At 37.0% G+C, this 72,089-nt stretch overlaps 1 protein-coding gene across 2 annotated transcripts; it reads left to right on the top strand.

Annotated features, from left to right (window-relative positions):
- Positions 1 to 20,814: 20,814 nt before the first annotated feature.
- On the top strand, positions 20,815 to 66,810 carry LOC131057047 (histidine biosynthesis bifunctional protein hisIE, chloroplastic). 2 transcript variants are annotated; one of them, XM_057991242.2, is made up of 5 exons: positions 20,815 to 21,242; positions 31,809 to 32,090; positions 32,189 to 32,284; positions 32,482 to 32,633; positions 66,313 to 66,810. In XM_057991242.2, exons 1-5 carry the CDS (start codon positions 20,982 to 20,984, stop codon positions 66,515 to 66,517), a joined length of 996 nt encoding a protein of 331 aa, XP_057847225.1. In that variant the 5' UTR covers positions 20,815 to 20,981; the 3' UTR covers positions 66,518 to 66,810. The 2 variants fall into 2 exon arrangements, with proteins under 2 accessions (XP_057847225.1, XP_057847232.1); XM_057991249.2 differs by having other exon boundaries at positions 20,818 to 21,242; positions 31,809 to 32,054.
- Positions 66,811 to 72,089: the final 5,279 nt, after the last annotated feature.

The raw sequence follows: 72,089 nt of genomic DNA, 5'->3' as shown, positions 1-72,089 counted from the left end.
GAAGCCCCATAGGAGACCGGGCCCAAAATAGGGCCAGGGACCAGGGCGCTGGGCGCTCTGGTCCCACCTCCCGGGACAGCAGGGTGCAAGGAGGGATCAGGTAGGGTGCTGGAAAAATGCAGTTTTTGATGCCATGAGCAAGTTTCGGGGTCTCCATTCAATTTCAGTGTTGCGTCGCCATCGTGAAGACCCAAATGCGGTCGAAATTGCAAGTGTCACAATTTTAGGACGCTACATTTAGCCCCCACTTTAGCAGGAGTATAAGCGTACGCTCATACTTCCGGTAAAGTACAAGGAAACAACATTAAAAGACTTTCACCACGTCAAGGAGGCAAGACACACCAAGCCCCCAGTGGACTAAGGATCTTACGATTTTGATTGAAAAAGTAAAAGGGAAGATCACGAGGGAGAACCATGACTGTCAGTAGTAAGGTTCCCTCACTATGAGTCATGTAAGAAAAATACCAAAAATTTTCAAGGCATAGCTAAGTTCGCCAAGAAATTTTCAAGTATCCTGAAGGGATAGACAGGGTGTATGCCCCCCTACGTTAAAGTGATCGCACATGCCTCAACGGGGGTGATTGCTTTAAGGTAGTGATACACATAAGAAATGAGAAGGGAAAGGAGCACGTTATCACAAAGATTTAGCCCCCAAGTGTGAGATAAACCCAAGGATAATAGACACAAAACACAAAGCACGAGGTGACTTCGCTTTCCTCGGGGTCAGTATGCTATATGATAATTCATGTATATCATATGTATGTATGCATAATTGTTCTTCATTCCCCAATCAAGGAAGGTCACCTAGAAGAAGGGAACACATGTGTCTTTTGAGTCAACATGAGAGAGACCAAAAGAGATCTCAATGTTTTGCATCGTCCTCAAGTAGACAACACTAAGGACAACAAATAGAAGAATGAGAATAACACATAGAAGAAGTAACAAAAGAAAGAGAGGAGGAGAGAATCTGCTATGCTAATGAAACTAGTCTAGCACGTCATCCACCCCCCGATCTTGCTGATCAATATTTCGGGAAGGCAGGGAACACGCTAGAGGAGGAACATCCAACACAGCAGATGGAGCTATCACAAGATCCAAACAAGGGCTATGTTCATGTTCCAAGCCACGTTGTTCTTGCCTATGAGCTAGGATAAGTGCTTTAGAAAATTCGTTAGATAAATGGTTATCAATATCAACAAGTTCATATTCACTATCAGAAGCAAGAGAAGTAACATTTTCATCATGAATAACATTTTCATCTATATCATCATCAAGATTTATAAAAATAGGATCTTTAACTCGCACAGGATCAAGATCATCATGCATCTTATGTTTAGGAGATTTTGGAGAAAATGGAATAATGCTTGTTGAAGGTGTTTTTGGAGATTGCAAAGTTTGAGAAGCGGCTGCTTGACTCTAAGACGACGCTTTCGTTGGCATTCACGTGCAGAACGATTTCCTCTAGTCTTAGTAGGAAGTGGAGAAGATTGAGGAGGAGGAATGTTCTCATCCTTATCACTTGGGTGTTTAGGTTGTGGTCTCTTAGGCTGGATAATAGGAGAAGAGGAAGGTCTCTTCTCTCTATAAAAAGAAGGAGGAGGAACTGCTCCATATAAAGGAGGAATATTTGGTTTAGGAAGGAGACCAAGTCCATCATGACGAGGAGGTATAGGTCTGCTTTTAGAAAGTTTATTAGACATAGACATAGTCACATCCATAGGAACGGGTTGGGAATCTTCTTGAGGAAAGACATTAGTTTTATCTTTCAAAGGAAGAACTTCCTTCTCAAGAACGATGGGAATATCAAGTTTGGGTGTTCTAGGTTCACTTAGAGATAGGATCATATCTGTTTTCCACTTTTGATAAGATTTGAAAAGATGATCACTTCGCAGTGGAAGAGATTGGAATTGTTTAGGCCAAAAATAATCAATAGGAACGCTAGAAGTTCTTTCAGCTGGTTTAAAGAGACTATGATTGACAGTAACAACTTCACCATTATGGGGAAATTTCAAACACTTATGAATAGGAGAAGCAATAGCTTTCATGGAAGATAGCCAAGGATAGCCTAGCTTCACACGAAATTGTTCAGATGAAGGAATAATATCAAAGTTCACATCAAGGGATTTGTTATGGACCTCAATAGGTAATGTAATAGAACCAATTGCAGGAGAAGAAAATGCATCAAATAATTTCACAATCACATCTATTTTGTCATAGATCACTTGATTCAATTGCAAAGTAAAAAGAAATTCTTCAGTAATAACATTAACCATGCACGAAGGATCAATAAGCACTCCACGGCAAGGTGTATTCTTGACTTTTGCAACTATGTATAAAGGACCACCAGGTGCCCTGATAGTTTCACTAGAATCAAATGTGATGGAAAGTTCTTTAGGGTTTTCTTGCTGCTCTACAAAGTTAATCACATTCGGAGTCATAGACACAAGACCATCAGATGAAAAAGAGGAATCATTAGTCTCAATCGCATTAGAGGTATGAGAAGGTAATGGATCAGTAAAAATCTGAAGATTTTGGTTAGGAGGAGCTACAGATGTGTTGCTTTTATCATTCACTCCAGAAACAGAGATAGTATTATTATCAATCAAATCTTGAATTTTACCCTTTAAAGCAAAACATTTTTCAGTATCATGCTCAGGTTGACGATGAAATTGACAAAAAGATTTGTTATCAAAATAGGGTGAATTAATCTTTGCAGGATCAATTTGCCTTACAGGAGGAAGAGTAAGCACATTTTGTTCCAATAGCTTATTCATAATACTATGCAATGATTCATTCAAAGGAGTATACTTTCTTTCTTTCTTGAAAAATTTAGAAATAGGAGGCACACCTGATGCTGCATTCACATTGTTGTTGATGATGTTTTCATTGAATTTGATGGAATCTTTGTTTGGTTTAAACTTCCCAAATGGTTGTTGACTACTATCACCCTTATCACTCAGAGCCATAGGATGTGATTGTTCCATTTGACTCACAGTCATTTGATAATTGTGAAGAGTTGCACACAACTGTTGGAAAGAAGTAAACTCAGAAAATAGAAGTTTGTCTCGAATATCTTTTTGTAAATTAGAAATAAAGATTCTTTGAATATCATTGTCAGGCACTGGAAAAGAAATTTGAGCATACAAATGCTTATATCTACCAATGAAATCAGTCACTTTTTCTTTAACACCTTGTTTACAATGCATTAAATCAATCAAAGTAACTTTAGGACTTATATTGTTTTGAAATTGTTGAATGAAAGCATTTGCAAGTTGTTCGAAAGAAGTAATAGAATAAGAAGGCAACGAGCAATACCATTGTAGGGCTTTGTCTCTTAATGTTCTAGTAAACAGTTTTGCAAGCAACCTTTGGTCATAAGCAAAATCGGTACATATTGTTTGAAAAGTCTTAACATGTGTTAGAGGATCTCCTTTACCATTATAAAGCTCCAAATGTGGGATTTCAACATGTTTAGGGGGAATAGCTCAAACAATGTCAAGAGAAAGTGGGCTCGCAACATCAAATGTGGGCACACTAAACTTAGATTGATTCATAGAGGCAATTTGTTGCTGTAAAGAAGAGACAGTTTGTGCAAGATTGTTAATCGTCGCTTCAGTCGAAGAGTTCATATTAGATGTGTTGGATTGAGATGGAGGTGTTATGTTATTGAAAGAAGGTAAAGAGTAAGGTGGCGGGACACTATGATAGTTAGTCATAGGGGATGACTGGAAAGGAGGAACACTACAAGGAGGAATAGAATGGTTAAATGAATTGCCCCCTTGCGTCATGTTCATTTGTAGTGATGTATTAGGAACACTCATTGAAGGAATGAATGAAGAAGTCGGATTGAATGAAGGAAGAGGGTTAATTGAAGAGGAAGGATTGCCCCCATGACTGGTAATCATAGGTGGAATGTCTTGTATAGAAGTAGCCATTATGTTTGATGTAAAAGTAGGTATGCTAGCAATAGAAGTTGTCAAAGGAATAGAATGATTGACTTGAGTAGGAGGTTGTGTATAACCTAAAGTTTCGGCACAACTCTTTATAGGCATCACATTCGAATCCACAATGTGTGCAACGCAAAATATCAATTCCATTCTTATCACTTTGAAGCATATGTTTTAGACCCTCAATTAAAGGAAGAGCTTGACTATTGGGGTATTCTTGAGACATCCATTGTCGAAAATCGTCAAATTGGTTATCCAATTTCGAAAGTTGTTCTACAGAAACCTCATGGAGAGCTTCTTCATCATTAGGAGGATTAGAGGAATTACCCATGTCCTCGTTAAAAAGGCTATTCAAATTAGGTTCCATCTCCTCAGTAATTAAACCTTGGAAAGACTTAATTCTAAGGCTTCGTCTAACGGGAATAGTGTAAGTAGGGCTTATTGTTGTAAAACTCATGCACTAGAGAGGGAGAGAAGATTTTAAATTTTAGAGGTAGCAAATTTCAGTAAAATCAGCCAATCTCCTAGATTTAAGCTGTTAAATGCAATCACGACAATCTCCCGAAATTTCGAAAAAAATGTCAGGGACCGTGGTGCTCGGAGTGCACACGGTCCTCGCAACTTTTTTCGAAATTTGCAGGGATGAAAGTTATGATGATTTTAGAGCTAATATGAAAAAATTGAGTGATTTTACGATCTGTAGATAGGCCAAATTAAAGTTGCAATCTCAAAATTGAACCCTACCAAGATTGTTGAAAAATGCAAAATTTGAATTTTGAAAAAGAGAGGGAAACTGAAATTTTGAATTTTATGATTTTAGAGGGAATACCAAAAGCAATGCAAGTTTTGAAATTTAAAAGTTGACTCAATTTCATGCAAAATTCAATTTTGAAAGCGGAAATCAAAGTTGTTGTAATTAAGCGCTTAATTTCAAAAGTCACAAATGGCAAGAATTTTGAATAAAGTACTGAAATTTCGAATGAATGCTAACACACTTTTCAGATTTAGGACAGTAAGAAACACAATTTTGACACAAAATTTCAATTTCAACAATTTTTGAATGATTAGGAGCCTTAATCCAAGCAATCACTAGACCAACTTTGACTGTAATTTTGAAAGTGTTAGAATTGATAAAATCAGCCAAAATTCTGGATTTTAGCAGAAAAATACAGTAAGATCTAACTCCCGAAATTTCGAAAAAAATGTCGGGGACAATGGCGCTCGGAGTGCACACGGTCCTCACAACTTTTTTCCAAATTTTCAGGGATGAAAGATATTATGATTTTATTGCGAAATCCAAAGTTACAGCTGATTTGGAGATGTTTTGATCAGTGAAATTATCAGTCAAAGGTTGAATCAGGAGGATTTCAAAAATTAGGGTTTTGACACTTAACCACTTAATTTTCAGAATTAAAGCACAAATATGAATTGATAATTTTTAATAGAAGGGTAGATCTAAAACAAGCATTAATAATTAAACATTTCACAAGCTCAATTACTAAAAAGAAATTTTAGGGTTTTTATGCAATTAACCTCTAAAATTTGCAAAAGATCAAACATGGAAATGTAATCAAGGAATCCAATTTTCAGATCTAACCATGAATAATCAGAAAGGATGTTCACGTCGGGTTCACCAAAATGTAAAGCGAAAAATCGAACCCTAGTTGCTCTCCCCTCTTCCAACCCCAAAGAGAGAGAAGGGAGCTTACTAGAATTGACGGTTTTCACTTAGGGGAGACTTTACATTCAAAAGAGGGGTTGAAACCCACAAGATCCAATCTCACACAATGCAAGATTGGATTCTAAATGAGTTTCAAGGGTTAAGACAGCAAGGCTACCCTCTTTTGTAAAGAATGTAGATAGAATGATTAAGCTAGGAATGCATGAAAAGTGAAAAAGATTCGCTTATAAACAGAGATAGGGATATAGGATGAAGCTGCGGACCTGGAATTAGCAGTAAAATGTCGAGACAGCGCTGTCCTGCAAATTTGAGCAAAAGTTGACGGGACGATGGCGCCCGGCGTGCACACGGTCCTCCGAAAAATCCGCGAAACGAAGGGGGATCTGTTCGTCTCTGCACAAGGATTCCAGATCTTCAATTTCAGCCGCGTACCTGCAACCTACACACAGAAAAGTGAAGACAATTGGGGGGTTAGGGATTAGGGGTTTGCCCTTAGGTCAAACCCCGGTTTTGGAATTAACCAAGAAATGAGAAATGCTGTAAATGTAAATGATTGTAATGTAAAACAAGTACTAGTACCTTGTTGTAAGAATGTTTGTATTCCTACATGCGAAGGTGTAGATGTTGTTGTATGTTGTATGTTGTATGTTGTATGTTGTATGTTGTATGTTGTATGTTGTATGTGATCTCCTCTTCAATGGTTGAATCCTTGTCTTGAATGCAACACTTAGCCTTGAATGGAGACTTAGAATGATCAATTGCTTGAAGGAATGCTTGAATGCTTGAATGTTTGAATGTTTGAGTATTGTTTCCACCTTTTTCCCATCCATCTAAATGAGAGAGGAAAATGTCGTTTATATACTTGCCAATTAGGGTTAATAGACTGATTTTCCCGACCTTAGGCCGACCAGGAAATGTTATTTTCTAATTTGCAAACAAAAAGACCCGAAGCCCCATAGGAGACCGGGCCCAAAATAGGGCCAGGGACAAGGGCGCTGGGCGCTCTGGTCCCACCTCCCGGGACAGCAGGGTGCAAGGAGGGATCAGGCAAGGTGCTGGAAAAATGCAGTTTTTGATGCCATGAGCAAGTTTCGGGGTCTCCATTCAAGTTCAGTGTTGCGTCGCCATCGTGAAGACCCAAATGCGGTCGAAATTGCAAGTGTCTCAATTTTAGGACGCTACAAGTAGTATCAATCATAAATGAAATATAAAGGAAACTACAATCCTAAGCATGCATATCAAGAGAGATATCAAACATATTATGAAAAGAATACAAAAATGGAGAAAAGATACAAAACACTCCCAAATGCTTGCCAACATGCTCATAGTTGCTCCTCCCTTGTTCCTCTCCTCTCCAAGTTCCACATGAATGTAGCCCTCGACTTTTTGTACTACTATAGAAGTCTTATGGAGATTCAAGACTATGAAAATGATTAAAATATGTAAATACAAGATAAATATGAGAAAAGCCTAATTAAGTTGTATTGATTTTAACCCAAAATAACAATTTAGATATGATTTGCTCCTCTCTCAATTTTAGTATAGATTATATGCATACAAGATTTCTGGATGATTTTGGAGAAGGAATGGGCTCTATTTATAGGAAAACCAAGGCAATGGATGGTTGCGATTGAGTAATCTCAACAAGGGCCAGGATTGATGGGTTTATGATCCATGTGAGGGCTTTCAACCCAATCCCAGGATGACAAATGTCAACATGAGATGGCTTGAGAGGAGAGGGAAGAAGCATTAAATGCTTGAGATGACATGAGGGTTACCTTAGGAGGTAAGGTTAAGCTTGAGTTGAATGAATAAAGCTTTTATCCAAAGAATAATGACTTTATCCAATGGATAAACTCTTGTGCAAGAGTTAGTGGGGATAACCATGGTCAAGGCAATAAATGCTTGAAGAGACTCATGATTTAAATGGAGGTTGAGTTAGAGAGAAAGTCTCTAACCATGTGGGTGAGTTGAGTTAACCATTAATGGTCATGTAAGAGCCATTAATGGTTTGGAAGACTTTAGGGGTTAACTTGTTGAAGACATAAAACCCTTAAGGCTTTTCAAAGACTTTGAGGCTTTGAGAAGCAACTACAATAATTAGGGGATGGGATTAGGCTAATTTAGAATGGGTTAGAAGAGTCTAGAATGGGTTAGAAGAGCAAGTGGGTGAGAGAAAATATGTTTTTAATTAAAATAAAATTCATTATTTCAACAACTAAATAGGTGCAACTTGCATTTGTAGGAGAATGCAAGTGGGGGGGGGGTTGTTTAGGGATTTAAATAAATATTTATTATTTATTTAAAAGAGGAAAGAGGGTTAAATTAAATAAATGTGTTTTATTTATTTATTTGATTTAGAGTGTGGCTTAATGAATTAATTTAAATAAATTGAATAATTTATTTAATTAATAGGAGAAGAGTTTGAGGATGAATTAATTAAATTTTAATTTAATTAACCAATGACTGATGGTTAAATAATCAAATAAATAGTAAATATTCATTTAATTAAGTGGACATATTTATGTGACTACACTAAAAATCCTCTTGGTTGCTATCAAATGTGTTTCCTTAGGATTCTTCTGGAATCTAGCAACTAGACCAACTGCATGAGCTATATCTGGTCTATTGTGAACAACATAGTGCAATCTTCCAGTCATTGACCCGTATTCCTTCTCATCAACAGATGTGAATTCATCTTCCTTAGACAACTTACAACCTGTAACCATTGGTGTCCCAATTCGTTTATAGTCACTCATACCAAATTTCTTCAAGACCTCTTTCACATACTTAGACTGTGTGATGAAAATACCATTCTTCATTTGTTGTATTTGCAAGCCTATGCAAATTCTTATTTCTCCCACTAAAGACATTTCAAACTCATTTTTCATTTCATCTACAAAATCATTGCTCGTGTCATCATTTCCTCCAAATATGATATCATCTACAAATACTTCGCTAACCAATATTTTATCTCCTTCAAATTTGAGATATATGTTACTATCTTCACTGGTTCTCAGAAATCCTATCTTCATCAGATATGTATGAAGTTTTTCATACCATGCTCTCGGTGCCTGCTTTAATCCATATAAAGCCTTATGCAATCTGCATACGATGTCTTTCTCATCAGTCAAAGCATAACCATCTAGCTGCTCAATGTATACTTTTTCTTCCAGTATCCCATTCAAAAATGTTGACTTAACATCCATTTGGTATACCTTGAATTTCTTATGTGCTGCAAATGCAGGTAAAGTTCTTACACCTTCCAGTCTTTCCATTGGTGCAAAAGTCTCACCATAATCTTCTCCTTCCTCTTATGCATAACCTTTGCAAACCAACCTAGCTTTGTTGCAAACCACAACACCATCTTCATTCAACTTGTTCTTGAATACCCACTTAGTACCTAGCACATTTTTATTTACTGGTCAGGGTACTAAGGTCCATGTGTTGTTCTTCTCAATTTAATCTAATTCCTCCTCCATAGCTTTAACCCAATGATCATCTCCAAATGCTTCCTTAGCAGTTCTTGGTTCAATAGTGGAGATCATACATGAATTCTCTCCAATTCTTCTTCTGGTTAGTACTCCAGAATCCTTATCCCCAATAATCCACTCCAGATTGTGATTGAGTCTCACATATCTTGGTATAACATGATCATTATCCTCAAGTTCATCTTCTTCATTATCATCATCTTCTGAATTTATCTGTTTTGGTTAAACTGGTACATTAGTATTTGCTTTACGAGTTTCAGATTTCACAGTTTCTGGTTCCAAATACAAAATGCAAAGATCTTCATCCTTTTTCTCCAAACTGGTTCCCTTTGAGACTTCAGGATATTCATCCACTCGAACATCAACACTCTCAATAATTCTTTGTCCGGTTGTTAAAACACTTGTAGGCCTTGCTCTTGGTGGAATAGCCAGGAAATATCCCTTCATCACTTTTAGCCTCAAATTTGCTGACATAATAACCTCTCTTAATATAAATTTTGCTTCCAAATATCTTGAAATAACTAACATTAGGTAATCTTCCATACCAGTATTCATAAGGAATCTTGTCCTTACCTCTTTTTACCAAAACCCGGTTCATTGTGTAGACAGTTATATTGACAGCTTCTCTCCAAAAAGCTTTTACTACACCTCCTTGTATCAACATCGTCCTAGCAGCTTCAACAACTGACTAGTTGTTTCTCTCTACGATATCATTTTGTTGTGGTGTCTTCGATGCAGATATTTATCATTTGATACCATTTTCTTCATAATATCTAGTGAATTCATCATAAGTATATTCACCGCCTTGGTCAATCCTCAAATATTTTATCTTTTTACTGCTCTCCTTCTTAGCTAAGGCCCTGAATGCCTTGAACTTACAAAAATACTTAGTCTTATCCTTCAAGAATGTGACCAACATCATCCTTGAGCAATCATCAGTGAAGATCATAAAGTATTTGTCACCTTGAATACTTTTTGTCCTTATTGGTCCACAAAGATTTGTATGAACCAAATCTAACAAATGCTCTGCTGAACAAGATTTTATCTTGAAAGTCGAGGATGTCATCTTTCCCAATTGACATTCCTTACATAGAGCTTTAACCAATTTGTTCAACTGAGGCAAACCTCTCAGTATCTTGAACTTACTCACTTTAACAATGTTATCAAAGTTTATATGACAAAATATCATATGCCAAAGCCAACTATCATGTATCTTTGCAATTAAACAATTGCTGACTTTAGGATTAAGGTGAATTAGGTTACCTTTAGTTTGCTTCCTGGTTGCAATCAGTTCACCTTTGCTCCCATAGATTTTGCACATACCATTTTAAAACTCTATTGGGTATCCTTTGTCATTGAGTTGTGCCACACTCAAAAGATTGTGCTTCAGACCTTCAACCCAATAGACATCATCTGCATTGCTCTTTTCATTAAGAGAAATAGTTCCCTTACCTTTAACCATGCAGGGTGAGTCATTACCAAATCTTACAACTCTGCCATCAAATTCCTTCAAAGAAAGAAATTTGCTCTGATCACCCGTCATGTGATGTGAACAACCACTATCAATGATCCAATCATCAGAGTTATCCATCCTTGATATTAACACCTTCTGATCAAATATCTCTTCTTTAATGGTTACAAACACAATATCTTCATTAGCATCACCATCAGATTCCTCATCAGTGATACCACCATCAACAACAATAAGACAATTTTTTTGCCTTTACCCTTATACTTCTTGAATTTCTCTCGCTTGTGTTCATTATCACCATTAGGATAGTTAACAGCTATGTGTCCAATCTTGTTGCATGCAAAACATTTTAAAGGTAATTTACCTGTATATTTACCAGTGCCTCTGGGCAACCGCTTGACCAACAATGCTTCAAGCTCAACTAAACTGTCTTCATCATTAGCTTCTTTGTTGGATCTAGATTCATAATGGTGACTAACATCTCTACTTTTCCTCATAGATGGGTTAGAAACAGAAGCTCTAAATGCAGACTCATATTTCTGTACACTACCATCATAACCATTTAATTCAAAAGCAGTAAGCTTGCCAATGATGCAGTCAAGGGTTACCTTAGTTTTGTCAATAGATTTCATCTCTTGAATGGTTGCAACTCATATAGCGTAGACCAGTAGCGGGGTTCTCATTACCTTACCGATCATTATGGCATCTTCCACTTTACCTCCTACACTCTTTATTTCACAGACTATCTCTTTTATCCTTTGACCATACTGTTGGATATTATCATCTTCATCCATCTGGATGTCATCAAACTTCCCTCTTAGACTCTCTTCTTTAGCAATCTTAACATGTTCATCACCGCTATAAATCTCTTCAAGTTTTTGTCATACCTCATATGCAGTCTCTAGACCATGAACATCTACATACTCTACACCAGACAAAGAACTGATAATAGCCTCTAATGCTTGATTGTTTTCTTGTTGTTCTTTCTTTTGATCATCAGTTATAATCCCAGTAGGTGCAATATATTTAGTATTGACATGTTTCCAATACTGGTTTCCTAGGCTCTTTATGTAAATTTTCATTTTGTCACTCCATATCATATAGTTCTCTCTATTAAACTTCGGACCTTCCTTCTTCATCATGATCTGCAAGATCTTTACCTCAAGTTGTTAGGCTTAGACTTTAGAGGACTTGATATGCTCTGATACCAATTTATGGTTTGATGAAAGAGTAAGAATTTGGTCAACTACTAAGAGGAAGGGTGAATCAGTAGATAGAAAAACTGATACAAACTTCACCAATCTCAAAATCAATCTCTCAAAGTAAACTTAGAACTATCAATGCAATATCACTATCAAGATAAAAACTCTTCAAATAAACCGGTTGACTGTTACATCAAATTAACAGTAAACAACTTCAATCTCATAAACATCCAAATGCTTTTACTTATGCAGTAAAACTTCATTTCACAATGTTTTCTGTTATCACGACTTATCAAAGTGTATTAAGTAGTTAAGCAAATCAACCATAAGAACATAACCACAAAACATTCACCACTTGACACAATATTTTTGACATGGAAACCCAAATGGGAAAAACCATGGTGAGATGAGACTCACAAGATGACTATCTGAACTCTTCTGAAGTTCACCCTGTTAGGAGCCTAGCCTGTTAAAGCTTTACAAAAGTCTTGTTAAGAACAAATCCTGTTAGGGATCACTCCGTTAAGGGGTTGACTATAATGCCTTGTTAGAAGCAATACCCTATAAGGAGTAACTTCGATAGAGGATTTGAAAATCCAAGCTAATGGATCACCTTGTTAGAGGATTTGAATAGCACCAAGCTTGTTAGAGCTTACCCGGTTAGGGGATTTCAATTTTGCTATAATTGTTAGAAAACAACAAGAGTTTGCTAGTCTGTTTGAATAGCACTACACTTGCTTGTTCAGATCCTTTTCATGATCCTATTTTCCTTTACTCAAACTGCAGATACATCATCTGGTTCGACAACCACACACACAACTAAAACTTTGCCAACCCTGAAACTAAACAATTCATTGACCTTATAAACAAATCAATTAGGTCGGTAACACAACAAAAACCTAATCCTCTCATAGAGATTACAAACAAGTTGGTTCAAATATAATCATTGGATTACATAGCAATCTCTGCACATCAATCAAGAAAACCTCAACTGCTCCTTGATCACTGCTTCGTTGAACTTAGTAACTCCTCACGCACTTTGCATTACATGCAATATACTTGCTCATTCCCTAGACAAAAAATGTTTCATCAACACACCAAAATCACTTGAGATTATCTTCATACAATAATCATATGTGGCATAATCATTACCGCTCATCATCTGATCATAAACCAATATAAACAATTCATAAAACTTAATCGGTTAGGGTTTATCAAAAATAACAGGTAGGGTTTACCGGTTCAACTCTCCAATACATAGCAATATCGGTTCACTCCACAAACTTACCTACCGGTTACAGTTTCCTTCACTTAGCTCTTCCTACCAGTCACAAAACAATATTACAATAATATCAACAATATCATTACCACTTAATTGACATCAATGATAACATAACATATCATTAATGCAATCTTCATGAAAATGCCAACATAGGACATCAGGCCAGAGATAGGAAGACACGTGGACAATCAAGAACCAAGGCCATGGTCTTGTAGTATCATAAAATTGCAACCCTGTATTTTTTTACTGCATTAGGGTTCTCACGCACGCGAGCTCGAATCCTCTAGCCTGATCAAAGACCGGAGAGTGCTCGACTTGCGAAATCAACTTCTTCCTTGGCCGCTGCATCACCTCAACTGCATTATGCCCTGGAGAAAGGGGTAGGATAGGGGCGTGGTGCCACTGTCCCCCCTTGGACAGGGGCGTGGTGTCTTTGTCCTCCAAGGATAGGGGCGTGGCACCCCCTGTCCCTACCTTATTTTGGGGCAGGACCTTCCTAGAGCATGTATTGTGGGTTGTGCAGTGAGCAGGAAAACTCCCTCGATGTCGACCCATGACGAAATTCAAATCCACTAATATGTATTTAAGGGGAATTCATCCTCTCATTTGCATAAGTGGAAGTTGGATAAGTTGGAGAGGTCAAAGTTGGAGAGATTCAAGTTGCACAAGTGATTAAGCATTCAAGCATTCTTTTCCAGCATTGAGTATTCTCAAGTCTCCCTTCAAGGCTAGGTGTTGCATTCAAGTCAAGGATTCAACCATTGAAGAGGATATTTATCCTAACATACAATTCCACACAAGCATTTCTATCAACATTGCTACTACAACCTCCCTTGAGGTGATTTACAATTCAGTCTTTCATTTATATCTACTTTCAAGTACTTTCTTTCATTACTTGGTTAATTCCAAAACTGGGGTTTAACCTAAAGGCAAACCCCCAATCCCACCCCATTTTCCTCTCTTTATTGTGTGTAGGTTGTAGGTGTGCAGTTGTACTTTCGAATTTGGGCTTCATTTGTAGAGGCAGAAAAACCTTTTTCGTTTCGCAGATTTTTCGGAGGACCATGTACATTCCTGCCACAGTCCGGACAACTTTTCCTCAAATTCGCAGGGCAACTTTGTCTCAACATTTTATTGACAAATCCAGGTGCACAGCTTCATCCCATATTCTGATCTCAAGTTATAATCAATTCTTTGTCACCTTTGCACTACATAATTCAATCAATTTCCTTTCTAAATCAAACAAGGAAGAGGAGATCAACTTAGCATTCCCGATTCATTTAGAATTCAATCTACCATCTTTGTGTGGAGAGATTAAATCTAGTGAACTATCCTTCCCCTTCCTAATGTAATGGTGAAAATTTATTGAAGGATAATCAATAGTGAAACTCTCATATCTCTTTGAGGGAAAGGGTAGTTTTCCTCTTGATCTATCACTCACCATTTTCCCACCATTACAAGTCTATTCAAAAGTGGCGAAGGATTTGAAAAATAATCCATATCATGTACAATGGGGAATATTACGTATGACATTATGGAAATCATTTCAACATTCAATTTGATGCAGGTAAAGGCTACCAATGTGGAAACCAAGGACAGAGTAAGGACTTCATACAGAGCTACTCCACATGAGTTACTGGAATTCCAATATCCTTCCTCACTGGTTGTGTAATTTTATATATCTATATTTCAAATTTTTTTTACAATGTGGAAAGGTTAAATTCATCTCTACAGAGTGTTTTGGCTCTGGGGTCTTCATTACAAACAATGTTCTACAATTTTGAGTGGTCTACCTTCATAAGAAGTTATTGTGACATCAAGAATCAAACTTCACGGGAGAACGCAAAACTTGGGTCTTTATGCAAATTTCCATCCACCGAGCATGTTTGACACATTTTCAATACTGTGTGGAAGTGTCGAATGGGCTGTGAGGACACAAATAGGTGTAGAATGGATTATGGCACATCCAGTGGCTACTCCAAGCATGGTAGCTTCAAGGTTAGCTTTGGTGGTTATGGATCTCACACATTCAAAAGACTATACCAGGCTGATAATTGGGGCCTTTTTTCACTCCTTTATTTTCACTTGGGAAGAGCTCAATTTACAATTAAACATTTATGATCTTTTTGCTGGAGATATCTAGTGGGGTGGTTTCCTGAATAGGGATTTCTTTCTTTTTTATTCAATGCCATGTTCAGTTCTTCTCTCCTTCATATATGGGTTTGGATACACTTCCCCACAACCCTTTCTTCAATGGGTTTGACAACATGCCCTCCAAATTGGTGAGCCCTTGACTACAATAGCAATGTAAAAGTTTTATGCAGTCTAGGTTCTTAGGGAGCACGCTTTGTTAGATCCACATGGAACATATTCTACATTCCCTCTTCCAACGGATGATTCCTCGTCTCAGGAGTCCGACATTGTTGCATGAGCAGAGCTCGAGAGGATGCTGAATTAGGTTGAAATTAGTTTTCTCCCTACTACAATTTTGTTGCCCCTTGTTCATACTTTGTATATTTTGTCGAGCTTGTCTTTTGCTCTAGTTTTTTGAGTGGGAGATCAAATGGGATATATCGTAATAGCAAACAAAAATGTAAAGGTTTGTCGTACTAGTTCACCATTCATGCTATTTTACCTTTTGCATGAACATCTAATTTTCTAATTTTGCAAGTTGGAAATCTCCTATTGTCCATAGTTGGGCAATATTAGTCGAGGTGTTTTTAGTTTGGATATTGTAATCTCTATGTAATTTCTTCTTATTTTATATTACTATATTATAGGCCTCGACCTTTCTCTTAAAAAAAAATGTTATTCTTTCTAATGTCAAGCCTTCTAAAAATAGTTTACTCATGATATTGCTTAGATTAGCTTCTTCCAGCACAAATTCTTCATTCCTTATATCCATGTGTTAATTTTGGATACCCAATAGTTTGGTGCTATGTTCTAGTACACTTTGACCTTCAACCATGTTTAGATTAAACAACTTTATTCTTGTTATAGCTTCTGGATTATATTGTCTGAGTTTATTTGCATCAACGTTTTGGATCACAATTTGTGATCTATCATCGCAATGATGGATCACAGAGTGTGATTTGAAACGTTGATGCAAATAAACTCACACAATCTAATCCAGAAGCTATAACAAGAACTATTATGGAACGTGGAAAACTAATATCTTTAACTTTAAACAACTTTATGTCAAAAACCATCATCCAAAATTGATTAAGGTTGATTGCATACATTCTCCTTGTTTTAGGTTTGCCACAAGATCAAGTTATTTAATAGGAGATGAAGTTATTTGAATCAAGTTATTTAATTGATGAGCTAAAAGGCTCTATAATGAATGGTTCATAGGGCACAACGCTTGTTGTAGGTTTTGCAAAAAACACAATTTTCTGCCCCAATAAGCCTTACCCACTCAATGTAAAAACACACACTACCATTTCAACCTTGTTTAGTAAATTGGAAGGATTTTATAGTGGATTTGAAGATTAATGGGAGTTGACCAAAATATAGAATGCAACACTTACAATGGATTTTCTAGCACTTGCACTTGTTCGTCCTCTTTCTCCCTCCATTTTTCAATTTCTAGCTGGTTGGATGCTTTGTGGGCAGCTTGGTATTTCAATTGATCCTCGCAGTCATTATGCCAATGGGGTTTCTACTGGGATTGCTTATAGAACTGGATTATGCGAACTGTATCGTAGCCCCAACTCTCGGCTCTTGCACGCATGGGATTTATAAAAATAGAGCTCATTTTTTATACTTTCAAAAGAAAAATTTATATTTCAAATTTAAAATACAATTTGGGTCCAATTATTTTCCTTCATTTTAGTTATTATGTAAGCTTGAAGCACAAAATGTCTACAAAACACTTTATTTGAACACCTCCTAGATCAAGGCCTAAAAATAATAATCTAATAATAATGCTACATTAGAAATTGATTTGACATTCTAGAATAATATGCACATTTCACTAAATTAATGTGTTGTAATATTATTTGTCCATTTTAGTTGGCTTTTGATTAAAGAGTTCGATCTAACATCTACTATCATGCAACATTTCCTCTAAGTAATATCTTTAGTTTGCATGAATAAACTTCTTCACAACTTAAATATAAGATAGATATAAATATGTAAATATATGCCAAGTCAATAAGAGTAGATGGTGCAAAGTATCTAGGTGGTAGATAAGGATACGATGATATGATTGAGTCTTTTCTTACGCCATGAAGGCTTTTAATAATTTGTGATTTTGGGTCTATTTTAAAATGGATAGTTTAAACAAGATGTGCTCTTCATATATGAATTATGATCTTCAATGCATGCTTCACAAGTGGGATATTTTAGTGCTATAGGCAATTTATAACAAATGGGTGGCCCTAGGAAACTCATGTAAAATATCTAAAAGTGACACTTATCTTTCTAATGTCAAGCCTTCTAGAAATAGTGTTTTATTAAACTATAAGTAAAAAAATTATTCATGGTTTATATCATGGTTTAGGGTTAGAATTAGGGTTAGGGTTTATATCATGGTCAAGGTTAGCATTAGGGTTAGGGTTTGGTTTAGATTTATTATTATGATTAAGGTTAGGGTTTAGTGTTAAGATTTGCTTTATAGTCATGGTTGGGGTTTAATGTCATGGTCAGAATTATGTTAGGGTTAGGGGTAGAATTATGGTTAGGGTTAGGGTTTGGATTATAATTATAACATGTTTTGAGTTTACGAATAGGGTTTTGGTTAGCATTAAGGGTAGGGTTGGAATTAATATTAGGGTTGGGATCAGAATTATAATTAGGAGTAGGGTGAAGATTTAGATTTGGTTAGGGCTAGGGTTAGGGTCAAGGTTAGGATTAAGGTTAAGATTAGCATTATGATTAGGATTTGGCTTAGGTTTATGATTATGGTTATGCTTAGGGTTTAGGGATAGGGTTACCTAGGATAGGGTTGGAATTATGGTTATGATTGACGTTTACATCATGGTTAGTGTTTGAGGTAGGGTTTGGTTTGGGTTAGGATTTGGATTTGAATTATGGTTATATTTAGGGTTTAGGATTAGTTTTGAGATTATGGTTATAAGGGTTAGGATTTAGGTTTAGCATATGGTTAGGGTGAGGGTTAGAATTATGGTTGTGTTAGGGTTTAGGTTAAAATTAGAATTAAAATAAGGGTTCAATATAGATTTGGAGGATGGGGAATGCAAATGTTTGGATTTAGATGGAGGGACTTTAGATTTAGTAGGGATACAAATGTCTTGCGAGTGAGCTATGAGACCAAGGCCATGATAATTGAAATTTAATTTGATATGAAGGATTTCTAATATTCCTTGTTCATGGAGGCCTAACTCTTTTCCTTGAAAATGTATTTTTTGACAAATTATATTACTAATAGGATACTTTTTTCTTTCAAAACAAGATGCAAGTCAATTTTGAGGAGGGTATGATATGGAATGAATGATAGTCTCATGAAGTAAATTGCATTGGATCAAAGTGGACGAACCCATTTGATAATTATGAGGCTCGTGAATATTTTGGATAGCAGTGATGAGATTTTGAGGAGGATTAGGATTATGGATGGGATTAGGAGGGATGACGGTTTCTTGAAATAGATTAGGATCACAACATGGAAATGAAGGGATACTTTGATCGATACTTATAAGGGGATCATGAGATGGGTTGAATGGGATATTTTGGCAATGAGGTGGATTATTGGGAGGGATGGAAGGGATATATTGATCTTTCTTAGGAAGTGGATTATGAATGGGAATTGGAGGGTTGCTTTGATCTTGATATGCAAAGGGAATATTGGACAAAGTGGAAAAGATGGGATCATGAGGTGGATTAAAAGGGATACTTTGCTCTTAATTTGGAATGAGATAATTGGATGAAGTGAAAGAGGTAATTTTCTCTTGATTTTGAATGAGATCATTGGATGGGATAGAATCGATATCTTGATCTTTGTTATGAAGTATATTATTAAAGGTACTTGGAGGGCTACTTTGATCTTTATATGCAATGGTATCATTGAACAAAGTAGAAAAGATGGGATCATGAAGGGGATTAAAAAAGGGATGTTTTTCTCTTGATTGGGAATGAAATCATTAGATTGAGTGAAAGGTATACTTTTTTTTAAGATGGGAGGATATTATCTTGGATGGAATGAAAAGGGATGATTAAATCATCAAGACTATATTCTAGATAGATGGGATCTTGGTCAACAATTGGAGGAGACTTGAGAGTTTTGGTATCTTGATCTTGATTCATTTCAGGCTTATTTTTTCACAATTTGGACTATCCTCTTGACATAGATCCAATTATAATGATAGGGTATGAATTTGGATATCTATGGCAATTTTTAGATGAATTCGATATTTTGACTTGATAGGAATGGGTTTTGAAGAGGATATTTTGGAGTAGGCTTGATTAGCAATGGAGCAATGTGAATCTGAAACCGAAGACCATTGAAATAAAATAAAACCATATGCAGAGTGAATTTGAAATGAAAGACTAGTGAACTCTGCAAACAATTGAAAGGGTTTGAAACCATTAAAACATCGAAACCATTGAAACCCTCAGACATGAACAATGAAATTTAAAACCCATTAACAATGATGCTTGAAATCCAAATTTATAACCATTTTTTGGCAATGTGCCGGTCAAAATCGAAGACAACCCACCAATTTTATTAGTGATTCATGAAATGAAAACCTTTTTTTTTGAGAAGTCACCATTAAAAAAACATTAGAGCTTGAGCAGAGGATTACAATTCCTTTTTTGCATGTATTTGTGTTCATGAACACATCATTTAGTGTTCAGAGACACAAAGACTTGCCGAAACGTAGCTGGACATGCAAACAAAGTAATGAACGACATAACACAGTGTCAAAAAACCGTAAAAGAGGAAAGAAAAATGCCAAAAACAAAGTGAATGGAATCAGTAGACCTCAGTGAGGGGAAAACCTCACCTGGGTTGAAGACGAACGACAACTTTGAGTCCCATATCGATGGCATACTCTCCTCATCGCCATCGAAACCTACAAAACCCACATAAAACAGAAGTACATAGGAAACATTGAAAAAACGAAGCCCCCCAATTAATGAGAAACCAGGTAAAGCGAGATGAAAACCAATCCTTGTACCTGGCAAAAGGTGCGCACACTCTGGCTCCATCCCAAATTCCTTCAATGCCATTGCGAACAGGATGTGGTGCAAAACAAAACGACAATTGCAGAGAGTGCGACAAACACACCAACTTCGACAAGCAGTGAAATGCGAATGGGCATGCGCATTGAATGTTGTCGTGCATGAAAAGCGCGAAGAGTGAGGTGCAGGAAGGGCGAGGTGACATGTACTAAATGCAGCTGCAAGGAAACTTTGAAAGTGGCGGCAAGAACGTTGGATGGAGAGGTTGGTGGATTGGGTGGCCATGTAGAAGAATGCCACGCGGCAACCCCGTTTGAAACTGACAAATATTGTAAATGGTTAACGGGGTGGGCCCAACCACGTTCCGGTCGATGCATCGAATTGACATAATATCGATCACTCCCACGAATGTGTACAATACACGTGGAAGAAAGCTAAGTTGGCGGTCAAGATCACATTCTGAAATAGCCAGCGCGATGGTCAACATGGCAGAAGGTCAAAGTTGATCTCGAGATCCACGACCCTCCAAATTAAGGTGCGCACGTTCTGGCTCCTCTCCCTATTTAATTGAAAATTGTAAAAGCCACTTGATAGGCAACTCTATAATAAAACGCGGCTAACAAAACATTTTGAATTAGAACAGGAAAAAACAGGGTGTGCCGTTAAAGGAGACGGTCTCAGAAGTCAATAAGTAACACATCCTTAGGGTTTGAATGATTTTAACCCTCTGAAAGTTTCTGTTCTGCTCTCAGATACCAGAGAAGATGGCGGCCATGTTCACAGCAGTGTCACAGAGATCTTTTCATGCTACTAATGTACGGGATTTTGCCCATTTTAATCTTAGAAACAATGTGAATTCATTCAAGAACATCTCATATCCGTTAAATGTCCGCCGTTTGAGACAGAATGATTGCAATTCCAACTTGCTTGTAGTCAATGCCACTGCTGCACCAGGACATACATCTCAAGGGAACGAATCGAATTACGACGACGACAATGAGAATAACCGCTATTTGAAAACACAGGTTTGTCGACTAATTGGGTATTTTTCAAGGCTGATGAACATGTCACTAAAATGTACATGCAGATTTTTTTTGCAGCCCAATGTAATTAAGTATCATATATCCAGATTTTTTGCATAGAGTACTTGATAGTCCAGTCTTTCCTTAAGTGACCTAACTGTTGTAAATAGTGATTCATGACAACCTATATTGATTGAGCTTGAATTTGTTCACTTGATGCTTTTAGTTTTTTATAAACTCTTTTAAGTATAACTCATTTCACTATTTGGCTGCCGTAAACATTCGAACTGGGAAAATTGATCCCAGCAATAACCCCACTTTCAGACACTTCTTAATTTGATTAAACAGTTTATTTAGTTTAGCAGCATGCATGGCAATTGCTGTTGCCTATTGAACTCATCGTCCACCTTACCGTGGTGAAGTAGACATGAAATGCAAGCGAGGTTTCAAGAAATTATACAATTTCATATTTTTTTACCTTACAGTGTCAAATGCTCAAACTAGATTCTAGTAACATAACGCCCAGGCAGTGATTCCAGTCCAAAGTTAAGGAAATAGAGATCAGCAAGCTCCAAAACCACATCACATTATTAATTCTTAATCCTAATCCATATCTTTTTGCATTCCCAACTACAAAGGAAAGAGACAAGACAGAGAGCTATAAGATTCAATGAGAGTAGAATCACACTAGTCGGATCTAGGTGAATGTAGACAAGCTAAACAATTTGCAAGCAAACATACAAATAATATAAAAATACAAATACTAACTACTCCAATGTTGAGGACGTGAAAAGATAAAATACAAAAGATTACCTACAAATATATACGTCTCTTGGATGCATGTATCAAGGAGATGGCATGACCAAGAGGTCGTGAATTTAACTCACAATCACTTTGAATTAGGAGGTGAGTTAATTTAGTCTCAAGAGTTGAACTACCAATTAGTGGATCAATTAACTCAAACTAACTAAAAGGAAGATGGCCTTGATTAGTTGTTCATGGCATAGTTTGATGATTAAATCATGACATTGTTGTTGTATCCTCCAAGCTTTAAACCCTTGCTAGCCATTGTGATTGTAGGCATTGTGCCCTAGCTGATCCATTATGCTTGCGGGTTTGAACCTTTGTGTTGATGTCGTTGGCATTCATGTTGGTGTCTTAGTGCTCCAAATCCTCACTAGGCCAATGTGCTCGTGGGCTTTGTTCCACTACTAAGATACTGTGCTCATAGGTTTGGACTATTTACATTAATGTTGTGCATTCATGTTGGGAATGAGGTCCCTTGTTTGTGGTCTCACCTAGCTCAGGCTAGACTAAAAATTCTTGTGTTATTGATTAAAAAAGGTGGCATTGACTGAATAAAGTTGACATCTAAAACTATAAGTAATTATGCATTGATGAGTTACTAGTAGCACTTGTGTACTTTATGTCAAGGCGAACACATTTCTTAATAGATACCTAAGTGAGAATAACTAAATGTTCCTAAAATTCTAAGCAAAATTATTAATAAGTTCAATATTGCTCCAACACCTCCCACAAGTGTAACTTAGGTGGAAGTGAGAAATGGAGAATAAGAAATGGGTTTTGGTGAAGCAAGCCATATGAAGCTCTTGTTGTCATTTCATGCCCCGTTATAACTGATTTGAGAGATCCTATATGGATCATTTTGGATGATCTTATACCTTTGGTTGTGGCATTAGCTTTCTTATTCTTGCCTTAGTAAAAAACCCAAGTCACGAAAACCCAAAATTGGCTAAGTGTTGGCCTTGTCAAACTTTTGGGGTTTCGCGTACCCTCGGCTCCGATCCCTTGCATCAAATCTTGCAAATGTGGTATGTGATTTATCAACTCTTGATTCATTCTCTTCATTGATTGCATTTTTCTAATTTATTTCATCGGACCTTTGGGCTTTCGCCTACCATCCTACCATTCCTTCCATACTCAATCCCTTTGATGACGTCATGTTGACGTGACCAGTCCTTGTTGACATCAACCCCCCTATATCTCCTTGTCGACGTCACCGCCACATTCATTCTTTGATGATGCCATTGTCGGAGGTCAGACTTTTGGCATCCCTCATCCTCCCCTTCCTCATTGGCAAGCATCACGATGAATGTCTGATGCTCGATGTTCGACAAAAAACTTGTCTCATTGGGGCATTGAAGATGGATGTGCTCTTCTTTTAGGCTCGACAATATGTGAGAAACCCTATTGGTCATTGTGCAAAGTTATGCTTCTGATTGTGACTTTCTCTTCTCTTCACCTTGGTCAGCTATTCAAATTAAAAAATTCCAGAAGATTGGCTAGGTGTGAAGGTCATTTGAAGCTTTTATCAAGTAGAACATCAAAATGGGTATCTCCAATTCGAATTGTAATTTCTTTGAAAATTGAAAGACACTAGAAGACAAAAGACACCAGAATACAAAATACACTAGAAGACAAAACATTCTAGAAGACAAAATAATTAGAAGGGATACATATTAAGAAGGTGTCATGCCCCCAATTATAAGTAAGGCTTATCGATGGGCAGCAGGTGTGAAGTAAAAACAGTGGTTATGATTAATATTGAGGTAGTGATTAATATGCTACAAAGACAGCAATAAAGATTAACAAAGGCAGCAAACAATAATACCTTTACATTAATAAACATTAACCTGTTGATTAGTCAGCAGTTTTCTTAAGGGCAAACATAAAACAGAATCGATTTTACAAGGGTTTTTGCACTTCTTGTTCAAAATCATCAATGTAGAATTATGTTAGGGATATTTGGGATGATTTGGCAAGGGTATTTGACATCATTAAGAGGGCTGTGGCTATGTTTTTGGGCTCTGTCAAGTGCCCCTTTATCCTATGTCCATTTTGGGGAATAAAATACACTTGTGCTCATTTTTAGGCATTCTTCCCTTGTTTCTCTAGTAGTGCCATGTATTTTACATTCTTTGCAATTGTAAGCTGGCTTCAAGTGTGTAATTAATGAAAATTGTCATTTTTTACCTCTTCCCAATTTTGATGTTTGTGTAAAACATTTTTACCTTCTTATCTGAATGAATGTTCATTGTTCTTATATATTTGTGTGTTGTGTTAAGTTCATTCGCAAGGCTAATTGTGGATAAATTTTCTCCCTCTTAGTTTTTGTCAAACCCCAACCTTCATACAAATCTCTAGGAGTTGGTAGAATAGAGGACTGTGTAAGTTCTTTTGGCATTTTCATTACTTCTTTGTGTTGTGGTAAGCAAAAGAAACACCATTTAAATCTAGGTGCTTCACCACCCTTTTCATTTTATGTATTCCTTCTTCCCCTTTTCCTTTGCAATCAGTAGAATAGGATTAGGTTTTATGTTTAATCTGTGTTGGGTTGGATCAACACTTTGCATCTAGGTTAGAAAGAAAGCTGGCCTTCTCTATAGTTTTGATCTCATTTGTAAGGTCACATACCTTCATCATTCCCATGTTTTGTTGGATTAGCTTTAGTAAGGGTGCAATTTCAAGTGATAACAATACTCATGTAATTAACAATCTGCTAAAGAGAGAGAATGAAGGACCTTCCCAAAGAGAGAGAATGAAGAGAGAGTCAAGGTAGTCTCCTCTAAATGTGATGCCTCCTACATCGGAGGTGGAAGGACAATACAATAGGTTGAAGAAGATCCATGCATGCTGTACAACAGTCCTTCCCTTAGGAAGAAGTAGATCGTAGATGCATGTAGAAGGTCTTTGCATTTTGGAAAGGAATATGTGGGCAGAAAATACAAAATGCCTCTAGAAATAGTGTCGTGGTCCAGCTCTGTGATGAGAGGTGTTAGGATCAAATTAGGTGTCCTAGGCCTAACTAAAGATGGTGACAACTCAAAGCATAGAGCAAGTTGTAATAGCATAGGTGCTAAAGACTAAGGGACAACAACCATTGTGGAACTTTAATCGAATAAGAAGATCATGTCCTCAATGGTGTTCTTTGGATTTGCAAGGTAGATACTCAAGATCTACCAAGTGTTAGATTCTTTGAGAAGCAAGAATTGAGCCAGGATCTAATTTTGTCTTAGATTACATGCAACTCCAATCAACAAATGATTGAAGATCAAAATAGCAAAATGGATAGAAAATTTGAAATGAAAGAAAAGCAGAGACAAAGAAATTTGAGAATACTTTCAATACTAGGGAAGGTGAGAGGAGAGTGCTGTATATATAGCAATATAAGGGCACATACATCCAACAAGTGCATTAACTGCTACTACCCATAAAAGGTGGGAGGTTTTACCTACTTGGTAAATGCCAAAACATGTTGCACAACCTCCTTAGGTGAAGACGAAAAAGAAGTTAAGAGAGGTGGCACATAAAGCCAAAAGAGGGTGAGATGCCCAACTACCCCGTAACCTACTTAGGTAAGGACAAAATATTGGTTATGAGAGGTGGCACAACAAGCCAAAAGAGGGTGTGACTCAACTACCCATGTGTGTGAGAGAGTGATACGTGTAGCCGATGTATTTTGCCATGTTTCCTCATATTAATTACTCCCAATAAACCTAAGAAAGCTTAAATAATATGTAGGAAAAAAGAAATACCCCCTAACATAAGGAAAACAAAGAACCTACTCTAACACCAAGTAGTTGTCCTAATGAACTACCTCTATAAAACAATGATGTCTTTTTATATCAAATCATTGGAAGGTCCATTTGAAGCAATGCTGAACTCGATAGAAACGGGTGATGATGGTAGAATCTTAGTGCATATCATTGAATTGCTTTGCTTATCCATCAATGTGATCACACTAGATGCTTGCAATCAAATTTGTTGATGTTGTAATATAATAGTATGAAGGAGTAGAATCAAGAACGTCCATGGGTGGGAGATGATCCACAAGGACATCATTTGGGACTGGATGATCATCGGGATCTCCAAATGTTGATCTAGATAGCTTGAGCATATTGGGTTAATCAATGTCATCAAGATCCATGTCATGTCAAGAGTCCCAAGGATTTCCCTCTTGATTTTCCATTATTCTTTCTCCTTATGTTCACTAGGTTCAATCCCATAGAGATAGGGTAAAAACTCCTTCCACTTAAAATGTTTTAGGATCCTACTATGCCAAATCTTATAGTTATCCTCATTAAAACAAATGACAGAAAGAATAAAAGACTAGAATATGTTCTAATCATGATTAACTCCTTAAAAAGAGATTGAACTTGTAAAAGCAATATAGAACCACATGAGCAATCCTCCCCTAAAATGGAGCTTTATATTTTTTCATGGATTACAAATTTTCCAACCATAAAACCCCCTTAAGAATTCAATGTTTTAGCACTTAATCTTGGTGTGGTTGCAATGCACAAGCAAAAGAGAGTTTGAAGCTCAAATTATAGTCACCCTAATTAAATCAGTTAAAACAAATTACATTGAATTTTAGGGCTTGGAGGACTTTTTGATGTTTATAATAAACCAAAAATCAGCAATTTAGGTAGAAGCTAGGCCCATCTCCATGTACAATGTTTACAAAGGGTAGTGGAACCTCAATAAAATTTAGAGATACATCTAGATAAAATTAGTAATGCCTCCAAGCATGGAGTTTCGTATTTTGGAGGAATCACCAAAATAGCCACTAAATTTAGTGGTTGTTACTAGGATGGTAGGGACTACCAAACTTAATGAAAATTGCCAAAGTTGGTGATTTGCTGCCAAATATAGTTGTTACCAAGTGTGATGGAGGGGTCATTATTAGAGGGGCCACATAGGCCTATTGATGGGGAGGTTGAGTAGGCAAAGTGACAAGGAGTTTGGTTTTAAATATTTTTGGCTTTAAGTTTTTAGGCTGCAAGGGCTTACATGGTTGTCCTTTGAGCCACGTGTTCCTCTTTTCAAGGGGACATGATGGATGATTAATGGGGATTGGAGCCCTTTTGGCTCTCCATAGCATATAGATTTGTGGTGGCATGAGTTGAGTACCACCTATGCTCTATCACCAAAACAAATCTCTACAATTAACTTTTAAATAAAAAAAATCTTACAATAGTATACTTGCACACAAATTTTGTAGACCACACTTGATGATATTAGAGAATGCCTATATAGAATTAGTAGTAAAGATGTTACCTCTAGTTACTGGGCTCCAAAATTAATGAATTTATAGTTGAGTGATGGCTTCTAATGCCTTTTGGACATGATGGTGCAATCTATTTCAAGCTAGGATGCATTGAGTTGATCTCTCCTTTGAAGCTTCAATAAACCCGTTGGACATGACTGGGGTCTAAACACTGATAGGGCTTTGATACCATGTAAGATTCAATGAGAATCTAATCACATGAGCTTGGATCAAGGTGAATGAAGAAAAGTTACATAAGCTACAAGAAAACACACAAATAATGTAGAATGAAAATAGTAGTAATTCTAATATTGAGATTATGAAAAGATAATACAAAAGATTGTTGTAGGCCTCATGGATGCATTAATCAAGGAGATGACATATCCAAGAGGTTACGAGTTTGACTCATAATCACTCCCAATTAGGAGGTGAGTTAACTTAGTCTATTTAAGATGTCAAGAGTTGAAATTGCCAATCGATGGATCAACTAGCTCAAATTAACGAAGATAGAGGTTGCTTTGATTAAACAAAGATGGCACCTAACTATTGTCAATTAAGGATTCATGAGCTAGTGGTTGCACTTGTGTACCTCAAGGCAAGGTGAACACGTGTGCTATGCCCTTAACTCATTGATTGTATCGGGATATGTATAGCCAACTTGTGGCTAGCATAACCTCACATTAAGTTATATAACCATTTATATATATCCTTATATAGGTAGTTAAGTCAGCTTGGATGGCATCCAAATCATAACTATACTATATATAGGAGCTAGTGGTTAGTTTAAGATCACCATATTGCGAATAATGTTCTAATTGGAGGCATATGGAGGTTTGCTCTTCTTGAAGTGGCTCATTATTCTCAAGTATGATCAAGTATTGCTGCATATTTCCTATTATATTCTTCTTTTGTGTGTGTGCTATGCCCTTAACCCATTGATTGCATCGGGATATCCGTAGCCAACTTGTGGCTACCATAACCTTAAATTAAGTTATATAATCATTTATATATTCTTATATAGGTAGTTAAGTCGGCTTGGATGGCATCCAAATCATAACTATATAGGAGCTAGTGGTTAGTTTAAGATCATCATATTTTGAATTGTGTTCTAATTAGAGGCAAACCTGGAGGCATTGGTTTGCCCCTTGAAGTGGCTTATTATTCTCAAGTATGATCAAGTATTTGCAGCATATTTCCTATTACATTCTTTTGTTGTGCAAGCAATTTCATTATAACATGTCATTATTAGCTGCATAGGTGAGACTAAACATTCCTAAATAACTAAGTGAAATTATTAATAGGTGCAATATTGCACCAACAAGAAATTAAATTTAAAAATGAAGAGGAAATAATTGGAAGAGGAAGATGATTTGCCTCAATGGGAGGTCCACATCACCTTATTTCGTAGGTATGTCGAGTCTTCACTAACTCTTTTAAGCTTTAAACCTGCTGTTCTTTGTAAAACCTTTTTTGAAAAGTTTTTTTAACACATTGAACTAATGGATTAGTTCAATTTGTTAGCTTTCAATTTAACGAATTATAGTTTTTAATTCCTTGCATCAATTCTTCTCTTTTGTTTATTGTGCTTTTAAAATTGTTTGCTTGCATATAAATGTGCTAAAATGTTGTTTAATTTTGCACTTGATATGTGCTATAAAACTTGTCTTTTTTTGCACTTGAAATATGCTTAAAAATAGTTATTGCTGGTTTGCACCTAAACATTGTAAACAGATTTGTTGTCTTTTTGGTTTCCATTTGCAATGGGCTAAAAAAATGTTTTTCTTTTTGTTTGCACGTCCAACAAAGTAATTTTTCTTTGTTGTTTTTGTTTGCACTTGCAATGGGCAATTTTTTTTGGTTTTTGTGACAAGCTATTTTTTTGGGTTTATATTATTTTATTATTTTTTAAAAGACAAAGTAGACTTAATTGACCATGATGAGGATGAGTATCATGGAATAGATGTAAGTAGTAGAAGTGGGAGAGGGGAAAGGGTTGAGGGCATCAAACAAAAAGTTCAAACTGGGAGTGCTTTATTTTTGGATTGCATTGCAAAGATTTTTGCTTAATATTTTTAGGGACCATTCAACAATAGAAACCTTTTGTGGCATTTTGCAATAATCATTAACATAAAAAATGGATATTAGGGGGAGTCAAATTGGAAGATAGCATTTATAGCCTAGAATGTGAGGACATCATTATTACTGTTTATAGTTAATACTCACACTTTGGATAGGACTGAAATGATTTAGTAAATTAGATTGTATAATGAGGAGATTCCTTCACTATCTTATGGTAGCCCTTCCAAGAAATTTTCAACAACTCTTGTAGTTTCAACTTCTGAGGTGAGTGTTGTGGAGCCCAAGGGAAAAGTGAGGCCAAGAGTTTAGCTTCAAATCTAATTATAGATTTGTTTAATGTACAAGCTCAAGAGGAGGCAAGGGGTGCAATTGGAGAGTTCTTCTTTGGCAATGGTTTCCATTTTGTGTTGCTTAATCTTTGTATTCCAAAGAGGCTTTTGCTAATGCATGTAAAGCAAGCCTATTGCATGTAACTCCCAATGCAACCAAATTGATAACCACTATCTTGTAGAGAGTTGAGGCCACTCAAACAAATTGTTCATTATGGAGTACTTTATGTTTTGGTTATGCTGCAAGGATTTTTGCTTAATATGTAGTGGACATATTAATGTGTTTGGACACGGATCAACTTTGGTAGAGCAAAAATACTCTAGCTCTTTTGAAAGCAGATAAAAATCTTCGCATGGACTGTATCACTAGGTTTTGGCATGCAAAGTAACCTAATGGGTCATGTATGGCATTTCAAACAAGGGCCTATGGGAATTAAGAATAGGTGCAAACAAGATTAAGAGAAAAGCTCAGATAAAGGGATATCATTCATTAAGTGAAAACTAATTTGATTATAACAATTTGCACATTCACTTAGAAACATCCAAGGTACAAAACTTACAGTCAATAACCTAAATTCAACATAAATCACTAAAATTCAGCATAAAATTAGTTATAATCAGTAAAAATTCAATATAATACAAAGATTTTAAACATTTTACTCCAAAGAAAAAGGTTGTGTAAGCAAAAAACAGTGAATTTAGTTAAAAAAATCAGAAAAAAATTATCAAAAAATGGTGTGACGAATCCAATTTTTTGGAATTTAAATGCAAAAAATACTACTTGGTTTTAGCCTATGATGATTTATTTTAACCTAGATGTTGGATTTTGGCAGCCAAAATGAAGTAAAATGTTATGGCATCATGATATTTGTGCTGATTTGGGAGGTGCATGAACATGCAGATATGACATGTGCTGATTTTATTCATCTGGAATAATTTGAGTTTTGAACAATCACCTTGGATGTCTATACCTGTAACAGTTATTCGAATAATTTTGTTCATCTAAGCAATTACACACTTTAGGATCTAGTAGTAATCATGACAGTTGATTTGAATTGTTATTTTCATGCCTCACACTTTCTTTATGAGTCACTCTTTTGTCAATGATACAAACTAACATGGAGTTTTGCCAGCTTGATTTTGGATTCAAACAAACAATGTGAATATATAGGAAGCTTAAAAGGTTATAGTGAGCTCAAGTCATCATATTTCGGACAGGGTTAAAAGATTAACATGTATACCATGCAATCTCTCTAAGCTTTTTCATTTTCTCCTCAGAGATCTGATATATAGGATAATTTGGGGTTGTGGTGTCACGTTATATAGATGACAAGTTTTAGTCTGGTTGATCAATAGCTGGTGAAATATATTGCAATAAGGCATAATCTAAAGTAAATTCAATAAAATGTTAACTCTGCCCAGCCACAATTCTATATTATTAACATAACAGTAGTACAGGTTCTTTTCAATTCTCAAATTTATTATTTGAAGAAAATAAATTGCAGAGGAACCCATTTGCTAAATGAATTAAATTAACCCCACAAACAAACCTATTGGTTTAGTTGCTGTTTTGGATTTTGATTTTCAACTATAAAATTATTGTAACTGATATTTGTCAAACTACAAAAGAACTTATCTATTGGGATCTAGTTCAAATCAGTTAAAGTAGTTCAAGCATGCAAATGAACCTGATGGTTCGAGTGATATTTAGGATTTTGATTTTAAATTGTAACAAAATTTTCCAAACTTAATTTCACAGTACTTCCTTTTAAAAATTATTTCTTAGTTTGTCAAATCTTTTATGGATACCTGCTCGTGACAATAATTATCATCAACAGCTTAATATTAGTATAATTACCTTTATAGTGAGATTTAAAAATAAATAAATCTATTCAGGTATATATACATTTCTAATTCTTCTCATTATTCTAATGAAACACATTATCTCTTGAATATTTTGATTTTTCATAGTGTTGTATAGCACATGAATATGATTTGTGTAACCTACGTTTTCGTCAGTTCAGGTAATTTTTTCAATCATGAAGTGATTCTCAATGCGAACATCAAGGCCTTACAACATGCAAAATTCAGGTTGAAGGTCTCTTAGAGACTATAAAGTGGGACGAGAAAGGATTGGTTGTGGCAATAGCTCAACATATTGATACTGGAGCTATTCTGATGCAAGGTTTTGCAAACAAGGATGCTGTTTCCAGAACGTTGATGTCTTGTAAAGCTACATTCTACAGTCGGTCCAGGTCCTCCCTGTGGACAAAAGGAGAGACTTCCTCCAACTTCATAAATATAGCTGATGTTTTTTTTGACTGCGACCGTGATTCGGTGATAGTTTTTGAACTTCTGCATCTTGTATCACTTGTTGAGTTTTCTAGTCTATATCAAATATCAATCCTTAATTATTTTATGTTGCTGCAAATTAATGGTTAAGTCATTGAATATTAATCTTGATTTTGCAGATAATATACCTTGGAAAGCCTGATGGACCAACGTGTCACACAGGGATGGAGACCTGTTATTTCACTGCAGCGTCTGATTTTGTCAAAAATCCAAATGTACAGAAGCTCTATCGTCTGACATTGCTTCTTTGTTTGCAAGTTGGAAGCATGCTATCATGTTCATTGAAAAGAAACTTTCCATAGTCAAGATTCAATTTTAACAACAAACCTTTTTTAAAAAAATATCAATGATTTGAATGCATGACCATTTTCTGGAGTAAATTGCTTATTCAATTTAGTTTGTATGTTCTCAGGTCGAAGTAAAAAGACAGCCCCTTACATCACTCTATTCCTTAGAAGATACTATTTATCAACGAAAATCAGATTTAGCAGACTTGAATTTTAGGAAGCCTTCATGGACAAAGAAGTTGTTGGATGACCAAAAGCTACTTTGTTCCAAAATACGGTATGCATCTTTCCTTCCTTACATGGGCAAGTTTGTTTAAGTTTGACTTTGATATTTGATTATCCTTTTTGTGTAATAACCTTACTAAGTAACTATTGCTAAGCGGAGAATATATAGCCAGATCTCTTTATATAAAGGATGTTAATAAACAGAGGTGACAAGGTGCTTGAGTAGTCAGGTCCTGTTACTGCACATATGTTGTGTCTGTGTTGGCAGCTCATGTAGAATTATCATTGAAGTGTGGCTTAATACGTTTTGAACATTGAGAAAAGGACAGCAATGAAAACAATTAACTAGCCGAATGCACCGAACTGAAGAAGGCCTTCAAATCATAATGTTTGAACTCATTGTAATATTTAAGAGTACATGTTTGTATGGGTTAAATGGCACTACTGCATCATTTGGCACATCCAAAGAGAATTTGTCTCTCAAGTGCTCTGTTCATCCTTTAGAAGGGATGCAATGCTACAATATTGAGCAGAATGATTTGTATGTATTGCAAACACAAAACAAATAAATGCATGTTAAGAATTAATGCATCTATATAACTATAAGCAAAATACGATTCACAAAGCCGAGACAAGCATTTAGAAGAGGAGAAAGGCTACAGGGAAGACAAATTCTTTGTTTTCAGGGAAAGTGACAAAGTTTACAATGGTGATCTTCATCTTAAAAGGGATCCCCAAAAGGACTCAAGGATCAAGGAGGATTCACAAGTAATGTGAAGGAGAAGGCCCCAAGAAGATTACAAGCTGTATTATTAGCTTTGCATGTTATTAGATTGAATGAGAGATGAGAGAATAAAAAGGGGGAAGAAGAGAAAGGAAAATGTATGCATGGGAATGAGTGTATATATATACATATTTATAGTGAAAGAGGTCAAGGTGTTACAAGTGTGGTTGCCATTGCACCAAAAGATCGACCTGTTAATGCCTGATACAACCACTAGACTTGTAGAATCCACAAGAGGTGGTTAAGCCATGTCACAAACCCGAGCGCTGCACTGCACAACACAAGGAGACCAAGGGCACATACCTTTAGTCATTACAAGCTCATCTCAAGTGCTTTGTTTATCCATTAGAAGGGATGCAATGCTACAATATTGAGCATAATGATTTGTATGTATTGCAAACACAAAACAAATAAATGCATGTAAAGAATTAATGCATCTATATAATTGTAAGCAAAATACAATTCACAAAGCTGAGACAAGCATTTGGAAGAGGAGAAAAGCTACACGGAAGACAAATTCTTTGTCTTCAGGAAAAGTGACAAAGTTTACAATGGTGATCTTCATCTTAAAAGGGATCCCCAAAAGGACTCAAGGATCAAGGAGGATTCACAAGTAATGTGGAGGAGAAGGCCCCAAGAAGATTACAAGCTCTATTATTAGCTTCGCATGTCATTAGATTGAATGACAGATGAGAGAATAAAAAGGGGGAAGAAGAGAAAGGAAAATGTATGCATGGGAATGAGTGTATATATATACATATCTATAGTGAAAGAGGTCAAGGTGTTACAAGTGTGGTTGTCGTTGCACCAAAAGATCAACCTGTTAATGCCCGATACAACCACTAGACTTATAGAATCCACAAGAGGCGGTTAAGCCATGTCACAAACCCCAGCGTTGCGCTGCACAGCACAAGGAGACCAAGGGCACACACCTTGCAACAATCCCCCCCTACGCAAGTGAGGGGTTTGAATCTGTGATCAAGTTCTAATACTACTTGTTACAAGTGTGGTTGCCGTTGCACCAAAAGATCGACTTGTTAATGCCTGATACAACCACTAGACTTATAGAATCCACAGGAGGCGGTTAAGCCACGCCACAAACCCGAGCGCTGTGCTGCACAACATAAGGAGACCAAGGGCACACACCTTGCAACACAAGGATCATATTTCAATGCATTTTATTAAACTCCTAGAGAGTATTCTGCAAAGAATTTCTGATGAACTATGTTACCGGGTACCATGCGTACTAGTACGGTCTTGATACTGGTACAATTTGGGTTTGTTATTGGTTACACCCAAGGTATTGCCCGAGTGTACCTAGCAGGACCTTGGGCAAATATTTCATTATATTTGTGAAAATTGTAGATGTTTATCTTGTCTAGGTTAAATTCTCTCTCCTCTCATTTTTCTTTTCTGGTTTGGCTAGACTTTTGTGTCGATAGCATCAGTTTTTTTTCCCAAATCTTGTGGTTCTCTTCCAGTAGATAGTTATGCAAAGCATTAAGATTGTCCTACTTTGGGAACCTTGTTTGCCGATAGATGGCCGTCTGAGATCCCTTAGTGAAGAGAGAGAGAGGTTGTAGGAGGTTGCATGCTTTAGTTGTACGGTCCAATTTTGCAAATTTTTAACCATTTCCAACTATAAATGTTATGCTCATGGCAAGATGAACATCTACAATTTTCACAAATATTTGCGAAGTTTCTACGACTGTGAGTATCATTGTTTTGAACATTTATATTTTGAACAAACATATATAATATATTTAATATTGATATTTATATGCAATGATCAATATTTAATATTTATACATTTATATATGTTATTTTTGAATATATTTCGTATGTTCTATGTATACATATGGCTTTGCTTAAATCTAACCCAAGGTCTAAAAATTGCCATATTAGCGTACTCAAACCTTGAACTTCTACCTAGTACTGCACTAGGGCCGATAACATAGAGAAAACTCTAGTAATATTATAACATCACTAAAGGTCAAAATAATATTGTAGTGCCATTATCCTTGTGGGCAAATAAACCCCAATAACTTATTCAACTTCCTCATATTATAGCATTAATATCTTTGCTAAGCATAGCATATACCATCACTAAAGGTCAAAATAATATTGTAGTGCCATTATCCTTGTGGGCAAATAAACCCCAATAACTTATTCAACTTCCTCATATTATAGCATTAATATCTTTGCTAAGCATAGCATGGACAATATGGAGACATTTAGTTAAACATATGATGAATTGGTCTCATTCATTCAAAGATGATGGTCCAGACAACTCTATTTGGTGCCTAAGGGGAAGGGGTAAATTTAGATAGAATGGGATCTTTCCTTTCTAATGGATGAAGTTGGGGGGCTTAGTGGAGAACTTGCTTGTAGAAGCTATCTTCCCCAAGCATAGAAATTCCCAAGCATGAAGAATTTGAGCATTAACTTGCATTTTGTTTATGCTCAGTGTGTGTGCTTGGGAATTGATTCAAATTTGTTCTACATGAAATAGAATAAATTCATTTCAAGTGAATAGTGTTACATAGAGCATCCCTTGACCTCTTGTAATTGGTCTAGTGCATAAATGCTCTCTCTATGTTGGTCTACTTTTTCCCCATATCAGTAAATATGTTGCTAACACTCTCTCCTTGACAAGAGGGAAAGGGGGTTTAAGGAAGGTTGACTGGGGAATCTCTCAAACCAAAATGAAGATATCATGGTAGTAACACATCTTACTAAACTGGATCCATTATGAGTGAACCCATCAAACAAAGTTGCACCTGATTTCTTGTCAAAAGAGGTTGGACAAATACTACTGCCCATAAAAATTGACTAGCCAATTTTTGGACGATCTTAAACTTGTCCCATATGCCAATTACCACTGAGTGGACCAATCAATGCAATGTATAGGTCTTGAACTTTTGATCTACTTCATAATTCCTCTAAATAAGTAGAAATTATGAATCCAAACTAATGTTAACATACTTGCTACTTGCATATTTTGATGACTGTATTGATCAAATTAGAAAGAAACATGCTGCAATAAAAATGAATTCCACACAAGAACTCAATAATTTACCTTGAAAACCTTGTGAGGGGAAGGACCGGTTTATGTGGTAGTGGAAAATATCCACAACCTATATTATTTAGCAAGTTACTAATTACAATTAGTTGCTTGGATGCAAGATGCCCCTTGCTCTTGTAGTGCATGCACAATTGTTTTGGATCCTTCAATACCTCTACGAACGGCTGAATCTCCTCTGCTTGCTTAATACAACTTTGTTTAAATCCTCCCATGTCTTGTACATATGTTTTCCATTTCCTTTTACAAAATTGCTGGTGCTAGAACACTCTCCTAGGTACTAGAAGAGTTTCCCCGAATAGTGGAAGTCAAAATGACATTTGTTCATTTCAATCTCCGACTTACATAGCTGGGGGTCACTATTGCAATTGTGTTGTGACGTATTCACACATCGCCCCATTGCAAATGGGGACCCCTACTTTTTGCTTTCTAGGGTAGTTTAGTTTGCTTGTCTGCCTAGTCTTGTCTATTAGCCTTTGCATTGAAGGGTCGCCAGGGGGCTCATTAGGATAGCAGGCTCTGCTTGAGTTAGGTGGATCTCCTCAAGAGGTCAGGTCAATTGAGTGATTAGGGGGTTATTTAGATCATTCCTAGGGTGTTTTTTTGTGTACTATCCGGTCGCACTTCAAGTTGCTAAATCAAACCTTGGTTGAATGCATAATGTACTCCTAGGTCCCATCCCTTACATCAAGGATAGAGCGAATTCGCCTTGAGAAGTCTGGAATGTCATTCTGATCCTCAAATGTCTTGAAATTTGGCTAAGTCTGGAATGTCATCCTGATCCTGAAATTTGACTAAGTTTGGAAAATTGAAGAATCCTCCAAAAACTAGATTTTGCATTATAAGTCCTGGAGGTCCGAAACCACTCTCAAACATCCTGACAATATATATGGAATATAACTTGAAGTATAAGTGTATACTTAAATGTTATATTCCATATATGAATCCTGACGGAGAGACTAAAATGCCAAATTTCGCTCCTGATCCTTCCAAAGGGTCCAAAGTGAAATTCATATAAGACTCTATTTTTTCACAAAATCTTGAAGAGAATGCCAATTTGAATTGGATGATGATGGAAGGAGGCCTAACAAGTTATATCCAAGCCAAGGAAAGGAGGAAGGAAGTGAGAAATTGTCCTAAATCTTGAATTTCGCTCCTGACCCTTCCAAAGGGTCCAGAGCGAAATTTCCATATCCTCTATTTTTCTCTTTGATATGACCAAATTTATGACTTCTAAGGCATGGTTGGAGTTACGTTGATGTGTTCTTGCCTTTGAAAGGTGGATTTAGGTGATGGAATAATGAAAATCAACTCAAACTAGGAATTTTGCTCCTGACCCTTCCAAAGGGTCTAGAGCGAAATCCTCAATTTGACCCCCTATCTTGCCTAAGACGTTAAAAAAAAACCTTGTTTCGAGCTAGGTGGATGGCAAATGGACTTGATTGTGGTGAAGGGAGGTGAGTTTGATCAAGTTTGAAGGTGAATTGAATGGAAGAAGTGAGAAATCAACCTAGAATGGAAATTTCGCTCTTGACCCTTCTAAAGGGTCCAGAGTGAAATTCCCCATAAACACTATTTTCTTCCTTGTTCAGACTAAGTGCCTTGTTCCTTGGACATAGTGGGGGTAAATGGACATGTTCTTGCCTTAGGAAGTGAATGAAAGCATTAAAAAGTGAGGATTTTGTCCAAGATTGTGAATTTTTCTCTTCACCCTTCCAAAGGGTCCAGAGCGAAATTCTCCATAAACCTCATTTTCTTCCTTGTTTAGACCAATGTCTTAGTTCCTTGGGCATTTTTGGTAGTGAATTGACATGTTTTTGCCTTAGGAAGTGATTAGAAGTGAAGGAGTGAAGGATTTTGTCCTAAATCATGAATTTCGCTCCAAAGGGTCCAGAGCGAAATTCTTGAAAACACCTATTTTCTCTTTAGATGAGGTCCAAACCATGGTTCCTATGGCGTGGATGGAAGTGGAGTGATGTATATTTACCTTGCAAAGAAGATTGGAGTTGAAGAAATGAAGAGTCAAGCCTAAATCTTGAATTTCGCTCCTGACCCTTCCAAAGGGTCCAGAGCGAAATTCCCAAAAAGGAGATTCTCTCAATTTTGTGTCAAGCCAAGTGTGGATCAGGGTGAATTAAGATTGAAGATGAAGTCCTAGGCATGCCTTTGAATAGCTTGTGACCACCAAATGTGAAGGAATTGAGCTGAAACTTGAATTTCGCTCTTGACCCTTCCAAAGGGGCCAGAGCGAAATTCTCTATAGGTCTTGTCCTTGGCCATGATTTGGAGCGAATTTATCCTTTTAGGCCTTCTTAGGGGTCAAGCAAATGTTGCTTTCATGAGAGAGGGATCCAAAGATGAGAGTCCAGGTAAAAGAAAGTGAGAAGGATAGAGCTAAGTGAGAGAAATCAAACAAATCATGAATATCGCTCTTGACCCTTCCAAAGGGTCCAGAGCGAAATTCTCAAAATCACCTAGTTTGCTCATGATTGAGATCAAGAGATGAATTCCTGGGCCCTGGTGGAGAGAAGGCTAGTGTATGCTTGACTTGGGGGGCATTTTGGAGTAGAGAAATGATGGAATTGGGACTTAATCATGAATTTCGCTCCTGACCCTTCCAAAGGGTCCAAAGCGAAATCCTTAAAACCTCTATTTTGCTCCCAATTTTGCATCAAACCTAGTGTTGTTTGAGATTAGAGGCATCCTTAGGAATGCATTTGATCAAGTTGTGGTCACAAAATGTGAAGATTTTGTCCTGGAATGCAAATTTCGCTCTTGACCCTTCCAAAGGGTCCAGAGCGAAATTCTCTATAGGTCCTGTCCTTGGCCTAGGTCCAAAGCAAAATCCTTTTTTTTGGTCTTTTTGGGGGTCAAATAAATGATGTCTTCAGGAGAAAGCGATTCAAAGGTCAAGAGAAGTTCAAGGCTAAAGGAATGTGAATTAAGCCTAAAATGCAAAATTTCGCTCCTGACCCTTCCAAAGGGTCCTGAGTGAATTTTATTGTAGGGCTTGTCCCTGGAGAGGATCTTGAGCGAATTTCATTCTAATGCCTTCTTGTCAAAGATATGAAAGGAAATGCTATGTTAGAATGAATTTATTATGTGTACTTAATCACCTTTTGGTTTGTTCTGCAGATGGAAGAAAATCAGGCCAGGACACGGATGACCTATTCTAAGCCCATCATTATCAAGGACACTTCAAAGGCATGGAGGACTCAAGGTGTTTTGAAGCGTTGGAAGACTACAAGTGTTCGAAGATTTGCAAGCTATCTCCAAAACCTTCATTTCGCCACACAAAGGAACCACATGATGACAAAGAAGAAGGATCTTACAAGTACTTCAAGGCGAAGTATGCTATCAGAGAATCAAGGAGTGCATCATTCATCGCATCAAGGACGAAGGAGGATCAACTAAATTCAATACAAAGGTACATTGAAGAAGCAGATAGTTTCAAAAGAGTTAACCAAAGTTAAGCTTCTCATCAAATATCAAGAGATACAAGCAAGTACCAGACAGGGTGGTATCCCAATCACTTTTCCTCCAGTCGGATTGGTCTACCTCAACATGTCCAAATTCAATGTACCTGACTCATTGGGGGTGGCACAAACTTTGATGTACCTACCCCTGTTTCCTATTGGTTCTTAAATATTGAATGTAATTTTCTCATTGGCTAAAGGAGTTTGTTATAACAAACCCTAATTAGGGTTTCTATCTTGTAATCCTAGCTATTGATTGTAAGTCAATTAGAGCCATCAATTTGTAAAGGGCTTTCTATATAAAGCCCCGGCTCTTCATTTGTAAAGGTTAATAGAGAATAGTTAGGAGTTAGCAAAAGAGAGATAGTCAATAATTAGTAGCTCAATAGTAGATAGCATTTTAGAGTAGAGTAGAAAGAGAAGGCAAAGATTGTTGCCAAGACATTGTTGCAAAAGACATGTAAACTTCATCGAAGGAATGGTGAATTCTATGTGTCGATTCTACAATTTGCATGGTCTGTATGCTTCTTAAATTTAATTTCATGTTATTAGATGAATGGAAGAAATTTGTATGATTAATGGTGAAATTTGTATATCCATATTATTAGTGGTTTGTTGATTGCAAACTTGCCTTGCGTAGTCAACTGGAATCATTCAACTTAAGCTTAACTTCAATTATCGCTTCTTCATCGATATGCATCAACTTGATGGTGTCTATGCTTGTAGCGGTGATCTGAACATCATAAAGCTATCCATAGAAGATCGCACTAACCTTGTGGAAATGATCATAGCAAGTCAAAGCAAGACTTAGTTAGAGTTTCATCAAAGGTCATCCATTGCTCCTACATTCTTAGTATTAGAATTAGATTCCTCTCCAACCCTTATCCTTTTTTCCCTTTTTTAAAAATCAAGGATCAGTAAAGACTCACGTTCTAGTGATATCCAAAGTAAATCAAACGCTCAGGTCATCAAATGTAAGTCCCCTTGTGATTCCAGCAAATCACATCATACCGCAAGAGCTTATCCACAAGTAGAGAACCTACATACAAGAACCTTGGAGTTGCCTCGATTGATCCTTCGGTGAAATCTTCAGTATTTGGGGAAACTTTGTTCAAGAGAGGAGAAGATACCTTGGTATTTTATTCTGAGTTCGCATGTGCATAAAAAACACATCAACAGAATTGGTGCTAGAAGGAGGGCTGATCATTGCCAAGCCGCGATTAGTGGAACTTATCAAGAATTATTCAGAACCTTTACCCTCTCCTTCATGCTCAACAAAATTGAAGCAGAAGAAAGGTGAGCAAATGTGAACTCTTGAATCCAAGGAAGATCAGTGGAAAGCCATCTTTAACGCTTGACGAAAGTGGTACAAAGAAAGGAGGTGAACGCTGGGTCGTCAGTTGGACTTGCGAAAACAAGGAAGCAAGCTGGAATCAGTTGAGCGTTCAAGTTGAATTTGAGATATTCAAGATCTCTCTTATTCCAGAAAATCCAAAAAAAGTAAAAAACAAAAAAATTAAAAAAAGTGAAAAATAGAAAAATCCAAAAAAAAAAATCCAAAAATCAAAAAAGAAAAGATTTCTCATGGAGCGGCAACAGTTTCACGAAGAGCAACAAGTTGATTCTCCTCAACTTTGGTGGAGATTGAATACACAACTTTATCCACGCAGATTGTCCGAGTTTGCAAGGCCGGGGCAGTGTCGGATCCATGAGATAGATGAACATGATGAAATGCATTGCTTGAAGTACCTATCAAGGATGGAATCGGCAACACAAGGAAAAATCTTCTTTTGGGATGTCCCCAAACCTGAGGAAGAATAAAGCAATTTCAGTGTCCCAGAGTCCAAAGATCCTCTTCTAAGCTTCTTGTGGATGATCGAGAGTCAATTTATTTTGAATGGTGAAATGCGTTTAGAGAACATATTAATTTCATTGTGGTGTAGGATTCACAATTCACCTCACTTTGAATTTACTTGCCCAGTATGTGAAATGGCCATCAATCAAGTCAAAAATCAGTTTGGAATGCCAACTTTGTCCGAAGAGGAGTGTATTGTGAATAGATCTTGGAGTGCACATCTTGCAGTTGAATTCAGGAGAACCTATGAACAAGACATTGCTCCAGTACTTGAGTGTGAGAAGGACTAGTTGAACGTTGACGATATAAATGCACCTGATAAACAATGTATTACAGTGGATAGCTCACCATGCCTTGCACTTGAAGAAGAATACCATGTGACGAAAGTTGAAGCAGTTGAGAATGCTCAAGCAGTAATAAGGGAAGATCAAGATGCCAAGCTAACAATCAAAGGAGAAAAGGACTCATTCCTTGAGGAATTCTCATTCATGCTACAAAAGGAGATCCTTGAGAGTGAATTGTAGGAGGTTTCAGATAACATTCTTAAAGAAGACAATCGAGTTGAGATGTTGGACAAGGAGCTACAAATCATCATAAGTAAGCCCAAATATGAAGAACAATTTGAGGGGGCGCTCAGGGACGTCCTCACTCTCATGATATTTGAGGGAGCGTTGAAGGATCTTATAGAAGAAGTACAAATGGAATCATTGCCAAATTTTTTTCAAGATAAGCAAAGTTACTGTGAGTGATATGATCCATCATCAACTCCGACCTCCCAAGACCATGCCTGAAGATGAAAAGCCACAAGAGATTATATTTGATCAATTGGAGGAGATCTTTGAAGCTCAGTCTATCAAGGAGACTCTCATTTTTGAGGATATGCTAACAGAATTTCATGAAGATGCTTGGTTTATGCAAGATGTCACTATGAAAACAAAGAATGTTGAGCTATTCAAAGGGGCGTTGGGCTTGTTTCAAGAACTTCCAAATCAAGATCAACATACTGCACATGCTCGTGGAATGGTTCATCATCAATGGCTTGTTTCAAGAAGAACTTCCAAATCAATATCAACCTAAAATAGCTATCTTTGAGGGATATAAATGATGCTAAATGGTGACATAAAGCCTCAAAAAATAACGGGCTAACTATTAGCGTTTTTTGTTAAGTGCACCATAACCCTAACCTTAAACTCTTAATTTTCTAGAGTTTATGGTTATTGTTACGATTAAGGCATATTTACTAATCCAGAAAACCTTAACTAAAATCCTAACCCCTTAAATATATTCTCTGACTAGGGTTAGGATTAGGGTATTAGTAATTAACAAAATGTCAGAAAACCTAACTCTACACTAAAATCTGAGAAAATTTCAGCATTTGAGGTTAGGGTTAGTGTGATTGCTAATAAAAAACTTTAACCTCAAATTGTTAGGGTTAGGGAATAATAGAAATAATGAACAGCTAAACCCTAATACTAACTACTAGTTTTTTCCATGATTCAAGATGAGGGTTAAGGTTTTGTTTTATATTTAAAAACAATAAGCAAAACCATAAGCCTAATCCCAAACCCTAGAAAAATCACGGTTTAGCATAGGCTTAGGCTGTAATTGTAGGTCATATAAGTATTCTACTCCTGCAAATATTTATAAATTAAAATGAAGTACTTTGAGGCTTGAAAATTAATTAGTTTAGTCAATCCGTATGCAAAATTGATGTTGATGCGTGTGTTGTGTGATCAAATGCTGTTAGGTTGATTGATTTATCCTGAAAAATACTTTGATCTCAGAAAAATGCAGCAGAATGATGAACAATATGAAAATTGCCATAGATAAGCAAAAGAGATTGCATAGAAAATTGTAATTTAATCACAATTACTATGGCAAAATCGTTGACCAAAAATTTATCAAAGACCCTGGTTTACTTAAAAATGTTGTCTTTTGGGGCAAGTTGTGATTTTTCTGATTTTTGTAACAATGTTTTCTACCAATCTCATATAATATTTATAAGTCATAAATTTCTACTTTGACCACTTAAGCCCAAAACATTTAATAATGTTCTGTTGTATATTTCATCTCTTAGCAAAGACCAGCTTGGGAAAAAAAATTGGTCTGCCTTGGGGATTAAAGATTTTAAAAAGGGATTTAGCAGTTCTAGTGATGGGGAGTATTCCACAACATTTGCATTGGACAATGATTTCAATTAGTCATTGACTGATTGTAATTGTAGCCCTACAGTATTACAAACTTGTTGAAATCATGAAACTATTGGAAATTTGGATCAGTTGATTGTCAATTTGCTTACACAAATAATAAATTACATTTTCTTTTACTATTTTTTATAATTAAATTTTCAAATATTAAATGCTATTTTAGCTAGTGTACCAATGCCATCCCCAAAAGTTGTCCCTGTATCCTTCTACCCCCTTGTTCTGGTGACTCCATGGAACACTATTTTTAATGTCCAAAAACTCTTCACATTTTTCTTCTCTAAAATTTCCTGGGTGATTAGATATCAACCAAACGGTGCCTATGACTTGCGTATGTGGTAGTTATTTGTCTCACATTTCATTACATGCAAACTCATCTGAATCACATCCAGGGCCTCAAGAACCAATGTCCTTCCTTTCTCCTCTCCCATTCTCTTATCAAATTGCCACTTCTCTCTTCAAGTTTACCTCTTAATTTTCATTTAATGTATAGACTAATTAGTAATAGTGTGCAGGGTTTTTAGGACTTGAATTGGGAAAATGAAAGAATCTAATCTAAATTCATAATAGACTTTAAGAAATATAAACAATATGACTTGAATTATAAGGTGTCTGAAGTTTGGTTTCAATGCATCCTTTCAAATACTTAACCATAAGGGAGAGCACTTCAAAATATAGCAGCAATAATTATTATCGGGAATAAATCAGCCAACCAAAAGATTAAAAGTTATTTTTTTCAAAAAATTGTGATTTAATTGGAAAAAAATAAGGAAAAGATTGGGTTATGGTTTAGAGTTTTCAGAAAAAAAAAAATCTCTGCACAGTGAAAAAAGTGGAAGATAAAGGAATAAATAGGTGACTAGCCTGCAGATGCAATTTTGATTATTTACTAGGTTAAAAACATGTGAAAATGTGGGAAAAACTGGTGCTGGAGAGCTTTACTGAAATCATGATTTTTTAACTGTAAAAAATTGTAGAAATGGCCAGCAGCAAGAAATCACAATTTTATTGCGATTTCAAGTACCATGCTTCAAAGCTCAAAATGCTACTTTATTTGGTCTTTGCTGAAGCCAATCAACTGAAGGGAGGCACCTTCCCAGTATTGGCCAAAGAAACAAACTCTAATCTGATCCTTTGTTTGGTGCCTTTACTCAATTACGTGAAAACTATGGAAGGCATGATCCAAGGATTGGCCAAGGCATTTCAAGCCACTACTTCATTTGGTCTTTTGACTTTTCTGAATCTGATCAACTGAAGGAATGTATCTTCTAAGGATGGGCTTAGGTAATCAACCTTAATGTGATCCTGTGTTTTGTGCCCTTCTATACACAATCTCACAGAATCTCTGGAAGGCATGATCCATGTCTAAAGAAATCAAGAAGAATAGGATTAGCTCCCTTGCCCTCTACAATTATATTCTTATATGGGATTTAGGAGTGAACTATTTGTGGTCTGTAACCAATAACAGCAGCATTGTATTGCTGTCATTGAAGATATTCAATCTCTGTGATTTGGCCCCAGGCTTCTTTAAACACCTACCCTGTGCCTCAAGCTCCCTTCCTACCTATACTGCAAGGTGTTCCTCAACCATCCATCTCTCTAGGGGATCTCTGATCTAGGGAAGCATGAGTCATGGTCATGGGGGAGCTCTTGTATGATGGGTTGTTTGCTTGCCTACTCAGCAGCATCAAAGCAATGGCCAATCTTCCGCTGCTGGAGGCAGTTACTATTCTCAACCCCAATCTGACCATGGTTTTGGTGCTCTCACTATGGTCAATTCCATATAAACTGTAGAAGGTAACATCCAAGGATTGGCTAAGAAAATCAGGGAGAACAGGATTTGTTTCCATTGTACTCCACAATTGTATCCACATATAGTGCTTGGCAATGAACATATTAGGGCTTGTAACCAATGCCAACAACACCATATGCCATCATTCTCTTCAGGGACCTTGCTTAAAGAAGGGATGCTCAAATTTTTACAAGAAAGAGACTACACAATACCCTATGTAAAATGGTGGCTAGGCAAGCCTTAAGGTTGCAGACATGCCCACCCTACTGTATATAGCACAATCAACTATTTTTAAGTATGACTTCAAAGGGCAGAAAGGAGCTAGCCACACTCTAGCATAGGCTTTGTGGAGCCTGTTTCTGGTACCATCTATTGTTTGTTGAAATGTTTTTCAGTGCTCCCTGGGGATGTGTCCCTTGTCTTTTTACCGTCATCTCCTAAAAGGTATGTTTTGGGGATGCCTAAGAAACATCCCTTTCCCATCTTCTTTCTGTGCAAATTTAGGAAATTTCCTAGGGACTTCAAAAAGATTTCATGGTATGGTAGGGGACGACTAACTATCCCCAAGACAGCCAGGGGATGTCCAGACGTGCTTCATTTGTCTTAGGGATGGCTAGCCATCCCCTAACATACCTAAGGTCAATTTCAGTTACGCTTAAAAAAAACTTACAACTTTTCAATGTTTGTTTGGTTTATGACATGCCCTCTAGGATTTATAAAAAAATATGAAAATAGTATTTGCCATGAAGGTCTATGTGGTTTCGATGGCGTTAATTTGAGCTTGGTGACCAGTGCTCCATTCCTTGTCCCGGCCCTGTATTGCGATAGGGAACATGCCCAGGGCACTGCCTTGGGACCCTATGAGGGCATTGCCCCTCAACCCTGTTGGGGGTGCTGCCCCCAGATCCTCGTGAGGGGCGCTGCCCCTTGATCCCATTGGGGGCATTGCCCCCAAACCCCCATCAAACTATAAGTCTTAACCAAGTAATAGATCAATAATGAATGATAATCACAAAATCTACAAAATACATATCCCCTATTGCAAATCTCTACATCTTCACAATTAAAACTACAATGAAGGATTATCTTGTTTCATACATAGGACAACTTGTTAGTATACAAGGACTGCCATAGACAAAGTTGGCATCTATAGTCATTAGATTGTTGAATATGAATTAAGTCATAGTTGGCAGGAAATGCCATATTCATAATGCAAAAATGTATTTGCATATACAACTCATAGAACAATCCCATCTAAGGTCAAACTAGAACATAATCAGATATCTTTTTACTTACCATTCGTGTTGTTAATGAGTTTGACAACAAAACATGCAGTCTCGAATAAATCCCTCACGTGAGTATACAGTGTCTTTATTAACTCATGCTCATATGCATATATAAAGAACAGCATAATTCGCATTCAATTACCCATGCTCACAAAGGTTCTATGATGTCTATGAAGAATGCTATAGCAATGTTATCATATGAATATTTGAAACTTCCATATATTTTATAAATTTCCTTAGTTTTTTAATAGCCGTCCTTTGCTGTCCCCTAAAAAATGGACAAAAAGTATCCCCATACCAGAAACATGCCCTGCCATCCCCATCCTGGAAACTTTGGGGAGCATAGGTCTTTTCCACTTTCTTCAGTTCCAAAAGGATAAAAATGTCTCCACACCCTGGACAGGAGTATTATTTTGAGTAAGCTGCAAGAAAAGACAAATTTGATGCTATGTATATCCATAGCTGCATATAAGTGGCTGTCTATAAGTTAAAAGGAACAGCATGCTAGGTGTTAAGAAATATTCTGTTGTAGTAGATGTTTTTTTTGACTTTGGACGTGTATCTAGGCATCAGCCACTCCAGTCTATCAATGAGTGAGGCTGACCCAAAATTTCAAACTAACTCATCTGCACGCTGTCGTTGGTTCTGTTCCATTTCTTTCATAAATATTCAACGTCTATCAAAAGAGGCATGTTTTGGATGTAATGTTCCCATCTTGAAATAGGATTTAATAATAAATACTAATAAGAAAATTAAAATATAAAAGAATAAAATTAAAATAATTAAAATTTAGTTAAGTTTAATGAATGCTCAAAAGACATGAAATGAAAGTTGTGACTTCCTCAAACATGAGGTATAAAAGGGAGAAGAGAACTTCATTTGAAGGAGGAATTTAATCTATAATGAGAAGTGCAAATCTGATTTGAATTATAAGACAACAATGAGGAGACATGACCCTTTAAATGGATGTCTCTTTCCAAAGGGATGTGTCTCAATAAAATATGAAAGCATAAAAAGATATGGAATGGAGGATGGAAGAAGGAAGGGAACATAGGAATTAAGGAAGGATTAATGGAAGAAGAAAGGAATGAGAAGAAAATATGGAAGTGACTCTTTCAAAGGGTAGAAGTGATGAAGGGTTGTGACTCTTTCAAAGGGTGGAAATAATGAAAGGTTTTGACTCTCTCAAGGGGCAGAACTGATGAAGGGTTGTGACTCTTTTGAAGGGTGGTAATTGTGAAGGGTTTCGACCATTGCAAAGGGCAGACATGGTGAAGAGGTGTGACTCTCCCTCACATTGGAAGATATAAAAAGGAGAAGGTTTCATTTGAGGAGGACATTCAAGGGAGATCAATGTGAAGAATAATTTATTATTCTCAAATCTTATGAAAGGTGGTGACTCAAATCTTATGAAAGGTGGTTGCCCTTTCACCAAGAAAGTATAAAGGAGAACTCATTCCAACTATTGAAGGATCACTTATCAATCATCACTCATGAATCCATCAAGACAAATCCTTCATCCCTAATGAAATCAATCAATCAGCAAGATCGAGCAAACAATCATCAAATCCACATCAATCATCACTTCATCTTGGGATCAAGGAAGCAAACAATATTACTGAGAAGTAATTGGCAAAAAATTAGTTGTATTAACAATGAGCAAGAACGCTCAATAAATAATGTACAAAGAATTTACAAAATAGAAAGTTTCTAACTAGAAACTTAGAGTTAGGATACAATATATTACATGATTGAGCATTAATAATAAACTAGTAACTTAGGAAAATATTATTCTAATACCCTCCCTTAATGCTCAATCTATCAATTACACCAAGCTGCCCCCCTAAATTTGACAAACTTATTTGGACTGAGCGACTTGGTGAGAATGTCTGCAGTCTGATCCACAGTTGGAACATACTGCAACTGAATTGAGCCGTCTTCAACAAGCTTTCTGATGAAGTGACAAGGAGTTTCCACATGCTTGGTTCTTTCATGGAAGATGGGATTCTTGGCAAGTTTGAGCACTCCTTGATCATCACAGAACAAGGGAGTCGGACATGCTTGAGATATCTGCATATCCGCAAGCATCCGATGAAGCCAAACTGCCTCACATGCTGCCTTAACTGCTCCTCGATACTCTGCTTCTGTCAAGGAGAGAGCCACGACCTGCTGCTTTTTACTATTCCAGGTGACTGCATCAGATCCCAAATTGAACACATATCTAGAGGTTGATTTCCTGTCATCAACCGAACTTGCCCAATCTGAATCTGTTACCCCATTGAGTCTAGGATCATGACTCCTAGTGTAAAGAAGTCCATAATCAGAGGTGCTCTTCACATAACGCAGCACACGCTTCGCTGCTACCCAATGATCAGCCTAGGGGGCTGTCATGAAGCATGAAATGTAGCTCACTGCAAAACTGAGATCAGGTCTAGTGGAAGTGAGATAGATGAGACTACCCATTAGTTGCCTGAATTGTGTTTCATCTACAAGAGGAGAATCAGACTTGGCTAACAACTTCAGTCCTGTCTCCATAGGCGTGGAAGCAGGTTGACAATCCTGCATTCGAAACCTGTCAAGCAAGTTCTTGGCATACTTAGACTAAGAAATAAAAATCCTACCATTAGTCTGCCAAACCTCAACACTTAAACAATAATGGAGAAGCCCCAAATCTGTCATATCAAATGCCTTGCACAAGTTTTGTTTGATTTCTGTGATCAAATTGTGCTGAACTGCCAGTAATGATCAAGTCATCCACATAGACAACAAGAAAGAGAACATCATCCCCAAGGTGTTTGATATACAGATTACTTTCAGGAGGGCTACACTGAAAACCATGAGCAACCAAGTACTGATCAATCTTGATGTATCACGCTCGAGGAACCTGTTTGAGTCCATAAAGTGCTTTCATGAGTCTATGTACTTGATGTTCTTTTCCGGCAACCTTGAAACCAAGAGGCTGCGTCATGTAGACTTCTTCCTGCAACTCATTGTTGAGGAAGGCACTCTTAACATCCATTTGATGGACTTTCCATCCAAATTGAGTTGCAATAGCGAGAAGACGAATTGTACTCATCTTGGCAGTAGGAGCAAAAGTCTCCTCATAATCAATGCACTCCCGTTGTGTGAATCCTCGAGCAACCAATCTGGCCTTGTATTTATCTAAGCTACCATTTGCATGATACTTGGCCTTATACACCCATTTGCAGCTAATAGGCTTCTTCCCTAGAGGAAGATCAGAGAGAACCCAGGTGTTGTTCTTCAAAAGGCTCTGGTATTCTGCATCCATTGCTTGGTCCCACTCTGGGATCCCTTTTGCCTCTGTATAGGTCTGAGGCTCATAAATACTATGAATGTTGGCCATGAGAGCAAAATTGATTGTAGACTGTTGTTTGCTCTTGCTCCTAGACGATCTACTTGTTGATGTGTTTTTTATGCATTTGCGAACACGAAATAAAATACCCAAGAGTATCTTATCCTCTCTTGAACAAAATCTCTCAAATGCTGAAGATTAGCTTAAGGATCACTTGAGAAGACTCCAAGGTTAATGAATGTAGGGTCACTATGTGTGGATAAGCTCATTGGTTTGATGTGATTATGCTGGAATCCCAAGGGGACTTACGTTCGAATGCTTGAGTGCTTGATTTGTTGGAACTTGATCATGTGATGTTACAATGTGGTGATGCTCTTTGTCCCAAACTAGCTTGAATTGAAAAAAAAGGGCAAAAGGAAAGGGTTGAGAGAGTCTACTTTAAGACCTAGAATGTGAGAAGATAGTTGAATGATTAGCTGGAATCCTACTGGGCAAGGTCTCACCATCAAACTGAACAATTTGACATAAGCTTAGTGCAATCTTTTAAGGACATTTCAAAGATGTTCGAATCAATACCAACAAACATTGATCACCTGTCAAGTTAATGCATAAGCAATGAGTGCAGAACGATTCGAAGTTAAGCTCATATCATTCCAGTTAACCACGCAGGGCACACTTGCAATTAGCAAGAGGCTAGTGGCATAGATTAAACGGATCCCACACAAATGCATTCAACAATTTCTTCCATTCAATCTAATCAACATGAAAATAAATTGAGAAGTAAAGACCATGTGAGTTGTTGAAGCAACAAATCAAATTCACCATAACTTCAATGAAATCAATTGTTCTCTACAACAAGGTTTGGCAACAATCTTTGCTTTCTCCTAATCTAACTTCTATTCTAATTGCTATTCTATTCTCTATTTGGTAGCTATCAACTATTCTACTCACTATTAACCTTTACAAATGAAGAACTTGAGCTTTTATACAGAGCTCATTTACAATGAATGGCCAAGATTGAATCTCCATCAATGGCCAAGATTTTACCATGAAACCGTAATTAGGGTTTGTTACAACAAACTCTCCTTAGCCAATGAGAAAATTACATTCAGTGAGTGTGGACCAATAGACATCAGGGGTAGGTACATCGGAGTTTGCGCCATCACTGGTGAGTCAGGTTCATTGAATCAAGGCATGCTGAGGTAGACGTTTCCTGATTGGTAGAGATAGTGACTGGAACGATGACTGGGACACAACTTTTAACTTGCACTTGTAGGCTTGATAGATCATCATGAAGGAATATTTCTTGATACTCAACATTATCCAGCTTTCGCGATGATGATGATGATCTTCTAACTTCTTCTGAAAGTATGCTTTCGATGACTTCAATCATAGATGTGCAAGGTGTGGATCTTGGTTTTGAAGTATTGATGTACTTCCAATGTCACCACTGTCCCTCTCTTTTGAAACTCCAAACTCCTTCTCTTGTGACTCTCTTCATGTCGTGCAAAACAAACAAGCAAGTATTATACACACTTAATATAGGTTGATTAAAGCATATAAAGAGGATTCGCCATCCTGAAGCAACACTTGAAGTTGCTTTTTTTGCTCGTGAAAAGGAGCTCTTGAAGTCTACTCCCAAGCCTCTGCTCATGAAGTTCGCCTTGCATCTTATGAATTGATCTTTGAATTCTCACCTTTCATCCTTTCAACTCAAAATGATTCTTTCCAATCATCAAATCTCTTTCAATGTAGTGGTCTTGTAGTCAATCTTGCAAATTCACCTTCAATTAGGAACACATGAAGTAGAATTCACTCCATAACTTTTACACTTGAAATTCACCTTTGAAGCTCAGAACATGAAGTTTGCTCCCCTATGTCCATTCATGAAGTTTATCTTCATAGGGAATTCGCTCCATTTTATTGATTCATGAAGTTGATTTGAATGGAATTCGCTCCTAACCATCAACTCATGAAGTAGATTTGTATGAACTTCGCTCCAAATGTCCCAAACATGAAATTCGCTCCAAACTGGCAACTCATGAAGTTGAAAAATCCGCTCCAGGAAGGCAACTCACGAAGTTGCAAATTTTCATCCCAAGGGGTGTGCACATGATGTCTTATCTCAATCACCTTGCTTTGCTAAGCTTGCTTGTCATGAAATCCGCTCCAAAACTCTCCAACCTGAAGTTTGCTCCAATATGCCAACTCATCAAGTTACTTCAAATGGAAAATTCGCTCCAGACCCTTCAAACTTGAAGTTCACTCCAATAATTCAACTCATGAAGTTGCTTTAAGTGTGAAATTTGCTCCAGACCCTTCAAACCTGAAGTTCGCTCCATCACTCCAACTCATGAAGTTGCTTTAAATGTGAATTTCGCTCCAAACTGTGAGATCATGAAGTAGGAATTTCGATCTTGTTGCTCAACTCATGAAGTAAAGATTTCGCTTCACTCTTGCAACTCATGAAGTTGTGAATTTCACTCCGGCAACTCATGAAGTTGAGTCTTGCAAGAAATTTGCTCCTCCTTGATTCATGAAGTTCGCTCCCTACCTTGAAGTCATGAAGTTCGCCCATGTAGAAATTCGCTACAAATCATCAACTCCTGAAGTATGAATTTCGCTCCACTAGTTTAATTCATGAAGTAGAAAAACTCACTTGAACCATGCAACTCATGAAGTTGGGAAATTTCGCTCCAATTGCTCAACTCGTGAAGTTGTAAAATCGCTCCAAAAGGGCAAGTCATGAAGTTGCTAAATTCACTCCAAAACATGAAGTCATGAAGTATGAATTTCGCTCCACTTGCTCAAGACATGAAGTAGGGAATTTCGCTCCAATTGTTGAACTCATGAAGTCGCTCCAAATTGAATCTATTTGAGGCAAGTGCTATCAATCATTCTTCACTTCCCTTTCAACTTTGCTCATGTAGGCTTGCTCATGTGTGCTCATTGATGAATTTCGCTCCAAGGAAGCAAGTCATGAAGTTCAAGTTTGCTCCAAGGGGGTGAGTCATGAAGTTCGCTCCAAGGGGCTGAGTCATGAAGTTCGCTCCAAAGTGCTAACTCCGGAAGTAGAAAAATTCGCTCCTAAAGTGCAACTCATGAAGTAGAAAAATTCACTCCAAAAGCTCAACTCCTGAAGTAAAACTTCGCTCCAAAAGCTCAACTCATGAAGTCTGCCCTTGATCGTTTGAACATGAAGTAATTGCTTTCAAAGCTCTCTCATTCTTCTACTTCCAACATGAAGTAACTCATTCCAAATCTCTCAAGTATGAAATTTGCTCCAAAAGTCTCACTCATGAAGTTCGCTCCAAGATAACAAGTCATGAAGAAGCTTTGTGTAAAATTCGCTCCAATCTTTGAGTGCATGAAGCTTTGAAGGTGAAATTCGCTCCTGAGTCTTTGAAGATGAAGTTTGCTCTTGAGGTTAAGTTCATGAAGTGGATTTCAAACCAGGACCAAACTCCTGCTTGCGTTCTCAAGTTCAATACCTGATAACTTGCTCAACATGAGATCTTAGAGCGAGTCTTCGCTCTGTGGGAGAAATGTAAGAATCGCTCTGTGGGAGAAATGTAAGAATCGCTTTGTGGGAGAAATGTAAGAAATTCACTACACAAGGAATGTTCATGAAGTGAAGTTTGTTCTTTTAAGAGGGGTACTTGAAGTGACCTGCAAATTGACAATCCTTCCTTACTCATGATTGAACTCATCATGCCTAGACTTTGCAAACCTACTACACACTTATACAAGACTATCCACCTGACTCCTAGCCATTTTAAGCACTTATACCTTTCTAATGCAAAGGCTAATAGCAAAAGACTCGACACTACCTAGAAAGAAGGAAAAAAATGGGGGTCCTCATTTGCAATGGGGCGATGTGTGAATACCTCACAACACTACCCTCAATGAGCTCATTAGGACGAAGATCACTGATGGTCTTAGCCCACCATTTAAATCGGAGAGTAGAAGTGCCAACATTGGATGCAAGAGGAATAACTGGAACTGGAGGTGGAAGAGGATCTGGAACAGGTGGAAGATTAGCATCATCCGAAGGAAATTCAGGTAGTGCATCATCAAATACAGAATCTGCATCATCCCTCCCATCAGGGGAACCAAATGGAAGACGAACACCCAAATCAGAAACCTTCAAAGGCTGATCCTCAGAATTCAGCTCAGATGAGGAAATCTGAAATGGTCCTCGATCTTCATCAAAGACAACATCGCGACTGAAGATGAGACGATCAATGTCTACATCAATCAGCCGATAAGCCTTATGATTGTCACTGTACCCTGTAAACATAAGCTTTTGACTCTTGGAATCCAACTTAGAGCGCTTGGCATCTGGAATCCATACATATGCTAAAGAGCCAAAAACTTTCAGATGGCTGATCCTGGGTTTGCGACCAGTCCGTGCTTCCTCAAGAGTCTTCCCTTTAACAGCATGAGTGGGAGACCTATTAAGGAGATAGACTGTAGTAAACACTACTTCTGCCCAATATTTCTTAAGAACATTTCTATGTTCTAGCATAGACCTAGCCATTTTTGTAATGGTGCGGTTGCGACGTTCTACAATGCCGTTTTGCTGAGGGGTGTATGGTGTGGTTAACTGACGTTTTATGCCATGTGTATCACAGAAAGTGGAGAAAGCAATAGAACAAAACTCCCCCCCATTATCAGACCTAAGAGTAATAATAGAACAACCAGATTCTTTTTCTACCAAGGCCTTAAATTTCTGAAATACAGGAAACACATCTGATTTCTGTCTAAGAAAGTACACCCACATTTATAATTGAAATCATCAACAAAAGTAAGAAATACTTGCACACAGTAACAAAAGGAGTACACATACATCAGCGTGGACCAATTGTAGTACCTTAGATGCTTGCCATGAGTCACCATCCTTGAACGGTGTCCTGTGCTGCTTCCCAGCCTGACAAGCTTCACAAACTCGCTGATTTTGAGATAGAATTTCAGGTAGGCATGTACTAAATCTTCTCGAACAAGCTGAGCAAGGTAATGGATGTTCAGGCGACCATATCGTTGATGCCATAGACAGGTGATAGAGGAGGATTTTGCTGCAAAGGCATGCTCAAGAGAATCACTTGTATCCACAAGTTTGTAAAGACCATGATCCTCAATACCAAGATCAACAGTAGTGCGTGTCGCACGATTAACAATCGAACACTCATGTGCATTGAAGATGACATCAAGCTGAGGAGAATGCCGCATAATCGGACTCACTGAAAGAAGGTTCAGTTCCATACCAGGAACATAGTATACATTGAGGAATATGAGATTCCTCCCACCAGACTGTATCTGAACGTTGCCCTTGCCGACAACAGTATACTCTTCACTGTTAATTTTGTGCCCTAGATCATTAATCAGAGTTATGTCTTTTAATTATGCCCTAGTTTGTTAATCAGATTTGTAACATTTTATTAAACCATAATTCAGTAAGCTCAGAAATGAAACAAGTAAACAAGAGACAAACACAAATACCCTAGGAAAACCTCCAAGGAGGAAAAACCCAGCATTAAAGACCCACAGGTCAGATTATATATTCTCTCTTAATTACACAAATACAATACTTAGCTTGCTTCTCCAGATCTAATCCCTTTTGTATGACAGATCTGCACTTCTAAGCACTTCAAGTCTGCACCAAAAGGGCCTATGTCCTCTTGGACAAGTTCGCACTATCCTTGAGTAAATTCGCACCTTTTATTTGCAGAGCTAGTTCACCGATTTCATGAAAATGATTGAATTGTATTTGCAAGTTGTCTTTATTTATATGAGACCTTAACCTTTATTAAGTCCAAGGCGGCCTTCCTTCTTTTGGCGCCAATTTATTTATTGTGGCGTGGAGTATTTAGGGTGGCGTGAAGGTATAGGGTTGGGCTCAACTTGGGGGTACGTTACCCCTTTAGGATAGGACCCAGTCCTATATGGGTTCGGATGTTGCCTTAAGGCAAACCGAACCCATCTTACTTAGTTACAAATAACACTCCCTCTTAACTAGGGAAGAAGAGAATACATAATCTGAACCTTTAGAGTTCCATCTAGCACACAAGCATAGAATGGATCTAGCACACAAGCATAGAATTACATCTTCCACCTAGCACACAAGCATAGGATGGTTCTAGCACACAAGCATAGAAAGTGTAATACACAAGTGGGTCTTTACATAATTACAATTTTCCGTCTAGCACACAAGCATAGATTGGACACAATTCATTCTTGCACACAAGCAAAGAATGATCAAAGTGCTACAGATAGAGTCACTGAGATTGGAGCTCCCTCTCAATCAGGGTTCCGTTTTCCACAATACCAAGTTTGTCTCTGAAGTATTCGAACTTCACTCTAGATAAGGGTTTGGTAAGGATGTCCGCAAGCCCAAGTTGAAGTAGATACCCGAAGTACTTTTCCTGTCCTTGACACTTCCTGCCCAATCTGAATCTGAATAGCCTTCTAAGAAGATTGAAGTGTTAAGCGAATACTTCAACCCATAACCAATAGTGCCACGCAGGTATCTTAGGATGTGCTTGGCAGCCACCAGGTGAACAAGTTTAGGCAAGCCCATGAACTGACTGAGGGCATTCACAGCATAACAGATATTTGGCCTTGTATTGACTAGATACATTAATGATCCAATCAACTGCCTGTACTCAGATGGATCTGCAAAATCAGAGTTAGCTGCAGAAACACTTAACTTCTTTAAGTTAGATTCCATAGGAGTATGCATGGGTTTACAATCCATCATTCTAAATCTTTTCAGAATATCAATAGTATATTTTCCTTGACTTAGAAAAATTTCATTGGATTTTTGCCATACTTCTAACCCTAGGAAGTAATGCATTAGTCCTAAATCCTTCATTTCAAATTTTGAGGCTAATTCTTTCTTACATCTTATGATTAATTTATTTTCACCAGTGAGAAATAAATCATCCACATACAAAACCAAAATAAGCATATCATCATCATAAATCTTTAAGTAAATGTTAGCATCAACATCATTCTTACGAAATCCTAAGCTTAGTAAGTACTTATCAATTCTTTCATACCAAGCACGAGGAGCCTGTTTGAGCCCATATAAGGCTTTCTTCAACCTGCAAACATGAGAATCTCTTTTATAGATTACGCAACCTTCTGGTTGCTCAATATAGACTTCCTCCTCAATAACACCATTGAGGAAGGCTGTCTTAACGTCCATTTGATGCAGTTCCCAACCTTTGGTTGCAACAATAGCTATTATAGATCTAATAGAAGTATATCTAGCAACAAGAGCAAAAGTTTCTTTATAATCTATTCCTTCCTTTTGGGAAAAACCACGAGCTACAAACCTAGCTTTGTATTTTTCAATACTACCATCAACATTATGCTTAATTTTAAACAACCATTTAGAGGAAACAACAGACTTACCTTTGGGTCTGGGTACAATGTCCCAGACATCATTCTTGATGATAGACCCATACTCTTCATCCATGGCTGATTTCCAAGCATGATGGGACATAGCTTCTTCGACATTGTGAGGTTCAGACTCAATGATATTACACATCACAAAAATGTAGTTGGCGTGATTTTGGAATCTCTTGCTATCTCTAAAGGTTCCTCTGGGAGCAGCAAATCCTTCAGCATCTTGAATCGTGTTTCTAACCCAAAGTGGTCTCTTCTTGCAGACCACAATATCCTGAGGTATATCGGTAGAGTCCATGGGTTCTGTTGGGTCATTCTGAACTTCCTGATCTGGAAGGTCAGTGGACTCCTCCTGTATCTCAGGGTTAGCATCAACTATTGAATCTTGATTTTCAATCACCATATCATTATTGTTAGATAATGAACCTTTAGATCTTTTGAAAGCAATATCTTCAAAAGTTACATCTATACTTATCTCAACATTTGACTTGAAATGTAGATTTTGAAGGCTTTGGAAGATTCGTTGTATCCCACTAAGATGCCTTTCTTTCCAGATGGATCCAACTTGGTTCGTTTTTCTTTAGGCACATGAACATACACCGGGCTCTCGAATATCCTTAGGTGGCTGATGTCAGGTTTGATTCCTGTAAAAGCTTCTTCAGGAGTTACATCCTTTAGAACACGATGAGGACATCTATACTGAATATAAACTGCTGTTTTGGATGCTTCCGCCCATAGAAAAGGTTGCAGGTCTTGATCATGGATCATGGCTCTTGCAGCTTCAACAATGGTCCTGTTCTTTCTTTTAGCAACTCCATTTTGCTGAGGATTGTAGGGAACACATAATTCCCTCTTAATTCCTGCCTTAACACAAAAGTCATAGAAACTACCTGAGGTGTATTCACCTCCATTGTAATTCGATTTCCTGTAGTGTTTTCAACTAAGGCTTTGAATTCTTTAAAATTGTTTAGGACTTCTTCAGACTCTTTGGATTTAAGAAAGTAGATCCATGTTTTCCTAGAGAAATCATCTATGAAGATAACATAATACAGGAAACCGCTAGGAGATGCTACAGACATAGGATCACATAAATCTGAACGAATAAGTTCTAACTTTTCTTTAGCCCTACTATCGCTTTTATGAAAAGGATTCTTTACATTCTTACCCATTGCACAACCTTTACAAGCATCATCACGAGATAAACTAAGTTTAGGCATACCTTTAACCATTTTATCGAGAGTGGGAAGAGCTTGAAAGTGTAGATGTCCAAGTCTTCTATGCCATAGCTCGCATGATTCAGGGGGCTCATGGATGAGAGCTTGAATTGGATTAGCTGCAAGCTTATATAAACTATCACATCTATTTCCAATAACACGAGCAGTTTTGAAATTAGATTCTTAGACCAAGCGAGTACTTTCCCTTCAGAAAATGCTATTTGCAAACCCTTATCTTCTAAGGTAGAAATGGAAATAAGATTTCTTTTAATACCAGGTACAAAAAGAATATCACAGAGTTGTAAGTAAATACCAGAATCTAGTTTTAAAGAGGTAGTACCAGAACCTTTTACCGAGTATCGAGCATCATCACCGATTACCACATGAAGGTTGGTGTCTTTTTCAATCAGATCTGAAAGATGCTCACGAAAACCTGAGATGTGTCTGGAGGCACCACTGTCAAGTATCCACGTATTACTGTCCGTAGGAACATTGCTGGATAGAGCAGAGATAAGAAGATAATCCTTACTTTGTTCGGCAACTTCATTTAAATTGACTTCCCTTTCCTTGGGATCATTCTGACAATCTCTGGCATAGTGACCATACTTATCGCATCGGAAGCAATGAATGTGGGAGGAATCTCTTGACTTCTTCCTTGGATCATAGGAGGAGGATCTAAAGTCTTTGCTTCTCTTTTCTTTCTTCCAATGTCCACCTTTCCTAGATTTAGCTAAGAGAACATGATTATCTTTGTGAGAGTTCTTGAGTTTTCCTCTTACCTCAATTCGAGATTCCTCTTCAATGCAATCAGATTGAAGACACTCAAAGTTGGGACGATCGGCTCTTCCACCAATGCTACGAATGAATGGTTCCCATTCATTAGGTGGACCATTTAATGCAATCATAACAAGATCTTTATCCGAAATTTGGCAATCAAGAGTACTTAGCTTGTCCTTTAGCTCATTGATCTTCATGAAGTAGGCTATGATTGAGTCTTCTTCTTTCATTTTCATGTGAAGAAGCTGTTGTCTTAGAGCAAGGGCCCTGCTGAGGTTGTTGACTTCATACATCCCTTCCAAGTGTTTGATCATTTCCCTGGCAGACGCAAATTTTGATATGACAGTGACAAGGTGATTCTTGACGGATTCAATTATGATCTTCCTAGCCTTGAGGGAGTCTTTCTTGAACTGCTTCAGCTCTTCAACATCTTCTGGAGGGGACAGACTTTCTTCTTCTACGAATTTCGGCAGATCATTCTCTTCAAGGATCAATAGAATACGGACTTTCCAAGCAGCAAAATCAAGGGCTCCATCAAGTCTTAGAATACGAACTTTCCAAGCAGCAAAATCAAGGGCTCCATCAAGTCTATCTTCAGCCCTCAAACCTGACATTTTAATCTGAAAACAAACAGCAACTATATGCAACAAATGATTTACTAAAATCTGAAGTTAGTGACACCTTAGCTTTGATACCATGTTAATTTTGTGCCCTAGATCAGTAATCAAATTTATGTCTTTTAATTATGCCCTAGTTTGTTGATCAGATTTGTAACATTTTAGTAAACCATAATTCAGTAAGCTTAGAAATGAAACAAGTAAACAAGAGACAAACACAAATACCCTGGGAAAACCCAGCATTAAAGACCCATAGGTCAGATTATATATTCTCTCTTAATTACACAAATACAATACTTAGCTTGCTTCTCCAGATTTGATCCCTTTTGTATGACAGATCTGCACTTCTAAGCACTTCAAGTCTGCACCAAAAAGGCCTATGTCCTCTTGGACAAGTTCGCACTATCCTTGACAAATTCGCACAATCCTTGAGTAAATTCGCACCTTTTATTTGTAGAGCTAGTTTGCTGATTTCATGAAAATGATTGAATTGTATTTGCAAGTTGTCTTTATTTATATGAGACCTTAACCTTTATTAAGTCCAAGTCGGCCTTCCTTCTTTTGGTGCCAATTTATTTATTGTGGTGTGGAGTATTTAGGGTGGCGTGAAGGTATAGGACTGGGCTCAACTTGGGGGCACGTTACCCCTTTAGGATAGGACCCAGTCCTATATGGGTTCGGATGTTGCCTTAAGGCAATCCGAACCCATCTTACCTAGTTACAAATAACATTCACCTCCTCCAAAAATAATTGAATCAGTATAGGGAGAGACTTCTGTAAACCAATCACGCCTGTGAGTGAAATTCCGAGAAGCACCAGAATCTATATACCAAGCAGAAGATTTCACATGGTCTGTAGGTCTTTTAGCCATAAAGGCATAAAAGGCAGACTCTTTCTGCTCTGTGTGCTCAACGACATTGGCTTTAGGCTGAGACCCCCCTTGCTTCCGCTGTTTGGAAGCTATCCGATGGTGACAATCCTTGATCATATGGCCATATTTTTGACAATAGTTGCACTGAACCTTCTTCTTCGAACCTTCCTGTGATTGATTGGAGCCCTTCTGCTGAGATGACTGGGAGGACTGAGATTTGCCTTTATCCTTGTGCAAGGATTTGGCTGCAAATGCTTGCTTTGAGGAGGACAATGTGGCACCGCTACCAAATTGTTGTTTCCAACGATCCTGCTGCAGGAGTTTGGTGCACAACTCTGGAAATTTTAGATCAACATTCGTAGACGTAATGTTGAGAGTCTATGAAGTGCTCGTAGGATTTTGGTAGACTCTTCAGGGTAATGACTACCTCTTCCTCCATTTTCTGACCAATAGCTTCGAGCTGATCTCGAATGTCCTTAATCTTCGTGAGATGCTCTTGTAAGGATATGCGTTCATCCATCATGATGGAGAACAACTGGTTCTTCAAGAAGAACGCTCGGCTTTTGTCGGATGTTTCATGCAACTTCTTCAGATGCTTCCAGATTTCTAATGCTAACATGCCAGAAGGAATTTGAGGTAATTGGTCATCTATGACAAAGAGCTTAAGAAGCATGACAACTTCTCAATTGCGATCATCAAATTTGTCTTGATCTGATCCGGCTGCGAAAGGACGAGATTCTTTTCCCAAAACAAGATTCTATTCCCAAAACAAGATCATCAAGGCAGTGATTTCGAAAATAGTCAGCATGCGTTGCTTCCAGGGGTTATAATTTTTGCCATTAAATCGCTGACTGCCTTCCAACATCAAGTTGGTCAACAACGCTATCTTGCACATTTCCCAATGCACACAAAACGAGAAAATCTGAAAGGGCATGAATCTGAATTAGAGGCAAAAGCAGATACAAATTTCAATAAAAATGTACAGCTGGCATGAATTTCGAGTCAAATCCGTGGGCACAAAAACCAAGGCACGGAAAATAATGCACCCAAAAAAATCTGACGACATTCCAGTTGAGATCTCGAAAAACCCACAAAGAATCTGCAATTGAAAAAAATTTCTGACTTGAAGCGAAGGGTACAAACCCTAGCCGAAAATGTAGAACCCTAGGTCGGTAAAAATCAAATGCCCAGAAGGGTTTTCGAACCAGGAAGCCAAAATCCGAAAAATAATTGTGGAAGCCGCAGAAAACCCGTCATTGGAAATAGTAGAGACCATCGTGAAAAAAAAAAACTGCAGTCACGGGTTTGGAAGATTCGTGAAAATCGCAAATCGCGAGAAAAAAAATAAATCTGAAAAATCGTGGGTCGTCGTGACATGGGCCAAAGTTGTAGAAAGAAGGGTGTCGCGCGGGCTACAAACACAGAAGGTCGCGTCGGGAGGAAAATAACCACCAAAAATTAAAAAAACACGATGCGATTTTTAAAAAAAAAATTGCCTAAAGGAGTGGACGCGGGCCAGAAAATAAATGACAACGCAGAGAGAGCTGAACAGTGTCGTGCGGGTTCTAGGCAAAAATCTGTTGCGTGGAAGATTGCGTGCAGATAGAGAAGAATCGTTCCGCAAAAAGACACGAAAATCTGCAGGATGAGATCGCAGCAAGGGTTTGAAGAAATTCCCACCCAAAAACGTTCTTTCAGAAATTTTAAGAAGGACAATTTTTTGTTAATTTGCTCTGATACCATATTACTGAGAAGTAATTGGTAACAAATTAGTTGTATTAACAATGAGCAAGAACGCTCAATAAATAATGTACAAAGAATTTACAAAATAGAAAGTTTCTAACTAGAAACTTAGGATACAATATATTTCATGATTGAGCATTAATAATAAACTAGTAACTTAGGAAAATATTATTCTAATAAACAATTCAGCAATCAAGCATCAATCTATTAAATCAACAATCACTTAATCATCACTCTCCAATACCTCAAATCATCAAATCAAAAAAATTCATTCATTCAATCAATCAATCATTAAATAGGAAATCAGATCAGATTAGAAATATATATATACAGCCATCATGGCATACCTAAATTTATCACTTGTTCCCACAAGCCATCATATCATAAATTTATCTATCACTTGTTCCCACAAGCCGTCATGTGTGGAATGGAAGGAAGGCAAGAACGAGGTGGTGACTCAAATCTTATGAAAGGTGGTGGCCCTTTCACCAAGAAAGTATAAAGGAGAACTCATTCCAACCATTGAAGGATCACTTATCAATCATCACTCATGAATCCATCAAAACAAATCCTTTATTCATCCAACAATCATTAATCCCTAATGAAATCAAACAATCAGCAAGATCAAGCAAACAATCATCAAATCCACATCAATCATCACTTCATCTTGGGATCAAGGAAGCAAACAATTCAGCAATCAAGCATCAATCTATTGAATCAACAATCACTTAATCATCACTCACCAACACCTCAAATCGTCGAATCAAAGGAATTCATTCATTCAATCAATCAACCATTAAATAGGAAATCAGATCAGATTATATATATACAGCAATCAATGGCAAATCTGATCAATAGGAAATCAGATCAGATTAGAAATATATATATACAGCCATCATGGCATACCTAAATTTATCACTTGTTCCCACAAGCCATCATATGTGGAATGGAAGGAAATAAGCTAGGGAGATGCAGGGATGTTGTCATAGTGGGATGTTCCTGCCACTTTTGGGCCAAGGGGCGAGTTGTTATAGTTGGATTCTACACGCTCTCGGGCTTAGTTGGGCTGAGCAGTTTACTGGCACTCTTTTAAGTTTTCCTACCAGACTAAATTATGATTGGTCATGGGGTAGTTAGCTAGTAATGATGTTTATCATTCCATATGATGTATTTGTTCACTAATCTATGTATTTATTTATCTATTCTTAAGTTTATTAATGACTAGATGAAGTATCTTTAGTTTGTTATTGTTAAAAGATAAATTATATTGTTGGAATTGTCAATTTGGGCATAAGCAGGTTAATCCCAATTTGGGGGACATTACATTGGACTTTCATAGATAGGTTGTATTTGAGAAAAACAGAAAATAGATGTTTAAACACTTAACAAACTGAAGCTGCTGGTAAATCAAATATAAATAATGAGCTGCAAATACCCCTGAAAAATACTATAAAGTTAGCTGGAAAAAACTAATTCATTGGGAGCTGCAAATTAATTGAAGGTGGCTATGATGAGACTAAGAGCTTCAGAAGGAAATGAGCATATAAAGCATAGATGGAAGACTCAGAATTCACTGAGTCTTGAATACTTGCGAGTTTTTCTGCTCGGCAAGTATTTACGCCATTAACTCGCACAATCACTTGCCGAGTTTTTGGGAAAAACTCGCCCTCAGTACTCACTGAGTCTTGAAAACTTGCGAGTTTTTCTGCTCAGCAAGTATTTACACCATCAACTCGCACAAAAACTCGGCGAGTTTTTGGGAAAAACTCGCCGAGTTTCTGGCAAGTTTTTCACAAAAACAGGGCGAATCTCTAGCAAAAACTTGGCTGCATAAAATAAAGAGGCTCAAACAAAAACTCGCCGAGTTTTTGGGAAGTTTTTCACAAAAACAGGGCAAATCTCTAGCAAAAACTTGGCTGCATAAAATAAAGAGGCTCAAACACATCAAAAAATTATCTAATTTTGTTCAAGTCAATCCCATTCTCTTCATCAAAAGATATACATGAAATATAACATTTAACTATAAGTCACACGTGACTCATTCTCTTAAGTTATATTTCATGTATATATTGTAGTTTGAGAGTGGTTTCAGATCTTAGGAGTTATAATGCAAATTCTAGGTTTTAGAAGATCTTTTAAATTTTCAGATTTAGTCAAATTTCAGTAAGCAGTAGGCTCCTATCACCATTCTCTCGTTTTCTCCATCTCACTCACTTTATCTGCCCCGAATTCTAGACTTATCATCTCCCTATCATTATCACTCTTTCTCTATCCTCTCTCTCTACCACTCTCTATCTCACTCTCTCCTCTCTCCCTCAAGATGTAGACCTATCTCTCTAACTCTCTCACTCTCACCCTGAGACCCCTGCGAGGGGTGCTACCCTCAATCTCATTTTGGCGACTAGGACTAGACCCTCTAGTTCTACCTCTCCCTTAGTTTTCACTAGAGCTGAGAAGAGGAAGATGTAAAATGTTTTGATGTAGTATTTGTCCTAGACCCTCTAGTTCTACCTCTCCCCTAGTTTTCACTAGAGTTGGGAAGAGGAAGACGTAAAATGTTTTGATGTAGTATTTGCTTTTAGTTTTACAAAAACAATTTGCTATTTCATTTTGTTTCAAACTATCAGCCATCAGCATTCCACGAGGATAACATTTTGTACCCAATTTGCATTTAAATCAATCAAATATATCTAGACTCAACTTGTTTCTTTTGTGTACTCATTTATTGACTTATTGGATGCATCTCATTGAATTTTGCAAAAAAAATGTATTTCTAATTAAATCTAAGCAATTTTTGAAGTAGCCGAGTTTTTTTTTCGGGCCTTGGCGAGTTTTTGTTTTTGGTGAGTAGTTTAGCTATGATATAAAGTATGGGGCAATTTGCAATTTCTACTCGTAGATATAAGTTGTTTGCAATTATTCTACCACCCATTCATGTTAAAATTGTGCTCTTAGTAAAAGGAAGAATGTAATGCTTTTTTGCATTTTAGGGGATATGTTACAGGAAGCAAATCAAGGTATACAAATTTGTACATTTGAATTTAAATATAGATATTTTGGCTTGAGTTATTTTTGAACTTCTACGTTTGATGATTTGTATTTGCATGGCCACCTATCTTCTCAAATGTTTGTTTTACAAATCTCCTTGTATGGTTACCCACTCTGCTACTGTGTTTGATTTGTATTTTATATATATATTTTTCTGATATGTTATTTCCAAATCTATTTTTGGCTTGGTTAGTTGTTCTCTCCAATTGCTCATCTTGTTTTGCTTTCTTCCTCTTAAAGAATCCCTTTCTTTTTGCAGTGAAGAGGCCAATGAATTGTGCCAGACCTTGGAGGACAATGAAGACAAGTCGCGTACTGCTTCGGAAATGGCTGATGTTCTTTACCATTCTATGGTTTTGCTTGCAATTAAAAATGTCAAAATTGAGGAAGTTCTTGAGATTCTGAGAGCTCGATTTAGTAAGTCAGGCATTGAAGAAAAGAATAGTAGAAAAGGTAAGGATTAGTATTAGACTTGTACATCGCCAGAAGAAATTGTGAGAGGACAATAGAAATGGAAATGGAGAATATCACAGGGATTGAAAAGAGTTGAAAAGAATTTATATCCTATTGATGGTTTCTATCAGAGACTAGTTTTTCTATCAATATTCAATGAAAGTTATAGTGCAACCTGTGCACTGCATTGAAAGTATGCAATGGAGATGTACTGATTTTTGCAAGAGTTTTCAATTGAGGCAGGAGCTTTTTGATTGATATGTAGAACAAATACCTTATTGTAAAGTAGTACTTTTGTGTTTTTCCTGAGCTTTTGCTTACTTCTAGTAGTTTAATTCATTGTGGTGATTGTCTGCACAACAGATTCTAAGTTGTAGGCTGAGACATCTGTATATTGCCTCAAATTTTGTTTCCACTCCATCCATCTCTTGCTCTCTGTTTAGATATCTTGCTGTTTTCTTTGAAGGGAAAGTTGTGTTCTAAAAATAAAACTCAAGATCTAAATAATCCCTACATAAATGCTCTCTGCCTGGTTATATTACTATTTGCTTTGAAGGAAAAATGGTGCTCTAAAAATAAGCTCAAGACCTAAATATAATCTCTAAATGAAGGCCTCCAATTAAATGTAACATGCACATACTGAACTGTCCAATCAAATAGTGGAAGTCTTATGAGGTTCTGATCTAAAATTGGGTCAATTTTTTTGGACCATTGGGTCGAAGTTCCACTTTTAATTGACATAATGGAGAGATGTGTAGTAGTCTTTGAGACATGAGTTTAGTTGGTTTTGTTGTCAGGAAGAAGTTTGCTTCTGTGAGAAGCATGTTTGTGATGATCTAAAACATTGAAGGGATGATATGGAACAAAGGTGTAGGTGTTCAAACTTAGCAGTGGCTTCCACAGGTGGTGAAATCGTTTTGACATCTAATGGATGTGGCGATTTTTAAATCACCTCTTGATGGAGGTGGCAAAAATCATCACTGTGGATCAAGCATGGAATATGAAGGATTTTGAATGTTCTAATATTTTTTTTTTCAATGTGTGATAGCCATATGGTGCCTAGGGAGTGCATGGGAAAGACGTGCATTGGAAAACATGTTTGGGAGGTTGGCTCTCATGGTAATTTCAATTCTATGTGCATTTTTGCAGTTGTAAGTGCTTCTCAAGGTGAAGAGGTGTATTGCAGGTGTGAGGAGCTGTTTCTGTAGATTGTTGAAGCTCTAATTTTCCCTAGAGGCATTGTAATGAGCAATTGGACTTGGAGTAAAATGCAGATCAAAATCTCACTTTTGTTGAAGTTTGTACCTTAGGTTTATTCAAGCTAATCTTGTTGACTTACTTAGGGTGTGCTTCATTTTACATGATTTCCCTTTTGCTCAAACAAACTTCATGTGTTTTTTTATTTATTATGAACTTTCGTATGACTAAGTGATATTTCTTAGAAGTGCAAAACACAATTGAGAAGGTTTTGCATGGTTGACAAGTTAGAAATATGTTGAGTGTGAAGAAAGTAACATCACTTTACTAATCAAGTAGTGTTAGAACAAGGTTATAGACATCCTTGCAAGCATTTGAAAGGTTATGCCTTTGACTAGATCAATTGTAAGTGATAATTCAATCTCTTCTAAGCTTGAGATTGGAACTAGAGTGCATAAGGACAACTAGGTCAATGATGAACACATGGAGAAGTTCAGTTTAGGAGATTAGAGGATGTTGCAAGAATCTTCAACTAGTGGGTATGATTGGTAGGTTGGAGAGCATCGTACTTATACGAACAAAGAAATTAGGTATCACAAGAACACAAGGAAAGGGGACATGAGAGAATTGAGTATGACCAACGAGAAATATTTCATGGTTTATTCTTAAGAGTTGAAGCCAAGGTCGATATGCAACCTTTTGATGGAAGTATTGAGAAGTTGGATTAATAGGCTCTAGAAATGAATGTATTTTAGATCTCATAATTTGTCTCCACATCAACAAATTGCATTTTCAAGCTTAAGCAAACTCTCACGTGGTACAAAAACTATGTAAGTTCTTTAGAATAATACATGGTACCACTTATCTTGGAATGTGGGGATTTTCATTGCCGGTTCCAAAAACATTTTAATTCAATTTGCTATGAATACAAAAATTGGTTATGTACTTACTATTTTAGATAAAGACAAGGAAACACAATTTGGTTGGGGAATGATGTCATGGGCCATGACATGCTAATAATTGGACTATTTGGACACCTAAAGGAATTTTTTTCTAACGGCTAAACTTCAAGATCGATAAAGTATGTGCCCAAGCACATCAAATTAGAGCTAGACAAGAAGAGGAACTCTTCCTACAAGCAACATCAAGAAGGTGGAGATGAGAATAAGAGCAATGATAAAGTAAAATAAAATAAAATTAAAGAGCTGCTTCCACAATCAATACCAAAGATAAGGTTACAAATAAGGGGAAATTTTAGTGTTTTAATGTTGACAAAGATAGGCATTTCAATGAAAGATGATGAAAATTCTATTTTGAGTTGGCAATTTTGTGGGAAAAGAAGTGACAATAATGTTGAGTTGTAAATCAACGATGAAATGTCAAGGTTGTCCAATGAAGGATTATCTAACCATGCAACCAATTGAATAAACACAACCAAACTTAATGAAATAACAAATCAAGTCCTTGATTCATTCATAGTTTTCAACAAAATTAAAATATGCCACAATGGGCTTCCAACATGTTAGGCTCTAGCAATTTGATTATAAATGGGCTAATTACATAATACAAAAAATATCATAATCCAATGCCACGCCAAGAGATCTTTTACTTTGCTAATGCTAATGTTCTTTCAAGATTTTATATATTTGTTTCTTGCCTTAAGAATAATCTCAATTAGTTGTAAGGTGGTGCAAAACTCAATGACTAATGAAACATGTAGTCAATCAGATGAATGCAATGAAGAATGATCAATGTAACTTGATGTGGTTCACATTGTAAGCTCTCTTGGTTCCAATATACTTGGAGATTGTGTTTTGTTGTTGCCACAAGCTTCAAGAAGTTGTTGCAAACTAGGAAAAAGAAACGTGTTAGCCAATAATTCTTGACCATCAGTTAGAGATCTATCTATGCCTTTGTCATGCTCTAAATCTCTTGAGAAATTGAATACAATATTGTAGGATCAATGTAGAACATATGCTCCCAATTGTGAGGTGAGATGTGCAATTGTGATGAAATGCAATAAGATTTGCAATGACAAGAAAAAATGATTTTTTTTCTCTCCATTGCCCTTTGTTTGTTATGGTCTGCCTGCAGTTGGTTCATGGTTTGGTTTAACTTTTTAGGCAACTTTTCTCTTTGGGATCTCTACCCTTTCTTTGTTTTGTTCCGTCTTGACTCGGTTCTATTTCGTTTTGTGAACCTGATTGAATATCCCATGTTGTGGGTTGCAGGAGCCTCTTTTAAAACTTGTCTTGTATAGGGTTTCGGGTCCCTTAAAAACCTGTTTTTATCTAATAAAAAACAAACAAGGAAAGTAAACATTTTTCTTGGGTGATGTAAGATTGTATCTACACTCTAGAATTCTCTTGTGTTGGACACTCACGATTATTTGAAAAGTGAGTTTCTCACCTTCTGGTGGCTAGAGGGAAACCAATATAGTCAACTTTAGCCATTGAAACCAATGAGCGTCTTCTTTAAGTCTTTCACTCCATTTTCACCAAATACTCCTATTGTTTGTTCCTTGTGCTACCCTTAATGCTATCCAAAATTTCCTCAATCCCCTCTTTGGTATTTTCTAGTATCTAGTTTCTTGTACTTCCAAGCTACTACTTCTAGTTTCCCTTTTCGACATTGATACAAATCTACAATATTATAGATTGGTGATATTCTTGATCCTTATGGTAACTTTGTTTCATACAAATTTTCTAAATTATTCTTCCTAATGATTTTGCAAGCACTAAACTTCTTCGTCTTCAACTTATTGTATGTCTCAACTAAAAATCTTTCTTATCAAGGTACAACTTTACTTCATCTCTAACATCAAACTCCATAGATGGGTGGGCCCTACTATTTATAGGGCCTTGTTCTTGAGACACTACCTTCTTGGTCAAGTCATATCTTCTCCACCCTAATCATTGGTTGATTTGTTGTATGGGGCAACTATATACGTAGGGCATGTAGATCAATGATTTGCTTGCTCATTCCATTGCGACACTCATCCTACTGTTGATAGGGCTCCCCTCTCCTAATCTTGGTGCTTGGGAGGATGGACTCATCTAACATTAGGATATATATGTCATCTATCTTCTCTAAGTGACTTCTTACTTATGTATGCACTTTATATGTTTTGTAAACTCTTTTGCTTCCACACTCCTCTTTTCTTCATTAATATTGTCCCTCAATTTTACATTTTTTGATCTACTTCTATAAACAACACAAATGGTGTTTTTCTTGTACTCTTACTAAATAATTATATGCAAAATTTGTTTGCACTAGTACTATGTCCCAATTCCCTAGTTTTGGGGCAAACTTTCAAAAGAAGGAATTTAGTGTCTGATTAGGAGGAGAGAAAAATATTATAAAAACCTTAAGGCAACCAAATATCTTACTCCCAAACTCAAGAAAGAGAGAAAACCCTTCTTTAGGACAGTTTGGTAGGTTAACTAAATAGTTCATAAGGTTGGTTGGCCCTATTGTTAGCTCGAAGAAAGCCAAATATCTCATTAAATCACCCAAAATTTTGTTCACAACTTCTATTTATCTATTGGTTTGTGGGTGGTATGTTGAATTGAATCTCAAATTTGTCATCTTCTTTCATAGGGTCTTCTAAAAATAGTCAACAAATTTGGTAAAATATGCAATCTTAATACTTCCTAAAATATAAATTAGGTACATGTATCACATCATTGTTTTTCTTACATGGAATAAAATGAGCCACCTTAGAAAATCTATTTGCAACGACAAATATTGAATCATGCATTCCTTGTGATTTTAGCATTCCCAATACAAAATCCATACATCTTCCCAAAGCTTTTTTGGAACTGGTAATTGTTAGTATAGACCAACATTTTGACTGCAACCCACTTTGACATTTGACAAGTCTTGCAACCTTGAACACATTTCCTTACATCCTTATCTATTCGCCACAAGATATAATTCTCATTCACCAATGCTACTATCTTATCCATCCCAAAATGTCTTATTGAATCGTTTTTATGCTTCTCCTTAGGCAAAATTCTCTCATTGAACATTTTGGAATTCACAATTAATTTACCTTCATTAGAGGTTAAAGACACTTCTCTCTCTCTCTCTCCCCTTGAGTTGATATAATAATTATTTTTTGATCGATAATAATCATATTTTACTAATATGAAAGCGAAGTATTACAAAAATTTTACAAAAAAATTCCATGTCCTTCACTATTCACTGATCGCATTTCAAAAATTAGCAACGACCCCAAACCACCATGCTACCCAGGAACTAGAAACCTTGACCCCCCATACATACGTTCACCCATCAACTATTACATAATCCTAGTAAGTATATAAATCACCTTCAAATACACAGACATAAGCGCCTGTTCATCCGAAAATATACCATGCAAAT

Source organism: Cryptomeria japonica, chromosome 8 (genome assembly GCF_030272615.1).
Source record: "Cryptomeria japonica chromosome 8, Sugi_1.0, whole genome shotgun sequence".
Classification (NCBI taxonomy): domain Eukaryota; kingdom Viridiplantae; phylum Streptophyta; class Pinopsida; order Cupressales; family Cupressaceae; genus Cryptomeria; species Cryptomeria japonica.
Note: the sequence above shows the minus strand (reverse complement) of the source record. Positions and strands in the feature narration are given on the sequence as shown.

Excerpts from the sequence above, each read along its gene's own strand:
- LOC131057047 (XM_057991242.2), top strand. The coding sequence starts at position 20,982 with ATGGCGGCCATGTTCACAGCAGTGTCACAGAGATCTTTTCATGCTACT. Across the intron at positions 21,243-31,808 it reads ACCGCTATTTGAAAACACAG|GTTGAAGGTCTCTTAGAGAC; the intron begins GTTTGTCGACTA and ends TGCAAAATTCAG. Across the intron at positions 32,091-32,188 it reads TTCTGCATCTTGTATCACTT|ATAATATACCTTGGAAAGCC; the intron begins GTTGAGTTTTCT and ends TTGATTTTGCAG.